Source organism: Ptychodera flava, chromosome 16 (genome assembly GCF_041260155.1).
Source record: "Ptychodera flava strain L36383 chromosome 16, AS_Pfla_20210202, whole genome shotgun sequence".
Classification (NCBI taxonomy): Eukaryota; Metazoa; Hemichordata; class Enteropneusta; family Ptychoderidae; genus Ptychodera; species Ptychodera flava.
Window position 1 is genome coordinate 28,928,431 of NC_091943.1, and position 72,089 is coordinate 29,000,519.

Sequence of the window (72,089 nt, forward strand, 5' to 3'; positions counted from 1 at the left end):
GTACGGAAGGCTTGTGTCTCACGACTTTTACACGCTGGCGTACCTCCAACTCAAGTCCAGCAGTTGTCCGGACATTCTTGTGTACAAAGCGTGAACACATACGGAGTGGCATCGCTCGACCAACAACGCGAAATGTCCGACATATTGAGTAATCCAGAGCCGCGGCAAAGCAAAGCCTTATCGATGGCCAGACCGGTCAAGACCTTCGGTACCACGGCGCCGTCATCTCAAGTACCTGCGACCTCACCGTGTGTTACCAGTAACAGTCATCAGCAGGCATCCACATCAGGATTTCTTAACGGGGCATTTATTTATGGCGGAACGTTTACGTTCAACATCACATCGACAAATAACACTGATCGCCAGTCGCCCGGTTCCCGCTCCTTCGAAAGTCCGGTACGTAAGCGTTACAGGAGAGCGATAATTTATGATTCATCAGACAGTTCACAAGAGCAAATTTGAAAATTGTGTTGTTGTTAATGTTAAGAAGTATACACGTTCCGATTTTCACAGTTTCATGTTAAATTTATTGTACATTATTTGCTTGTTCAAGTTACAGAGTTGTAAACATAAACGACTTTCCTGTTAGGGAGGTCAAGCGTTCATTGTAATTAAAGTTAAACGTTCTTTGAAAGGTATACGCACGCGTGTAGTTATAATGTTTGAAATAGATATGCAAGGTTAATAACCGTGACAAATACGTATACACAGAAATCAATGCAAATGACTACCTGTCTTCAGAAATCGCCGATATCCAAGTAAATGTCAGGAGGTCCATTGTTAGGCTCCATCGCGTCAACTTGTCTTGTAGTTGTGTACACCATGGCGGTACTAGAAATGAGACTCCACATGTGCATGTACCAGGCTAGCCCTTTCCCTTATAGTCAATATAGGGTCATCTCTCTTTGAAAACGGATCAAACTAGTCTAAGATGATTGTCTAAACTAGGCAAAACACTGCTTAATCACGAAGCGAAAAGCCTGTAAACTTGTCCTGTAGACATCACAACAAAGTTCGTCCATAACAGACACGCCAGACCAAACATCCAGTCACGTGACCAAACAAGAGCGAATGATTGACAACTGACGTTCGGCGGATTGGTATACCGAAAAATAGTTCCAATCTGAATATACGAAAATAAGTTGCTAAGGTATTATTTTTCGTAAAAAAAATAAAAACTTGGCTTGTGTATGTGATAAATATATTATTCCCTAATATTTTTCTTCGTTCAGCTGGGGGAAATACTCGTGACGTACGTCACTCGTATTTCCCCAGCTGAACGAAGAAAATTATTAGGGAATATATATAAATATACATACATACACACACACACACACAAAATGTATACAATGTGCCCTCCCGGTTATCACCATAATGGCTTTATGGCAATCTCTGAACTTGGGCACATATATGTATATTTATATATATATATATATATATATATATATATATATATATATATATATATATATATATATATATATATATATATATATATATATATATATATATATATATATATATATAATCCCATGGTATTTTTCTCTGTTTGACGTCATCCTATACGAGTGTTTTTCGCGGAGCCGTACAACTTCGAGCCGAAGGCGAGAAGTTGTGCGGCTCCGCGAAAAACACGAGTATACGATGACGTCAAACAGAGAAAAATTCCATGGGATTATATATTTATCACATGAACAGTCTTCTTATTTTTCTTTGATGTGGATGGATCAAATTATTGTAACAAATTGCATGATTTTTATCGCGATTTTGTGTTTTATTTACGCGGATTACTTACATTTAATGAGTAAAGCGGTCCGTCACCCAGGAGATGTGCAAATGTTTAAAGGTATACTTTCATTCATAAATCCCATTAAGCTAAAACTTTGATACATGGAATGGTATCTCCACCACAGTGTATTGTAGTCGGCACTGCCGTCACCGGTCTCGCCGGTGGCCATCTCAGTCGTCAATGTTTTCGTCATACGGACTTTGATATTTGCTGTGACACATATATCGCCCGTAGGTACTTCCCAATTTTGTTACTTGACGGGAACTCTGTTCTGTTGTGAGTGTTGTCCGAGTCAACTTTCGAAATGCATCGAATGCTACAGCGCTGCACTGCAGAGTTTACGCTACAGTTCGACAGCTTAGGCTTGATTCCGATCGAGAAACAACGGAATAGTATTTGTGTGATGAAGGAAATTTATCGTTGTTCGTCGATATTTGTCCTTCTATGTCGCTTTCCCGAAGTTTTATACAGTATTCATTATTAATTTGAACTTTCGTTGAGGTGTATCTTTCGGGTTTATCGCCAACCGGGATCGCCAGGTACGACGTCGCTTGGCGATCGCCAGGTACGACGATATCCACATTGAGCCTTGCAACTGGAACCGTGACGTTACTGAGCCAAACGATCGACGGTATCCTCATTCGATTCTTGGGAATAGTAAAGCTTTAGCGACTCGAAATTTCGTTGGGCATGCCTTCTATGTTTCCGTATCTGGATTTATCGGGTCACCTTTTTGTCAAAATGCCATGAGAGCACGGCATCGATCACGACAAATCGGTCTGTGTCGCGATGTGCACGTACGAACGGTACCATTGCAGGAAAAAAGTTCCGGTTGATGACGTACAACAGCGGTAATACGGATTTCTTATCTGTATATATATTATAATAGTATATATAGATATATATATATATATATATATATATATATATATATATATATATATATATATAAAATACAGTGGGAATAATATATATATAATATATATATATATAATTATATATATATATATATATATATATATATATAAAATATATATATATTAACACAAATTACTTCCAGCACAAAGTAATGAAATCTGTTACTTAAGTTTCATGCATCCTGCAATCTTCAGACAGAAGTGATGCATGAAACTTAAGTGACAGATTTCATTACTTTGTACTTGAAGTAATTTGTGTTATTATTTATAACGCTCTGCTTAGCATCGAGCACTGTAATTCCCACGAGGACATCTGAATGCTTCGATAATATATATATACACGCAACAGCCTACCATGAGCGCGACGGTCTGCTGATGTTTAATCCTTAAATGTATTATATGTTGTTAATCTGCAACATGCTCATGGACTTGGAGCAAGTCAAAGATTTGCATTGAATCTACCACTGCTGTTTAAAGGGTAATTTGAAAAGTACAAGATATCGCTTACGAAGGAGCATATGTTGATTCATTGAATACAGTATGTAAAGTAAATTATTCAAAAATTGTTTTGGTTCGGGGTATTACATAACCAAGATGACTTGTGATTATTTCATGATATTTCAATCGCAAATCGATTCGCAGTTTTATCAATTTCGCTTTATATTAGGTGTTTACCATTGTTACGATGTAGAAATTGTATTTATTCGGAAATTATGTTCTATTTCAAACAATCTGAAATCAATGAGTATTTAATCAATATTTTTTAATATCATCAATAAATTCATTATACAGTGGCCATATCTTTCAGAGTAATTAGTTTACCTATGTCCTAGTTAACAATTCTCCGCATATATATTTCAAACAAATTTAAATATCATTTAAAAAGGCGACAGCACGGGCACGAAAAGATAACACTTTCTATTAACAAATCATTGTGGAATTGCTGTTGTATCATTGGTTGGGCGTTAATGCAATTTTTTTATTCTCAAGCTGTAATACATATTATTACTGGCCTCGTATATCTAACGTAGCACATCCCAATAGGGTGCCGTACAGGAGTCAATGGTACCTTGTTGATGAATAGAAGGCAGCATAGTAATCATTTGACGGATAACAGCCCCGGCACTATTTTCTTTAAAATTGACAAGTTTGGGATTTAAAAAATGATAAAATTACATACTTCACATTTTAGATCCGGTTTTTACAAAATTACACTACTGGCAAACAACAGAAACCGCCTTTCACTTCATCTCAAACCGGAGACTCTGTAATATGTCAGAGGCTACAGGTGTCCTCTCTCACTTCAAGGCAGGATTTCGTAAGGAACATAGCAAGGTAGACAATATTCCCATTTTGTTTGAAACGTAAAAAGTTTTAGTTACTGGATAAAACTGTGTCGTCAGGAATATATTACGATATATAACTTGAATTACTGGAGAGACATGCTGGATATTCTCTGTTTTAATCATTTGTGATGTTTCATTTTCAAATCCGTTTTACAGCTTTATTGATTTGTATGAAGTGGTTGCCAGTTATGATGGAGAAATGCTTTTATGGGGAATTATTACTTAATTCCTAAAATATTAAATCAATCGATTATTCATTGATCATTAATGAATCATCGATAAAATAATTACACTGTACCCATGTCTCTTTGTAGTAATCTTCACCTGACCTTGTTAGACAACCCTTTGCACTGATTTCGTACAAGTCACAAGTTTAGACAGGTAACAGCACTGGCACATGAAGACAACAAACAAGCGACCCATATGAAAATTGTGTCTATTGTTGGTCGGGCTTGAATGCTAAGTTTTCATTCTCCATCTGTAGACACTGATAAAAATATAATTTTTATAACATCGTAGATTTTAGGCAAATCTATTTAAGTTGACAATCTTGTCTTTCAGAAAAACATCAACGAGATACATCTTCCATTCAGGTAATCTCATAGAAACTTTGATTTTGAACTTGTTTGAACTAGTGTGTCAGTACTTATTCAAAAAACACTGGAGTAAAGAAGAATGGGTGTCGATGAATGTGTTAATGAACACTGCAAGATGCCTTTCCGACGATGCAGGAATCAACGAGGATGAGATGAATGGTACATATATGACCAGAAGAAACAGCCGGTGGCAGAATGTATGACATACCAGTGCAAGATACAACAACAAAGGCATGTAGTTTCTTTACTTCGATGCAAAACTTCGAATTTATTTATTTCCATGTAAAACATTTTGCCAACGATAAATCAGAAGGTGGATGCACAATTGAGGCAAAGTTATCATTAAGTCACTCGTCCAAACCACACTTGGGGATTTGGCCGAGCGGTTTTGTCTTGGCTTCTACGCGACTGGTGCCGTGCGTTATGAGCTCGAATCCGACTGGAACACCATATTCCCTGGCCAATGTGATTTAAATCATATACGTAGAGCTACACCGGTTTAGTTTCCCAGACATTTCTGCTTTCCTTGCTTCTCTTCGTGTGATGTATGGAGGTAGCAGGCAAAGCAGGTACCACGTGAATTCGTGATAGAAAAGTTTACCCGACGTGCGATCGAACAATTTCCTGAATCATGCAAGTTCCGTTGCATTTTTAAATGTATCAAAAGTGTTCCTGATATTTGAAACCTTGGTCTCGCTGTAAAGACGTACATCATTCCGGGCGAGCAGTAACCTGTGATATCACTTCAAGACAATATACCCAAAATAATTTTACGTGCCTTAAAGGGGAAGTTCACCAAGGATGATTTTTACATATGTGGTAGCTCTGTGGTCATTTACCCCAGAAAAGCTATTTTCACCATTTATAACTCGCCCGATTTTTTACAAAAATGATAAAAATAGTACAGGAAGTTGCCCATGTAATTTGAATCATGGGAAAAAAGCCCCAAGCTTGGAGCTTGTATCATGTGATATGGAAGAGACCATCTTCGGATGGGTATGGCCCCCACATTGTCCACTCACAGTAACACAGTAGTAAACAGCAACACAAAATCTGACAGTGGACAGTTTATTATAAGTGATTCAACGTTTATGCAAGGATACTCAGTATAAACAAAAGTTATGTTAAAGGGGAACCTAAGTCCAGCGACTTTGACAGTTTATCCCTTCCAAAATCACCCTTGAGTAAAATGCAGCTCAAATTTGCAACATAATTGCACGCGCTGACGACTACGGCACGACGAAAAGAGAACTTGAAGTAGACGACATTTATGGAAATGAGCCCGGAATTCCATGGGCGCGAAAGGGCTCATGGGAGAAGCGTGCGTGACGTCATCGGCGATACAGACGATTGTAGCTTGCAGCTGGAGGAGTACTGTGAACAGTTCAGCGCGTTCGTAAGACGACTATGGAGAGTTCGGACAGCGATATTTCTGACATCGAGTATTACTTTTCCCTGACTGAAATCAAACCATACTAATTTGAACCTGTCCAAGATATGTAATAATTAGAAAGCATCTCAAAACATCGTTCATATCTTGGTTGCTTGCGTTTTGTGTATGATTCAGCGGAGGGAGTCACTGTGCTTGTACAGACCCTGAACTGGATTGGAGAGACTGAGTGACCCTGCGATCCTTCAACGCTACGTTTCTAAAACAGAGTTTTCTGTATCAGTCGCTTAAAATTAATTTTTGGTTCGTGAATGATACGGAATGATTGACTGATTGTATGTGTTACCGTGTAAGTCGAGCTTGGCCAGATCTTTAAGGTTGCGAAATCTCCCATATGTATCAGAAAATATTTATTCGCGATTTGACAAATCTATTAGGCCTATAGTGTCGTCTGTTTTCGAAGCTGGTGTCGAACTTAGGAAGTCGGACTTACTCAGATCTACAAAGTGATGAAATCGCCGATATAATGAATATTTGCCCGCTATTTAAAAAAATAGTATCGTCTTAAAGCTTGTTGTAAGGAATGTGTTTCATACAACAAGACAAGCCCAAACTCTCGATGATTTCCGATATGTCCTCTGTTCAAGTCCCGATCGCCAAGTAAAAATGTTTACATGTAAAGAATGTAGGCCCTAATTTGTGCAAGGGCCTCCCGAGTCCCGATGATATCCGATCGGCCCTCTCGACGAAGTCCCGTGTGGACATTTAATGAAAAAAAATGCTTTACATGTAAAAAATGTATTTCGTGCATTAATAAATCTAATAATGTAAAACATACAGTATTCTTGACTTCCGGCCATGGATGCTATTTTTGAACTAAGAGTCGGAGAGAGGTATTCGGGTGGTCAGATCTGTTAGGTGGTGAAATCTCTGATATACATCGGATATTTACCCACGATTTGACAAAGTATCGTCTAGTATCAGAGTTAAAGTCCTAAGTCGCCGATATTTATCGGATAAATATCCGTGATTTCGTAGACCCGGCATGCCAACACCACACAGTGCAAGTAAATCTAGGATCGTCTGGTATCGATATTAGCCTAGGAGTTCCGGCGCAATTGATATTTATCGGGTAAATATAATATCGGCGATTTCTCACACCTGGCGTGCCGAGACACAGTAGGCAAAAAGTCATTCCAATATCTTGTAATATCAATATTACAAGGTATAGTCCCGAAATTGCCTATATTTATTGGTTATATATCGGAGATGTGGCAGACCCGGGATGTCAAGATAAGAGACGCTTTGTGTAGTTTCGTCTTCGGATTTTAGAGTCCCGAAATCGCCAATATTAATATTTATCTGGTTCAAACCGGCGATAGTAGGCTGACTCAGCATGTCAAGATACGAACCGCATTGTGTAGTATCGTCTTGTATCGGTATCAGAATCCCGAAATCCCTTATAAAACAATCATCCTGAAAGAATTAGAACATAACGTTGTATCTTTTACAGATTTTTAAACTCGCCCGACTTTCTTTAGCCACTGTCTTCGAAAAAGCTGTTCTGTGGGAAGACGGTAAAAGCTGACTCCGTTTGTTCTTCCCTGAGTGATTTTTGCACTCAACTGAACAACAGTTAACTATTTTTTGTGCTACTGAGCATTAAAGAGTCGTAACGTGCAGAACTGCACTCCTGCAGTCATAGACTCCAATGCTTTGGTAGGCTGTCACACACGTTCGTGTATCGCCGATGACGTCACGCACGCTCCTCCCATGAGCCCTTTCGCGCCCATGGGATTCCGAGCTTATTTCCATAAATGTCGTCTACTTCAATGTCTCTTTTCGTCGCTCCGTAGTCGTCGGCGCGTGCAATTATGTTGCAAATTTGAGCTGCATTTTATTCAAGGGTGATTTTGGAAGGGATAAACGGTCAATGTCGCTGGACTTAGGTTTCCCTTTAATACGCACAGCCTGGTTTGAGCCTGGGTGAGTGGACAATGCCATACCCATGGGAAAATGGTGCCTTCCATATCACATTATGCAAGCTCCAAGCTTGGCGCTTTTTCCCATGATTCAAATTACATGGGCAACTTCCTGTACTATTTCTATCGGTTTTTGTAAAAATCGTGCAAGTTATAAATGGCGAAAATAGCTTTTCCGGGTAAGTGACCACAAAGGTAGCACATATGTAAAAATCATCCTTGGTGAACTTGCTTCACAAAGCACGCTTAAATATACAACTTGAAAACGCAGTCGTATACGCAAACGTTTGAGAGAAGTCGAATACATTTTAAAAAATCTCGTACTTTCCGGTAACCTGACCAACCCTCTTTAAAGCCCTTCGATTCTAAACTATTTTTTGCACTTTTGAAAATCACCTTTTTGCCTAAAAACTTTCTGATTTTCGATGGTTAAATATTTAGATTTTCGAATTCAATCATCATAATTGAACAACACATGGCTCTTGTTTGCCCGTTATTACATGGCCAGAATATATGTAATAAGTGTATGTAGTGGGTAATTAAAAAAATTATTTAAAAAAATATTTGCATTTGAATGAACAATCAGGTACGTGTATGTATCAAGTAGTCTCGGTGTATCTTTGACGATAAACGTATTTATCTTTGCACTTAGCGTTCGAAGTCTCGCTTCAATGACAATCGTCAATGTCGAAAGTCCAGGAGTTGGATTTGACCTGAATGTTTGTTAAACAGGATGAAGTTATTTTGTCGCCATTATTCATGCTCAAACCATCGGTCATCACTTCTCAAAGCCGCTATGGAGACGATTGTTGATACAAAAAAGGGGAACGATCACTACAGGGTTTTGCGAAATTAACAGTGAGAAGCATTTAGTCCAATATACAAATGAACCCTGAGTAGTTATGTAATATTTTATACAGATTGAAGCACTGATATGGTGGCAAAACGAGCGATCACATGTTCATCATTCAACACATGGATGTGCGGGACATTGTCGTTTCCAATGATGATAATTAACTTCGAAAATGTAAAATGCTGAAATATTGAAAGTCGATCCAGCGTTCTTAATGTATGTAAATACGTATGTGTAACAGCCTTACATATGCTACTTTTCTATAAACTTTGATAACATGATTTCCAGTTCTGTTATCGATTTACTCGACTATTCAATTCATTGTTTGTGTCATAAATTACCTAATTGGCGCGCCAAATAGCACACATTTCATTGTCAACCAATCACACCATTGATATTCATTCTTTCAATCATATGGGGATGAACAATATGTCCGTTGGGGTAGGGGTGTCTTGGGCTCATCACAGGGTTCTCCTGCTATGATTATTTTATGTTAATACGTTTGGCTATGATATGTATTGGAAATAAAGAATACTGCCAACCCTTTGTGTCTTGGTCTTATGTTAGCACTGATTTGTAATAATTTCTTTTTCTCCTTCGCCGTGTCACGAATTGTCCTCTGACAATCTGACATTATCTTATGCGTTTGATTGCGTAATGCGCCAAAGCGAGCAAGGGTAAATTACTAATCTGTGGACGCTGTCCCCAGATTATCACTGGATTAACTTTGACAAAGTCAATAACTAACGCACTAGCAAGGTATCTGTTATACCTTGCTGGTGCTTTTGTTGTTGACTTTGTCAAAGTTAATCCGGTGATAATCTGGTGACAATCTAATACATGTATGCACACACACATACACACACATACATACATACATACATAATACATACATACATACATACATACATACATACATACATACATACATACACACATACACACACACACACACACACATAAAACACTGATACATACATACATACATACATACATACATACATACATACATACATACATACATACATACATACATACATACATACATACATACATACATACATACATACATACATACATACATACATACATACATACATACATACATATACATACATACATACTGTAAGGCTTGTGATTCATTTGATTATTAACATTAGCTAATGAGAAAGTCAATGTGAATTATATTTGAACTCTGAACTGTGCCGTACATGCCACAGTAATACTATTTCGTTAGGAATACTTCCCCAGGATACTTCTCTACAGTGTCCTCTTGACAAACGTTTGGTGTCTGTCAGTATCATAGCTGTGGAACTGATAAAGCGTCCAGGAAAATCTCCTTTCTCGACTCGAGACTTCCTTTCATTAGCAAAGGATCAGCTCCATAGGCAGAGTTCTTCGTCGTCCTCGTCTTCATCATAATTGACTTTCCTGTTAACTTGTACAGCATGGCCGCCACTGGATTCATCATCGAGAATGAGGTTGCTTCAGCGGAAAGGGAAAGTACTAGGAAGAATGGTAAACACTTTAAGTTATCCGGTAAGCCGTCCTTATCGGCGTCTGTTATTTCGAAAATAAGTACTGTTAGGTGCAAAGTCCAAAAATAGGTTCAAATAGATCTGTAAAATAACCACCGTCAAAAATACCCTCTGATCATCAGGAAATACACATCACGTGAACCGTTCGTACTACATGAAAGTGAAATAAAAATGATTCTAACTCTCAGGTTTTTGTTGCAGTATGCCAATAAATTGACACGGTGTCATGGAGCCATGTTAGAATATATAAGCAGGCTACAAAAAGCCATTTCTTCACAGGCATTTTCATTAAAAAACGTAATGGGCGAACTGTATACAGATAAAAACATCATCGTGCCAAATGTGATTTGCTCGCAATGACGTGTACTATACTGTCATTGTGTTATCTGAGTAGCTTGACCACAGAAAAGTCTATTTTTCCTTTTAGTTTCGATGGCAAAGTGACACGTTGCATTAGTGAATATACACATAACGAGAACGAGGCTTGGTAGTCCAATTATTTAGAAACGCAAATGAGTTGAGCAAGTTTCAAAGCCTTATGCGACTTTAAAATTTGGTTGTACGTATTTTCTCATATTTTCTCAAAGTGTATATTTTCTCAAAGTATAAATTTGAAAGGCCGTCCCAGTAAACTCCCAATTTTAGCGAAGTTAACATCACTAAACGAAATTTATGTAACTCCTGCTAGGGGCTCATGACGTCTCGTTTTTTGTATTGTTTTAGTTTTACAGAGGATGTCTTCTGATGCCCGTATGTTGAAGCACACTCGTATTCAAAAACATACACAAATACTAGGCCGACATTTCACCGAATACAGGCTTTTTATACTTCCTTTGTCACAACTTTCGGTTTTTTTGGCAGAAACGGAAGAGACTGACCGTGAGCGAAAAGTCATCACCTTTTTCTGCCACGACAATGACAAGGACTGGGTGGAAGAAACATCCGATAAGCTTGATCAGTTTGTTTGCCAACACGGCGACGCAGATTTCATAGGCGGCGTATCGATTCCAGACAACATTCTACGGTTGATTCGAGAATGCGACACGATAGTTCTGGTGCTGTCACCAGATTTCCTGAACAGCCAATTATGTAAATACGAGGCACAACTTACCCTGAGTGAACATTTGTTCACAGAGCAGAAGATAGTGATTCCAGTGTTGCTAAGGGGTGAAGACATTCCGGACTTCATCTCCCATTTGACTCACCTCGACGTCGGAGACATAGGGTTCTGGGACAAATTTATCGGCGCACTAATAAGAGGTATTGCAAAATCCCATAGTTTTTGAAATTTGTTTCATGCCAACAATATGTAAGAGACTAGCGGAATTTTCGAAAACACGTCAAAACATTTAGCCACAATATTACTTAAATATAAAACCTGTCTTTATCTGTTTGTTTGTCTTTGTCATTATATATTTCATAGTATGTATGTATGTATGTATGTATGTATGTATGTAAGCTTATGTATGTATGTATGTATGTATGTATGTATGTATGTATGTATGTATGTATGTATGTATGTATGTATGTATCAATTAATGTATGTTTGTACGTATATATATATATATATATATATATATATATATATATATATATATATATATATATATATATATATACACGGTATATATATATATATATATATATATATATATATATATATATATATATATATATATATATATATACATATTGGTTCCCTTTGCGTGTGCAACTGACACATACAGTGATACCCATGTGGTTGTTGCTACACAGAGACGAGTAACAGCTTGTTTTCCATCCATTAATGTACAGGTGACCTTGACCAAGCAGACAGTTACATATCATTACAAAGATTTTATGTGAGACGAGAACAAGGTAATCACCACTTATTTGTACATAACACAAATCAATTATTACCAATGTAAATTAAACTGTTTAGGGTAGTATTCTCCTCGAACATAAATAAATTAAACTTGTGCTAAACGTTTCCCTCAGTGAAACCAATTCGATCATTCTCTTACCAAATTAAAATACATATCAGGGTTTACCTAGCAAAGTTCGGTACAAGAGAAAACAGATCTTACATTTCCTGATATTTACTTCATCCGCACTGGTTATTATTGATAATGTATCCGATTATCCAGTATTCTTGCCCCAGATGTTTTTTACATCTACAAATTCACTTGCTAAGGTTGTGCACAGCGTAGTGTAGGGCGAAGCAACAACATAGTCTACAAGGCTTAGCCGAGTACATTACAGTATGTTGTGCAAAGTTTGTTTTCGTCCATCATGGGCTAAGACGGGGTATCTGGACTTTGGTTGTTCTTCATAATAGGTTGTAATAGCAAGGCAAATACGTTGTACTTTAAAATATCTAAGCGGAAATAGTAGGGGACTATTTTGCCATGCAGAACAAAAAGTAACGAAAATATTTAAAAGTTTAAGATATTTTTCTTTTAATTGGACACATCTGATTACGTTTTAGATCAGTTTAATGGGAAAATGGTTCTCAAAGTAGAGTCTCGAGGTCACTGCTGCGGAGAGGGGTATGACTATGATTCCATATTCGATACGTTTAACATCAAGGGAATACAGGTAATGTTTCACTGTACTTTATATATAATGTTTGCCTTACATTGCAACTCGTTCAGGACTGTTAATGGTCATATCGATCTAACAATGTTATTTGTGTTATTTTACGAATGAGAGTTATGATTAATACTTTTCTTGTATAGTTTCGATTACTTATGCGATGAAGCAGACATAAGCGTTAAATGCATGTTTCAGTAAACCAGTAAGTAAATTCAAAATGCAACCAACAGCCACGATTTGGCAACATGTGAGTAAGAATTTTTATGATACTTTCTTCTGATGGCAGTGAACTCAAAGGTTGAGAACTGCACTAGTTATAACTTTGATGTGTTTCAAATAGTTGTGTTTCATTTATTGAATACGGTTTCTTGTTTTGCTTTCAAAATTACATTAAAATACCAAGTGCACAGCTTGTCAACAGAGCATGTAATAAAATAATTCATGTGTAATTTTATTTTTGACTAGTTCATTTCTGTTCCGACTAGCATTCACTTGTCACGATAACATACATCCACACAATGGATAGCACGTTTGCATGGCCAGTACTTTATACTTTAACATACAACAGAGAAGGATAAGAAAATTTAATGTATTGGTTCTACAGAAGAGAACTAATAGAAATGTCAAGCGTTACAATCATTTTCCTTGTAAAGGGACAAATCGAAAACGACGACGGTGCTTAACTGCAAAAGTGTAAAAAATTACCCTTTTGCTAAAAACAAGCAGGTTATTTCCTGTATGACCTCTACAAAATGGACTGTTCCTATTCCAACTTGCTCGTCTGTTACAAAAAAACAACAACAGGGAAAGTTGCTATCTTATCAATATGAAAGGCACCGCCGATTAATATTTCATTACGAAAGCATGCATGAGGTCCAAAATTTATGAAACAGTGTATGTTAAGCCATGCCTGGCGAGAGTTGTACAGTTGAAGTTTTGAACTTGACTTTGTTGGTACAAACTGTAAAATGTTTCATTAATGGTTAATCTTGTCTGGCTGCAAGCAGGGTTGAGGTTGTACACAGTTGACCAGTATTTCAATATGTTTCAAGAAGTCAACCAACACAAACCACTGTTCATATCTAACAAAATTCATGAAAAAAACTCAAAAACGAGCGACTTTGTCCCTTTAACCATTTGTACTTCTATGTTGACGTAAGCGCCTTTCTTTCCAGTATCTCGATTACTTCCTGCTGCCTGTCGGTCTTACGAGTCTACAATGTTCCGCTTCTCTTCTCACAGATAGACAATGAAAGCCGGGAAAAGGTAAAGAAAGCAATGGAAGAGGTTGGATTCAACAGTTGCATTTGCTGCGTCAAGTGCTGCACTTCAATACAGACACTGATCATTTTAGTGGTACTGTTCTTCCTTGTTTTAGTTTGGGCACTATATTTCTGGTACACTGGTGCCAACCTGAATGACGGAATACAGAACATTAACTTGACGAGTGCTGTGTTGACATTTACTTCTATTGGAGTGACACTCTTACTTTTGTATCTAATAATATTCTTCGGAGTCTATGAAATGGTAAGTAATTGCTGCCAAATAAGCACTTAAAACATGATTTTTGCATTTTTTGTTTATTCATATTAAATCAACCCTAATCTAAGATTATCTCGATTAAGGGCAACCACCCAAAGACCAAATATAAATGAGACCAACCCGGTCTAAAAATCGACGGCATGAAAGTACTCTGTGCGTCGAAAGTTCAGGCGGCGGTTTGGTGTATATGGATACGAACCCCCATTTTGGTAACAAAACTAAATCAGAATGACACATAAATTTGCTAAGTGTGTGTAATTTGTCAGACTCTAAAAATTTGACTTATTTTTACGAATTTTCACGTCAGACAAATTTTGATCGCGGGAGAAATACGTGCAACCATGTTTGTTTATACATTGACAAGCGAGCATATCGAAGATTGCGACGAAGCAAAAACGTTCCGACGCACTCAAATTGATGACATAGACGCGGGTTGTCTTGACGTAGAACGACCAGAGTATAAATTACGGTATCTGGTGTCCAGAGACGACAAACTTAGATTGTTCGTGTGATAAGTATACTAGTCTATCATTCGTCATTTGAGTGACAGAAGTGTAATACTAGCAACAGAACTCAAAGTATATATCACCACTTCTATTAAAAGAGACAGCAAACATTCTTTGCCTATTTGGCACTTCTGAACTTGGAAACTGCAGTTACAATCACTTTTGTACACTTTTACTGTTGCCCATTGACAAATTTATATTTCATGGGGAATATATCATAGAGAAAAACAAAATATTGCTTAATATGTACTGTATGTTTTCACTGCAAACAGTGAGGCATTTCACACACATCCATACTATAACGAGTGACAGATGGGTAAACAGCAGTCAGTAGAAAGAAGCCAGTACACTTCGGCCAAAAGCCAACTTGGACCAAAACAATGATTCTAAGCCCTACCAGGTTCAAACCAACTCCTCCTAAAATCGACCTGGACTTCAACGTTTCATGCAATTTCATGGGAATCAAAGAAAAAATACCCAAGCACGATTTACTGCTATTGCGCACGAGCTGAAAAGTACCCATTCACTTCTACGCGCGCCCGGCGTGAAATTCAAACCTACCCGGACGCACACATCCCCCTCTTCTATGCGATGACCACACCACAGACTGACTAGAGCATAGGTGTATGCTTTATTCCATTGAGAAGAAATTTGACATTCACAACATAAATGCATGATTATATTACGTCGTATTGATTCAATATTAGTGCAAAGGCGTTAACGCTTTTATGCATGTTTTGTGAATGTGGGACCATGAGGGCGCAAAGGATGATTTTCCGATCATCGGCAGTAGGAGCCTCGGTCGTCTCAGGTCGACCTTGGTCGGGTCAGATTTTGCGCTTTGCCTGAACGTTTTGAATTTTTAACTGAAGGGAGCCTGCTAATAAGTTGCATTTCGCCTAAAATTCAATTTCGGTCTGTTGAAATACATAAGAATCACATGTTTAGAATTACAACGCATTTCGTCACAATATTTCAATTAGTCCGGTCTTGCTCAGTGCCCTTGAGAGGTACTCGTGTCATACTAAATCGTCTTTTTGGGTTCGATCTTGACAAGTCAACGTTTTCTGCCAATTTCAATCTGCAGGTAAGTGTTTATGTAACGACAGCAATGCGAGCTTCCAATTCCGTACTCATTGATCATGACGTACTCTTTGGATTTGGAACAACCAACTACTTTACAGGCCGTAGACAGGTATCCTTTATATAAGTGTTCATTTGTTAGATATGATAAATTAGAATGCCAGGGAGGATTGTGTAAGACTGATATGAAGACCTCTCTGTGTGTCCTGTACCGTGCCTCCGTTGAATAGGGTAGGTTGGTCAGGAACCTATTTTCTATCTATCAGGTCACTATAAAGAACGCAATAAAATTTTTGCTTTCTTATTGTAAAAAACTTTTGGCACGTGCTAGGAAGTAACCGAAATGATATCGAAATGCACTGTGGGTAAAAAGTTGAATTCTCACCACAAAATGATTTTGAGATACTGATATAGTGATCTCATAAATACTTTTAAGACAAACGTCATCGCGGTCATGGCATAAAATTATGTTTGTTCGTGAAACTAGCTGAACTCATTCGATTTTTCATCTATTTGGACATTTCTGACATTAAATTCCTGTAGGACCTGAACTTTCACTTTTGCTTCTGTAATCTTGCGTGTTTTACCCGTACAAATCTGCCATTTGGAAATACGACTCACTTCGATGGCAAAATCATATTTTGGGTACATAGATTTGGTGATAGCATCATGCTGCTATGGAAATACACAGAAAAATCGGAATTTTTATTCGTGCTTTCCGGAAAATCGCTCATATTTTTTCCTTTGCTTTGGCATAAATACAAGAATATTATACATTCCATTATGGAGTAGTCACACACACATTATTTTGTTGCCAAGGACGGTTGTTACCGAACAAAGAGCACCGGGTAGTCTTTGGCAAATCAGCCAGGCCTGTTTCCGTTTTCTTTAATTCAAATACCAGCTCGCCTTTTTTCACTTTCGAACGAAAAGCTGTCAGGTAAGTATTAAGATATAGGGAAAATGACACATCATGAAAATCTCCCTTAAAATTGAAAGTCTGTAGATCATATTTATCTTTTCCTACTCTTGCTAGCTTGATCAATTGTCCCTGCCTTGATATTTGTACTCAAATGTCATCATTCTTTATATCTGCTCCGTCAGAAACGCGTGAATAATTCTTTCTGTCTTTCTGTCTCACTGTATCTCTTTCACTCCCTCTCTCTATCTATCGCTCGATCGATCGATCGATCGATAGATAGATAGATAGATAGATTGATAGTTGGAATGCTATTTTCGCTTTGGTACATGTGCACTCTTTTTTAACCGGTCCGTGAAATCTCTCTATCCGCTGTAAATTTGAATATGATATATTCTCAATTATTTTTGTTAATTCTATCGTCTTCTTTCAAAGCGGTATCAAATTCTCAGTGTTTAACTGGTGGACATGCCTTTAAGTTATTATTGTTATTGCTGTCATCTGAATTTTATTTTAGTCCGGGCCAGCATTTCCTGTCAACAAGACCACTGCAAATTTTACACAACGTACTATATTGGCGAGGTTGATATTTCATATTTCAAAATACTTTAGGGATCAGGAGACAAAATGACGAAAGATTTATCAAAAGTTTCAAGCATTTTCCCTCTAACTTACAAAATAATATTAGTAACGTCTGACTATGGAAGAAAAGAGAAAGCAATGCCTATCCTCCTGAGGTGTTTTCTGGAATGAATGATTTTGTTACATGTAACGGTAACCATGATTGGTCACAGACAGTGAGGTCTTCCGCCTGAATCTGGATAGATTGCATGCATTGTTTCTCAAAATATACTATCAGAAGAAATGCCTGGTCTCACTAGTTATAATCAGGTCTTATATCGCCATCGCTAGTGGAATCATGACGGTTATAGCTACTCCTTCACTGACCATTCGGTTGGTGGAAAATAATTTCACAAGCATGCTTCTTTTCTAGTGTGTCTGAAATAACGAAGACATGCATGGTAGACCAATTTTCCTATCTTGCGCCTATTACAATATATTTTGTGTGAAATATTAAAAGAACTCTATTTCTAAAAAATATGCTCATTCGTTTATTTAAAGGCATATATCGAAAATTACCTAAGAGAACACTTGAAAGGTGGACAAAGGAGAAAGACGGTAAGTTTCAAAGACAAGATGACTTGACGATTTCTACGCGTAAGTGCAATAATAGAGTATTATTTTACTGTCTTCAATAGACAGAACAAAACTATTATTGGTGGCCTGTGTAGCGTAATAGAAAATCAAACGAACTTTCCGAGGCGAAAGAATTGTTGATGCTAAAATAATGAACATATTGCTATTATTAATATCCAACTTTATTCGGTATGATGCTGATGAAGACACTCTTTTCCCAATATCAGTTCGTTGGAAGTAATGATTTTGATTCTTTGGTATATCAAATAGGCCCCGGACGTCAACCATATTATATATAAACACATGTGGCTACTTTGAAACTTACTCTCTAAGTATTTCCCTATATGGTATTGGGCACAGATAAAGAAAATGAGCAATATGTAATCGGTATTAATGCTTACAATGTTGTATATTTCCGTCGACAGTATTTTGTGATATAACGAAAAATGAGCAAAAGTTAATTAAACATATTATAATAAATAAATAAATAAATAAATAAATAATATATTTCATAGATCTGGAGATGTCTTGATTCAAATGTTGAAGAGGGATCTGATGAAATGGAACCTTTGACTTCAGAAGACACTACCGTTGAAGTAAGTATAGCAAACAGCAATACTGGCGGTTTTTTAATACTCAGAGTAAATTTATGAAACCACATGCATTTATGTCCAAGGATAAACACACTTTAAGTGTATTTCATGTATTTGATTTGATGTATACATTTTGGCATCTTGGCAATGGTAAATGATGTATTAAATGAACAAGAAAGGAAATACAAACATTATGATGATGATTGCAGTGGTGGTGGTGGTGTTGTGGTGGTGATGGTGATACATTGTAAAATGTAACATGACTGTGTATATCTGTATTCAGTTCGGTATAGTACCGATATCTTAATATTGAATCTTCTTCAACTTTAGAGCGTATTTGTTAACGTTTGGCTGTCTCAGGTGTAAGATAACCGTTAGCAAGGTAGGCTAGCTATCGGCAACTAGGCTTTAACATCCTTGTCGGAATATCACCAAGCTTTGTAAATTTAGAACGACGGGATGCCAAGAATGCAGACTAAAAACGCAAAATAAAAACGTTCTGATATTATTAACTGAACACTCAGTAGGCCCTGTGTCATACATTGCGACGATACCATATAGAAAACCTTCGGACATGGCGTTTAGCTGAACCTCTATGTCAAGACGTACAGAATTACACACATATACAGCCAGTTTTTAAACATGTCTGAGTCACTGATTCGTTGTCACAATGGACACGGTCCTCCACAAAGCCAAGACTATAACTACCACCACTACCACCAGCACCATCGACAAGACAACAAACGATTAAATAACAACAACAAAGTCGCCACCATAATATAACCGCTGCTTCTAGTTTGATCAAAAACGACGTAATGTTGAAGTAGAATGTTAATGTTTTGCATCACCGTATATCATATTTTCCCTTCAGAAACTTGCAAAGAGGTACCTGTCAGAGGCAGCCGGTATCTATGTCTATCAGCAACTTCGAAGACGCCTGATCAATCCGTCGACAGGACGTCGACAGCGACACTCGCCTCAGGGTCCGTGCTTGTGTCAGCTGGTTGACGAACTCTTCTTCAACAAACCACACACCGACAGAAGTCCCGACATCAGTCTATTCAAGCGTCAGGTCTACAGCGACATTTTCAGACTGAACTTTTAACGACAGTTCATGGGGTTGTTTTCGTATCAGTTATTTAGCGCAATGGTGTGAAAGTACTATGTGCACAAACATCAATCTTTCACTACAGATGGCACAAATATGTAATTTCTTATGCAGTACTTTCCCAATTACTCGGATGGAGTGGGAAATATTGCCTTGAAAATCCTATTCCATTGACTCTTCAAATCACTAGCGATTTTTTTTATACCATAATATCATCTGATGTCAGTGAAGGACTGCCCCAAATCCACACATATGACATCTAGATTTTACATTGTGTTGTAACATTGTTTATATCGAATCTATTAGGCCTACATCAACTATGGGTGATCATCCATGTGGCTAGCCTCTACACAATAATTGATCTAGTTTATGTTTAGAATACATTTAAACTGGGATGATCACACGTGTGCTGGGGCTAAACAATACAAAAGGGGCAAACAATAATTGATCCTAGCTAAATATTATTAACGATCCCTTTTGTATTTCGTTTCACTTTCACTGTTTAAGAATAAAAATACTCGATAGAAAACTACAGCTACAATATTTTAAAGGAATCTATGCAAACAGAGAAGCAGCACAGCAGCTTTTATTATGATAATCTTTCACAATATTGTTTTTCTATTTCTCTATTATTAAACTTCAAACTTTTCAAGAAATGCTATTTTACCGCGATAATATCAAGCAGTATATCCGTGCAGTCAATGACAAACTTTAAGTTAAGCTTTTGGTTGTTGAAATACCTCAATAAAAACTACAAACAAACAAAACTTTGTAGTTCTGGTCTATGTCATATTGTCTGAAAAGGAAAACAACACTAAAGATTTTACAGCAAGATCGGATGTAAGCCTTAACTTAACTCTTACATACAATACTTATATGCATGGGATCGATCCTGCAATCTTTAGACAGAAGAGGGTTGCAGGATGCATGAAACTTAAGTAACAGATTTCATTACTTTGTACTTGAAGTAATTTTGTGTTTATATATATATATATATATATATATATATATATATATATATATAATTAGCTTCATGAATCTCTAATAGCAATTGTCAGATCACACTAACAATATAATTACTTTGTACTTGAAGTAGTACAAACATATATATATATATATATATATATATATATATATATATATATATATATATATATATATATATATATATCTGCAGTAGCAATTGTCAGATCACACTTAACTAACAGATATAATTACTTTGTACTTGAAGTAATCCAACATAAATGCATGCATACATAGATACATAGGGTCACATAGAAACATACATGCATACATACATACATACGCACGCACGCACGCACACACATACATACATACATACATACATACATACATACATACATACACACATACATACATACATACATACATACATACATACATACATACATACATACATACATACATACATACATACATACATACATACATACATACATACATACATACATACATACATACATACATATGTGTTCATTTTTTGTGTATACCACATTTGCAACTCCAAGCGTCTGTGTTCTATCTTACATCTTGAAGTTAACAGTGGTATTAAGGGAGCCGTCATTATTTACGGCTTTGGAGGGGTTCGGAGGAATGTGAGGGGTGTCACTCAAAAAACTGAAACCTTCGAGAGTGGTTGCTTAAGATGTGGAGAGTTTTACCAGTAAAAACACAGGCTGCACCATTGCACACATCGATTTCTCAATTTTTTCGCAGGATCTTTGACAAAACTGAGCTGTTGTGAATTCACCCTTTAATATCACAAAAACATATTTTAAATTGAATTGCCATTTTGGCATTTAACCATACCGATTCAGGTTTTTCATTTGAATCTGGCAGCTGGAGAAATGGCACAATAAGGTCACAGATTTTCCATTCCTGCATATTTTGTGGTCTTCAATCTCTTACAAGCTGAGAATTTTTTTTCACAAAATTGTTTGGTTGTTGAATATTGTGACTCAAACACTGCTGCAAAAAATGTAATAAAAATATCAGTGCGTAGGCCTAATTTCAATTTCAAACAATTTTACCGAGTGCAAAATTACTTGAAACACCTCTCAGATTGCACCATTACACATATAAATTTCTCAAAACTTTCTATGCCAGAAGGGAACCCCCTCGCATGCTTTCCCCTTGGGATGATCTAACTGTAAAAAAGCACCTCTCAGATTGCACAAGACTGCACCGTTGCACACATCGATTTCTCAAAATTTTCCACGCAAGATAGGGGACACCCGCCTCTGACACTTTCTCCGTCAGCCTCTCGATGTGTTCTCCCCGCTGTACTTTCAAATTCTGCCCAGTCAGATATCCTGGTAAAAACCCTGTCATGTTACCAATCCAAATTAAACAATACAATATTGTTGGATACTGGTTATAGCATGAGCTTTTATTTCTGTATTTTGTTGTGACTTTCAATTTCATTTTGTTGGTTTTATCTTTTCAACCGTCATGAGACAATCGATAGCACGGTACATCAGGATTTGAAAGGTCTTTACTATTGGTGTGTTTTTGTACATTTCACAAATACATGTATGACTTTTCTGAGTGGGGAGGGGTCAGTCAAAATTTCTGAGTTAGAGAGGGGAGTAATAAAATTCATCATGGTTGGCTGAGGGGTACTCGAAATTTCGGAGTTTCCCAAGAAATTCCTCCGACCCCCAGGCCGTAGGTAATGACGGCTCCCTAAGTCATGTATTTCTGTTAACCGCTCTTAAACCAATCAAATATTCCAATCCTCGGGCACCGGGACGCGTGGCCATATGAACGTTTCTATCGTCATGCCCGCCTCATTCTTGCACAATTACATGACATACTGGTAACAAACAACATAAGGTTATAAGGCAGTCAATGTGAATTAGATTTGAACTTTGAACTTTGCCACGCATGCCCCAGCAATACTGTTTCGTGAGGAATACTTCGCCAGGGTACTTCTGGTAGCTTGTTGACAAAAATTTGGTGTCTGTCAGTACCGTAGCCTTGGCACTGATAAAGCGTTCAGGAAACGCTCCTTTCCCGAAAGACATCCTTTGGTTTGCAGAGAATCAGCGAAAAGGCAGGGTTCTTTGTCGTCCTCGTCAAAATGGCCGCCACTGAATTCACTATCGAGAATGAGGTTGCTTCAGCGGAAAGTGAAAGTACCAGGAACAAAGGTAACAAATTTAAGTTGTCCTGTCAACCTTTTTTATCGGCGTCTGTTATTTCGAAAACAGGCACTTTTAAGTGCAAGGTCAAAAATAGGTACAAATAGGTTAGGTATTTTAAGTTGTAGATCCAAAATGAACACAGTCAACAATACCCCTGACGACCTCCCTGGAAATACACGTCACGTGAACCGCTCGTACAACCTTGGGGTAATAGTCAAAGGGTCAGCTGTCATCCTGTCATGTTTACAGAATCAACCACTCTCCACTCGGCCATAGACATGAAAGCTCAAGTTGAACAAGCTATATTAGTATTGGTATTAATTAAGGGCACAGTAGGCCTAACAATGACAGGGTCTGCTATCGCACGGAGTTAAGGGACTGGTCAGTTTCCCCGGCCTGGGTGGCCGGTGGATTCATGGGGGGGGTCACCCTGTTTTTGACTTTGGTGGTAGGGGGTCACCATGTTTTTGAAATGCCCAATGGGGGGGATCAGTGTGTTTTTTAATTTCGACATGGCTCATACTTGCGAAAAATGCATTGTGCCAGCCACAAATTTCATCATTCAGTTGCATTTTTCGGCGCGCCCTTCGGGCGCATAACTTTAATAATAATAAGACATTTTTTCAGAGCCCCGCCCTAGTGCAAAACTTTAATATATCAGACATATATATATATATATATATATATATATATATATATATATATATATATATATGTACATATATCTGACATACTTGTATGTTTAAAATTTTCAGCATGCCTTTTAGCTGCATGACTTTCATATATCAGATATGTATATATATTAGAGATATCTGGATGTTTAATATTTTTCGGCGCGCCCTTCGACCGCAGTAAATTAATATATCAGAATTATTATGTCAGATACATCTTGATGTCTGTAAATTGAAAGTCTGTTTTGCAAAGTGTACTGATCATTATGAAATCTGCAGTTCATATGAAAAGCATGAAAAGTTCCTGATACTTTTCTGTTTCCTCTATGAGAATTCAGTATTAGAAAGCAACATGCACTAATATTTCACAATCACATTTTTCTTACAACAGTTCTGGACATCTGCTTTAAGCATAAAAAGAGTGGAGTACATTCACAGCTCATTCAAAATACTGTATTCAAACTTTAGAATTGACACTTTTAAGTTCCTATCGTACAACTGACATGACAACAATTTCATTAAAACACAGAATGACTGAATAATGTTTAAATTATATATATATATATATATATATATATATATATATATATATATATATATATATATATATATATATATATATATATATATATATATATATATATATATATATATATACTGAATTATCCACCTTTGGTTTTACCTTTGTCGCGGCGGGGAGCGGGGTCACCCTGTTTTCGAAAGCTGGAATAGGGGGGGGTCAGCCTTTTTTCGAAAGTTGGAATAGGGGTTTCAGCCACTTTTTGACTTCGGCAAAAAATAATCCGACGCCCTCCCCCCAGGCCGTACAAACTGACCAGTCCCTAATGAAATTTAGCGACAAATGGTGGGAAGCGCGCGTTAACTCGTCGTACAACTAGTTGGCTTGAGAGTCGGCAACTGTAAGTCGTTCTTGCGAAGTTGAGGAAAATATCGTAAGCTATCGACATTGGAGCGAAACTTAAGACATGACGAACAGAGAGAAAAGGAAAAAACAATGACCTCAGTGGAAGGCCAAAAGTATCTGAATAAAGCCCACATACTTTTTGTAAACTCATTGTGAATGAAATATGAATAAGCATGCAGAGTTGGAACATTGCTTTTGTAATTTAGACGGCCTAGTAACAGAAACAGCGATGAAAATGTAATATTCAAGCGTATCAATATGACTGTATGTCACAACATTTACGTTGTTTTTCATTTCTAGAAACGCAGATGAGTTTAGCATGTTTCAAATCCGTATTCGACTTTAGATTTTGTCACATTTTCTCAAAATTTGAATTTTGAAGGCCGTCCCACAAAACTCCGTTTTAAATGATAGAGAAATTGTCACCACTAAATGAGTAATATCGTTAAATTACATGTAAATCTTGTCAGTAACGTACCGTACCGTTTTTGGTACTGTTTTAGTTTTACAGAGGATGTCTTCTAATGCCTGTATACTGACGCACACTCGTATTCAAAAGCAATACACCCATTCTAGGTCTATATTGCACCGAATACAGGCTTTTAGATTTCCTTTTATCCTTTTTCACAACTTACGTTCTCAGCAGAAACGGAAGATTCGGCTACAGAAGACGTTGCCATGGTGGAAGAGACTAACCGTGATCGTAAAGCTATCACCTTTTTCTGCCACAACAATGACAAGGGCTGGGTGGAAGAAACAGCGGAAAAGCTTGGCCAGTTCGTTTGCCAACACGGCGACGCAGATTTCATAGGCGGAGTATCGATTCCAGACAACATTCTACGCTTGATTCGAGAATGCGACACGATAGTTCTGGTGCTGTCACCAGATTTCCTGAACAGCCAATTATGTAAATACGAGGCACAACTTACCCTGAGTGAACATTTGTTCAGAGAGCAGAAGATAGTGATTCCAGTGTTGCTAAGGGGTGAAGACATTCCGGACTTCATCTCTCCTTGGACTCACCTCGACGTTGACGACATAGAGTTTTGGGAAAAATTTATGGGCGCACTAACACGAGGTATTGTCAAAAGTATATAGGGCCCTAACGTCTTGGAAATTTGTTTCTTGTGTACAATAAGTGTTAATTATCGCACATCTGAGGTCCTCACACACAGAGTGAGAGACAAACGGTATTTTCGAAAGCACGTCAAAAACATTTAGCCGCAATATTACTATAATATAAAACCAAACTGTATCTGTTTACTTAATTATCTTTATCATTCTATATTCTATGTTCTGTAGAATGTATGTATGTATGTATGTATGTATGTATGTATGTATGTATGTATGTATGTATGTATGTATGTATGTATGTATGTATGTATGTATGTATGTATGTATGTATGTATGTATGTATGTATGTATGTATGTATGTATGTATGTATGTATGTATGTATGTATGTATGTACGTACGTACGTAAGTATGCATGCATGCACACGAAAGTGGCACGCTAAGAACTTTGGGACCCTTTTCTCATCTATGTTACTTTTTATGTGTGTATACGAGGGGCCGATTAATTAATTTGCACATTAACGCTTACTTCAGATACATACATACATACATACATACATACATACATACATACATACATACATACATACATACATACATACATACATACATACATACATACATACATACATACATACACACACACACACACACACAACACACACACAGACACACACACACACACACACATACATACATACATACAAACATACACACACACACACACACACACACACACACACATACATTCATACATACATACATACATACATACATACATACATACATACATACATACATACATACATACATACATACATACATACATACATACATACATACACACACACCTACACACACACACACACACACATACATACATACATACATACATACATACATACATACATACATACATACATACATACATACATACATACATACATACATACACATACATACATACATACATACATACATACATACATACATACATACATACATACATACATACATACATACATACATACATACATACATACATACATACATACATACATACATACATACATACATACATACATACATACATACATACATACATACATACATGTGTGAGTGTGTGTGTCTTGGTATACCCTTTGCGCATGCAACTGACACATTTTCCTATCCACCATTGAACAGGCGACCTTGACGAGGCAGACAGTTGCATATCATTACAAAGATTTTATGTGAGACGAGAACAAGGTAATCACCACTCATATGTACACAAAATTAATGATTAGCAAGGTAAATTGAATGTTTAGGGTAGTTTGCTCCTTGAAAGTGAATAAATTAAACTTTGACCACACTTTCCTCAACGAAATAAATTCGATCATTCTCTTACCTAATCAGGAATACAAATCAGGTGTTACCGTACAAACGTTGTTACTGGACAAAATTAATCTAACATTTACTGATGTTTACTTCATCCGCCCAGACTATTATTGATAATGTATCCGTTTGTCCAGTATTGTTGTCCGAGATGATTTCTACATCACTGACGAAAGCAAATTTTACACAGCGTAATTTGGGGGCAAGGCAACAACATGGTGTACGAGGCGAAGGCCAGTACATTATGTTCTGCAAAGTTTGCTTTCGTCCATTGTCAGCTAGGACGGGGTACATTATTGCTTAAACAAATTATAGTCTGGACTTAAAGGCAATTTTGGCAAGGCAAATATGTTGTATTTTAATATACCTATGCGGAAAGAGTAGGGGAATTATTTGCCATGCAGATCAATAAGTAACGAATATTTTTAAAAGTTTAAGATATTCCTTTAACCGGACACATCTGTTTACGTTTCAGATCAGTTCAACGGGAAAATGGTTCTCAAAGTAGAGTCTCGAGGCCACTGCTGTGGAGAGCGGTATGACTATGATTCCATATTCGATAAGTTTAACATCAAGGGAATACAGGTAATGTTTCACTGCACTTTTTCTATAATGTTTGCCTTACATTGCAACTCGTTCTGGACTGCTCATGGTCACATTGATCTAACAATGTTATTCCCATTATTTTAGTTATGATTAATACTTTTCATGTATAGTTTTGATTACCTATGCGATGAATCACACATAAGCAGTTGTTAAATGCGTGTTTCAGTAAACCAGTAAGCAAATTTGAAATGCAACCAACAGCCACGATTTGGCAACATGTGAGTATGAATTTTTATGACATTTTCTGCTGATAGCAGTGAACTCAAAGGTTCAGAGCTGCGCTAGTTATAACTTTTGATGTGTTTTCAAATAGTATTTTGTTTCATTTATTGAATACGGTGTATTGTTTTGCTTTCAAAGTCTCATTAAAATAACAGTGCACAGCTTGTACACAGAGCAAGTAATAAAATAATTCATGTGTAATGTTATTGTTGACTGCTTAATTTCTGTCCCGACTAGCATTCATTTGTCACGATAACATACACCCACACAATGTAGCACGTTTGCATGGCCAGTACTTTGTGCTTTAACATACAGCAGAGAAGGATGAGAAAATGTATCGGTTCCACAGAAGAGAAATAATAGAAATGTTAAGCGTTACAATCATTTTCCTTGTAAAGTGACAAAGCGAAAACGACGACGGTACTTAACTGCAAAAGTAAAAAATAACCCCTTTGCTTAATACAAAGCTGAGATTATTTCCTTTGTAACCTCTAGACAAAAAGGATCGTTCCTATTCCGACTTGCTTTCCTGTGACAAAGAACAACATTGCCGCAATGTACGGTAAAGCTGCTACCTTATCTATATGAAAGGTATAACAAAGATTTCATCACAAAAGCTTGCATGAGGTCCAAACTCATGTAACAGTCACAGTGTATGTTCAGCCATGCATGGTGACTGGCGGTGTAACACTTGGATTGTTGCACTTGATTTTTTGGCACTGACCGTTAAATGTTTGTCAGGCTGCAAGCAGAGTTGAGGTTGTGCACAGTTGACCAGTTGTTTTAACATCATTCGAGCAGTTAAATTTATGAAGAAAGCTAAAAAACGAGGGACTTTGTCCCTTTAACAATTTTGTACTCCTATGATTGACGTCAGCATCTTTCTCCATTATTTCGATTACGTACTTCCGGCTGTCTGCCGATCTTAAAAGTCTACCGTTTCTCTTCTCACAGATAGACAATGAAAGCAGGGGAAAAGTAAAGAGGGCAATGGAAGAGGTTGGATTCAACAGTTGCATTTGCTGCATCAAGTGCTACACTTCAATATATACAATGGAAATTTTATTGATGCTGTTCTTCCTTGTTTTAGTTTGCGTATTATATTTCTGGTACACTGGTGCCAACCTTGCTGGCGAAGTACAGAACACTCACTTCACGACCTTTGTGTTCATAATTACTTTTATTGGAGTGATACTCTTACTTTTGTATCTTATGGTCTTCTTCGGACTCTATGAACTGGTAAGTAACTGCTGAAACGACAGTGGTGATTGTAGACTAGACAGTATATAGGAAACGTTCGCCGCCCGCTGTAATCTAACACCAAAGACTCAACTTGTTGCAAATGTTTACTTTTCTTATGATAAGCAATATGTAGACTTGTCGAGCTCTGCAAGGCAAAACGGACACTCAATCAAATTCCACTGTAATTGCTGTCATCTAAGCACTTTAAGATTTTTTGAGGTTTTGTCTATTCATATTAAACTCAACCCTAATCTATGCTTAACTCGGTTCAGGCCAACCAACCGGAAACCACATTGAAAGGAGGCCAACCCGGTCTCAAATCGACGAGACACAAAGTCATCTCAGCTAAAGTGATTGGGTTTATGTCAGTATGACGAAAAACTGATCAAATAATAATTACGATTCAAGGTACTTTCTCGTCTGATCGTTGAGACATTTTTTAGTTACAGTATGTAGTAGGATTATCCTGAACCACTAATGTGAAGAGGCGGCGGCACAAGGCGTCTTGAATGCGTTATCGTATCCTGTTAGCATGCGAGATCCATCAAGGTTACTCCACACAGTTGTTTAAATTTGTGAGTGATGCAGCGGCTTAAATTTCACTCCACAAAGTCAAAAAATATGTATACTCGTCTATCATTCTTCATTTGAGAGACAGAAGTGTAATCATCGCTACAGATCTCAAAATTCACCTAGAGCTATTTTCAGAGACCAGCTGATTGACCTACTTTGTATGTATGTATGTATGTTGTATGTATGTATGTATGTATGTATGTATGTATGTATGTATGTATGTATGTATGTATGTATGTATGTATGTATGTATGTATGTATGTATGTATGTATGTATGTATGTATGTATGTATGTATGTATGCATTCATGCACGCATGCATGCATGCATGCATGCATGCATGTATGTATGTATGTATGTATGTGTGTATGCATTCATTCATGCACGCACGCACGGATGTTCGTATGTACGTATGCATGCATGTATGCATGCATGTGTCAATTTCTGTCCTTTGACTATATATTTCACTACCATAATTGTCATCTCCTACAAAACCTGCCACTGCCAAAACAATTCTCTTGCTCGCTGCTACAGGAACATTCAAGTCTACCCCAATCAGTACACTTTGAACATATTCAAGTAGTTATTAACGATTTTATGTAATAGCGCCCTCTACAGCCATTTTTGTATTTTCCATGCTCTTATCCACTTCGTCTAAATGAAAACAAGGCATTTTCAGCATATGTCACCACTTCTATTTAAAGAGATAAGGGAAAAATTATTTCGCCTATTAGGCACTTCTGGACTTGGAAACTGCAGTTTCAATTACTTTTGTACACTTTACTGTTGCCCATTCACAAAATTATATTTCAGGGGAAATGTACCATAGACAAATACCTGTTGAATACGTTCTGTATGTTTTTCACTGTAAACTGTGACGCATTTCACACACATTCATGCTATAAGGCATGACAGATTGGTAAACAGCAGTCAGAGTAGAAAGAAATCATTACACTTCGGCCAAAGGCCAACTGGGACAAAAACATTCAAAGCCCTCCCATGTTCAACCCAACTCCTCCTAAAACCGACGTGGACTTCAGTCAACGTTTCATGCAATTTCATGTGAACCAAAGACAAAAAGACCCCAGCACGATTTACTGCTATTAAACAAGAACTGGAAATGTGAAATTCACAACATAAATGCATGATTATGTTATGTCGTATTGATACAATAATAGTGCAAAGGACTAAACGCTTGTATGCATGTTTTGTGAATGTGGGAGCATGAGGGCCCAAAGAGTGATTTTCCATTCCTCGGCACAAGGAGCATCTGTCGTGTCGGGTCAACCTTGGTCGGGTCAGGTTTTTCGGTATCTGGTATCTGCCTGAACGTTTTGAATTTTTATTTGAAGGAGTCTGCTTATAAGTTACACCTCGCCTAAAATTCAATTTTGGTCTGTTGAAATACGTCAGAATGACATGTTTAGAATTACAAACCATTTCGTCACAATATTTCAAATTCGTCTGGTCTTGTTACCCTCGAGCAGTACTCGGTTAATGACGATTCCACAGCTAGAAACGTCTTTTTGGGTTCGATCTTGAGAAGTCAACGTTTTCTGTCAATTTCAATCTGCAGCTAAGTGTTTATTTAACGACAGCAATGCGAGCTTCAAATTCCGTACTCATTGATCATGACGTACTATTTGGACTTGGGACAACCAACTACTTTACAGGCCGTAGAGAGGTATCCTTTATATAAGTGTTTATTTGGTAAATATGATAAATTAGAATGCCAGGGAGGATTGTCTAAGACTGATATGAAGACCTCTTTGTGTGTCCTGTACCATGCCCCCGTTGAATAGGGTAGGTTGGTCAGGAACCTATTTTCTATCTATCGGGTCACTATAATAATGCCATAAAATTCTTGCTCCCTTATTGTAAATAACTTTTGGCTTGTGCTAAGAAGCAAACTACACGATATTGAAATGCATTGTGGGTAAAAAGTTGACTTTTCACCACAACGAGAGTTTGAGATAGTGATATAGTGATCTCATAAATACTTTTAAGACAAATTTCATCGCGGTCATGGCATAGAATTATGTTTGTTCGTGAAACTAGCTTAACTCATTCAATTTTTCATGTATTTGGACATGTCTTGCCTTCAATTACTGTGGGATCTGAACTTTCCCTTTTGCTTCTGTAATCTTATGTGTTTTACCTTCAAAAATCCGCCATTTTGGAAATATGACTCACTTAGATGGCAAAATCATATTTTGGGTACAGAGAATTTGGTGTTGGCATCATGCTGTTATGCAAATGCACAGAAAAATCGGAATTTTTAACACAGGGTGTTCGTGCTTTCCGGAAAATCGCTCATATTTTTTCCTTTGCTTTGGCATACTTACAAGAATTCCATTATGGAGTAGTCACGCACATTACTTTGTTGCCAAGGACGGCTGTTACCGAAAAGTATGCTGGGTAGTCTTTGGCAAATTAGTCTGGCTTGTTTCCGTTTTCTTTAATTCAAATACCAGCTCGCCTTCTTTCACTTTCGGACAAAAAGCTGTCAGGTAAGTATGAAGATATACGGACAATTACACATCATGAACATCTATCATAAAATTCAAAGTCTTTAGATCAGATGTATTTTCTCCGATACTCTTGCTAGCTTGATCAATAGTCCCTGCCTGGATATTTGTACTCAAAAGTCATCATTCTTTGTATCTACTCCATCTGAAACGCGCGAATACACTCTATCTCCTTCACTCTTCTTTATAGATAGATAGATAGATAGATAGATAGATAGATAGATAGATAGATAGATAGATAGATAGATAGATAGATAGATAGATAGATTCATTCCTAGTTGAAATTCTGTTGTCACTTTGGTACATGTGCACTCTTTTTTAATCGTCCCGTGAAATTTCTCTATCCACTGTAAATGTCGATATGATTTATTTTCCATTATTTTTGTTATTTCAGTAGTAGATCGTCTACTCTCAAAGCGGTATCAAATACTTAGTGTTTAACTGGTCGACATGCCTTTATGTTATTATTGTTATTGCTGTCATCTGAATTTTATTTTAGTCCGGGCAAGCATTTCCTGTCAACAAGACCACTGCAAATTTTACACAACGTACGCGTACTATATTGGCGAGCTTGATATATCATATTTCAAAATACTTTAGGGATCAGGAGACAAAATGACGAAAGATTTATCATAAGTTACAAGCATTTTCCCTCCAACTTACCAAATAATATTACTTATGTCAGAGTATGGAAAAACGAGCAAGAAATACGTTACCCTCCTGAGGTGTTTTCTCGAATGAATGCTTTGGTTACATATAATGGTAACCGTGATTGGTCACAGATAATGAGGCCTTTCGTCTGTATCTGGATAGATTGTATGCATTGTTCTCAAGGTATACTATCTGAAGAAATGCCTGGTCTCACTAGTTATAATCAGGACTTATATCGCCATCGCTAGTGGAATCATGACGGTTATGGCTACTCCTGCTCTGACCATTCGGTTGGTGGAAAGCAATTTCAAAAGCATGCTTCTTTTAACGAAGTCATGCATGGTAGACCAATTTACCTCTAGTAATTACAATATATTTTGTGTGAAACATAGGAAGGAACTCTATTTCTTAAAAATATGCTTATTCGTTTATTTAAAGGCATATATCGAAAATTACCTAAGAGAACACTTGAAAAGTGGACAAAGGAGAAAGACGGTAAGTTTCAAAGTCAAGATGACTTGACTATTTCTACGCATAAGTGGAATAATATAGAAATACGGGCGACACCCTGACCATGAACGTTTATTTATTGGCAAGGGCGAGAGGGAAGCCAAAAATTGACTGGCGAAGCTTGCCGAGCCTGTTAATTTTGGCTTTCCTCAGGGCGGAGTCTTTTATTTCCATTATATTATCAGTGAACCCAAGGAAACCATCAAAATTTACAAAAAATTCCCAACGCGAAAGACAACGGGCCGAAGAACTTGTCATTGAGCGCGACGCACTGTCACGCGCTGTAAAACTTGTGCAAACCTGGAGATTTTTCGGGAAAAAGTGTTTAAACTTGGCCCACAAGTGTTCAATTTTAATTTATTATCGATTATGACCTTGTACAAATCACAGTTTACGTGTTAGCTATAAAAGTTATGATGTTAACCATATTCTTATTCACGGGCATATAAACAAACCATTACTGTGTTTTTATGGTCAGTCACGCGTCACGTGGGTCAACTCGACCAATTGATATGCGACTGACAGGGCACGGTTATATAATAGAGTAATATTAACAAAACTATTATTGGTGGCCGGTTTAGCGTAATAGAAAATCAAACGAACTTTCCGAAGCGAAAGAATTGTTAATGCTAAAATAATGAACATTTCGCTATCATTAATATCCAACTTTATTGGGTATCAAGCTAATGAAGACACTCTTTGCCCAATATCGATTCCTTGGAAGTAATGAATTTGATTCTTTGGTATATCAAATAGGCCCCGGACGTCGATCATATTATATATAAATACATGTGACTACATTAAAACTTACTCTCCGAGTATTTCCCTATAATGTATTGGGCACAGACAAAGAAAATGAGCACTATGTAATCTGTATCAATGCTTACAATGTTGTATATTTCCGTAAACAGTTTTGAGTGGTGTAACGAAAAATGAGCAAATGTTAATTAAATAAATAATAATATCATATTAAAAAAAACAAGTTTACAATTTATATTTCATAGATCTGGAGATGTTTTGATTCTAATGTTGAAGAGGGATCTGATGAAATGGAACCTTTGACTTCAGAAGACACAACCATTGAAGTAAGTAAAGCAATAAGCAATACAGCTGGCGGTTTTTTATCACCAAGAGAGAATTTATTAAACCGCATGCATTGATGTCCAACGATAAACACACTTTTAGAGTATTTCATGTATTTGATTTGATATATACCTTTTGGCATATCATCAATGGTAATTATAATATGCTTGGCTGGAATCCGGCAATCTGATTGGCTGGAGCCGGGGTTTATATTCTCAAGAAGAAGACCTGCGCGCCGCGTAACTTTTTTGAGCTCGCGCAAATTTCGAATGCCAACTTGAGAGTTCAACGCGCCGTATGTAATGTCGAACAAGTCTATGGCCACTCTCGAACCAGAGTTCTTATCGCGCGCAAGGAATTGTGGGAAAGACACGCCGATAAGAACTCTGCGGTGGAGATTGGTCTATGGCTTCAGATTGTCTTTGATCGTTAAATTTTAGGCTAGTGCAGCTTGACGAACCAAAATATGAAGAGTTTCTGTAAGCAGCGGAGTCTGTGTAACAAGATCACAATTTTTTAAATTTTTATGAGCGTTTTTTTTTAAAAAAAATTCTTCAAGTTCGATGTCTAATCGCGATATCGATGCGTTGCGTAACCGTAGTTTATGAATGCAACTGTGCACGCGCGCGCGTTCTCAAACGTTCTTTTTTAGAGTTTGTATGAGGCTGGGCGCTCCTGAACTGTCATTCCAACTTCGGCCCTAAATAACGAAATTGTCCACTTGTTTTAACTTCAACATATTATAATGAGGTTATAAACGGTGCGCTCGGGTATTTGGTTGCGGATATAAGACCTCCGGGGTGAAAATTAGCATATTTGGGTGAAATAATCACCTCGCTTCGCTCGGTGATTATTTCCCGCCAAATATGCTAATTTTCACCCCAGAGGTCTTATATCCGCAACCAAATACCCTCGCTTGCCGTTCATAACCTCTAAATAATGTATTGAATGGACAAGAAGCAAATACAAACATTATGATGATGATTGCGGTGGTGGTGGTGATGATACATTGTAACATGTAACATGACGTTGTATATCTGTATTTAGTTCGATACAGTACCGGTATCTTAATATTAGAGAGGTTCGGCTACACGTTTTACGCGAACGTGAACGCGTAACGTCACGAATTTCTGCGATGATGTCATCGACTTGTGCGTACGTTCTTCACGTACACGGAGCCGGCGTCGCGTATTTACGTGGAGACAGCTGTTTTCACGTAATTTGTAAACGTGTAAATTTATTCTCATCTTTAGGTATCAAAACATAATAAAAACTGTGAATCATTCATGCAGTTGTTAGTTGGATATATGATAGTGACATCCTCAAAGATATTCATGTATTTTCGTTATTTTTATGTGCAATTTCTTCGTCGATTTGCGGCATACGGGCAAACCATTGAGCTATCCCTGTGATGCGGAAACAGACTACGCGGACCCAAGCCGGGCCGAATCATTTCTTGCGCGTGCCACAAGAACGGTTGGCGTAATGCGTAGCCAAACGGACTTTTGCACGCGAACGTGTACGTCAACGCCAACGTGGATTCTACGCGTTCACGTTCACGTAAAACGTGTAGCCGAACCTCTCTAATGAATCTTCTTCAACTTTAAAGTGTACGTGTGAACGTTTGGTTGTCTCAGGCATAAGATAACGGTTAGCAAGCTAGGCTAGCTATCGGTGACAAACAAAGTCAAGACAACACCGACAAGACAACAAACGATTAAATAACAAGATAGTCACCACCATAATAACCGCTTCTTCTAGTTTTATCAAAAACGACGCAATGTTGATGTTGAATGACCAAATGTTTTTCATCGCCGTATATCATATTTTCCCTTCAGAAACTTGCAAAGAGGTACCTGTCCGAGGTAGCCGGTATCTATGTCTATCAGCAACTTCGAAGACGTCTGATCAATCCGTCGACAGGACAGCGACACTCGCCTCAGGGTCCGTGCTTGTGCCAGCTGGTTGACGAACTCTTCTTCAACAAACCACACACCGACAGAAGTCCCGACATTAGTCTTTTCAAGCGTCAGGTCTACAGCGACATTTTCAGACTGACTTTTAACGACAGTTCGTGGGGGTTGTTTTCGTATCAATCATTTAGCGCAATGATGTGAAAGTACTATGTGCACCTACATCAATCTTTCACTGCAGGAGGCACAAATATGTAATTTCTTATGCAGTACTTTTCTAGCTATGGAGTGGGAAATATTGTCTTCAGAATCCTATTCCTTAGACTCTTCAAATCATTAATGATTTTTTGTATACCGTAATATCATCTGACATCACTCTAGGACTGCCCCACATCTACACATATGACATCTAGATTTTACATTGTGTTGTTACATTGTTTATATCGAATCTATGCCTACATCAACTTTGGGTGATCATCTATGTGGCTAGCCTCTCTATACAAAGTCGAGGAGAAATCAATGATTTAACTCCACATCGTAATGTTATCCACTAAATTAATTAGGGTAATTGTCATCCTTTTGTTTTATTATTTACTTTGAACCCCAAATAGCGGCTTCTGTTCACAACAATTTTAAATCTGCGGAAAAATTGTCTTCTATTAAACAAAAATAAAACAAGACATTTTGCTCTTCTTCAGGTATTGTTTTTAAAGAGAATGTATCGATTACTAAGGTGCGATTCAAATCTTAGAATAATTTCACAAAAAAATAAGTAATATCGTTTGTAAATGATAGTGGTGTGGTGGGTAACAAGAAAAGGAGGTTAATTTCTGCTCGCTGTATATCATATGACACCAGTCGGTTATTTGAAGATCTTTCGTTTGCAAATCTGTTTTACAGCTTTATTGATGGAGATTTGTGTGAAGTGGTTGCCAGTAATGAAGTAGGAATCGTTTTTATGGGGAATTGTTACTAAATTTTTATAATGTGAAATGAATCGATTATTTCATTGATCATTAATAAATCATCAATAAATAGATTACACTGTACCCGTGTCTTTTGTAGTAATATTCACCTAACCTTGTTTGACAATCCTTTGCACTTATTTCGTACAGGTCTACAAAAAGAGACAGGTAAAAACACTAGCACGTGAAGACAACAACAATATATCAGCAACTCATATGAAAGGTGTCGTCTATTGTTGGTCGGGCTTGAATGCTTAGTTTTCGTTCTCTGTCTGTAGGCCCTAATACAAAATATAAATTTTATAACATCGTAGATTTTAGGCAAATCTATATAACCTGACCATCTTTTCTTTCACAAAACACAAACTAGATACATCTTGCATTCAGGTAACTGGGTTTCTACAAAGAAATTTTATTAAGAACATGTTTGAACCAGCGTGTCAGTACTTATTCAAAATTAAAAAACACTGTAGTAGAGAAGAATAGATGTCGAGAATATGTAAATGAACACTGCAAGATGCCTTTCCGACGTCGCAGGAATCAAAGAGGGTGAGATGAAAGGTCCATATATGACCAGAAGAAACAGCCGGTGGCAGAATGTATAATATGCTAGCGCCAGATACAACAATAAAGGCATGAAGTTTCATATTTCAATGCAAAAATTGGAATTTATTTACATTTAAAACATTTTGCCGATCTTTTCCTTTTGAGACGAAAAAGAGGAATCTGAACACACAATTGAGAGAAAGTTATAATTAAAGTCACTGGTCCCAACCACACTTCCCTGGCCAAGCTGATTGAAATCCTACGTAGAGGTACAACGGTCTTTAGTTTTCAGTCGTTAGTTTGCCGGACATTTCTGCTTTCCTGGCGCCTCTTCATGTTATGTGTGGAGGCGTTGCAGACAAAAGTAGTACACACGGTGAATTCGTTGTAGAATAATTTTACCCAGCGTACGATAGAACAATTTCCTGAATCGTGTAAGTTCCGTTACATTTTCAAGTTAAAATATTCCTGATATTTTAAATCTTGGCAAAGCAGTTCTTCGGCAAACACCTGTTTCTCGCTATACAGACTTACATTTTTCCCGGACTAGCAGTAATTTTTGATGTTCACTTTAAAATCATATACCCAAAATAATTTCACGTGTACATGTAGTTTCACAAAACAGGCTTGGACATTCAACATGAAAACGCAGTCGCATACGCAGACGTTTGAGAGAAGTAAAATAGATTGTAAGAAACTCGTACTTTCCTGTAACCCGACCAACCCTCTTTTAAAACCCTTCGATTCTTAACTTTCGTATTGCACTTTTGAAAACCACCGTTTTGCCTAAAATTTCTGGTTTTCGATGGTTAAAAATTTATATTTTCGAATTTAATCACCAAAATTGAACAATACATGACTCTTGTTTGTTCGTTATTACATGACCAAAATATGTAATGAGTGTATGTATTAGGAAATTAAAAAAAATAATATTTGCATTTGAATGAACAATCAGGCACATGTATGGATCAAGTAGTCTCGGTGTATCTTTGGCGATAAAATTTCTTCTTTGTATTTAGCGTTCTTCATCAAGTCTCACTTCAATGACAATTGTCAATTTCGGAAGCCCCGGAATGGGATCTGTCGCCATTATTCGTACTTAAACCATCGGTTATCAGAAATCAGTTAAAGCCGATATAGAAATAATTTGTAATACAGAGAGGGGAACAGGGAGTAGCATCTAGTCCAAATACAATCAAGCCTGAGTAGTTATTAATGAATAATATTTTATACTGAATTGAAGCACAGATATGGTGGCACATCGAGCGATCACATGTTCATCATTTATGTACCTAGATACGCGGGGGATTTGTCGTTTTCAATTAAAGCCCCAAGAACTGGAACTTTTGACATTATTTTCATGATTTTACTTTCAAACCACGATTTGTCCATGTAGATGAACTTACTGTTGGGCGTGCATACGCGTATCATCGACCTTCGTCGAGGCTCGATGTAAATTTCGACCCTTGTCCAGGCTCTATAGTGTATGTATGTATGTATGTATGTATGTATGTATGTATGTATGTATGTATGTATGTATGTATGTATGTATGTATGTATGTATGTATGTATGTATGTATGTATGTATGTATGTATGTATGTATGTATGTATGTATGTATGTGTGGTGGTGTGTGTGTGTGCACGCACGCACGTCTGTCTGTCTGTCTGTCTGTCTGTCTGTCTGTATGTAGTATGTATGTATGTATGTATGTATGTATGTATGTATGTATGTATGTATGTATGTATGTATGTATGTGTGTATGTATGTATGTATGTATGTATGTATGTATGTATGTATGTATGTATGTATGTATGTATGTATGTATGTATGTATGTATGTATGTATGTATGTATGTATGTATGTACATGTGCGCAATCGTGCAATCTGGTGCAATCTGAGAGGTGTTTTCAATTTCTCCATTTTACTAAGTAAAACTGTCAGAGCACCCCGAGGGGCAGAGCACCCCGAGGGGCAGAGCATGAGATGGTGGTATCCCCTTTCGTATTGAAAATTTTGAGAAATAGAGTAACTCCTTCTTTCTCTCTACTTTGTGAGCACCCCCTGTAGCTTTCAATTTTTTGAGTGACCTCCTCAGATTCATCCGACTCTCCCCAAGGCCGTGAATAATCGACGGCTCCCTTACATATAGATGTGAAAAGTGATATGAAGTCACGTATTTCTGCGAAACGCTCTGGAACGAATGAATTAGATTTGAACTTTGAACTGTGCCACCCATGCCACAGCAATACTATTTTGTTACTCCTCTGGGTAGCTTGTTGACTAACGTTTGGTGCCTGTCAGTACATTAGCCTTGGCACTGATAAAGCGTCCAGGAAAAGTTTCTTTCTCGAAAGACATCCTTTTATTAATTGGCAAAGCATCGGCCCGATAGGCACATTCTTCTTCGTCCTCGTCAACATAATTGACATTCCTGTAAACTGGTACAACATGGCCGCCACTAAATTCACCATCGAGAATGAGGTTGCTTCAGCGGAAAGGGAAAGTACCAGGAACAAAGGTAAACAGTCACTTTAAAGTTGTCTAGGTCAACCTATCATTTCGAAACTAGTCATAAATAGGTACAAATAGGTTACGTATTATAAGTCGTATATCGAAAAATGAACACAATCAACAGTATACCCCCGATGACCCGAAAATACACTTCACGTGCGGGGGGTAATACTAACAGGGTCAGCTGTCGTCCGCACGTCATGTTTACATCACCAACCAATCTCCACACATGAAACCTTGGGCCGAACAAGCTACTGTTACGACTGACTTTTCGGAACTTGTAGTTATCGACGTATCGTCACTCGCTCAAAGTCACACAATCCAGAGGTACTACGGGAATCGTAATACTTTCAGTAACTGGAATGCACATCATGCAGTCAGTTTAACTCACCTCTTCAGATCTTTATTACTAGGGCAGAGCAGAGCGGCACGAAGTCCGTACTCAGGATACAATCATCGATCAGCAAAAATTCTCTTAGAACTATCAAAATCATTGGCTTTTATACATTTCATCAAAATTATAACACGTTTTGACTCCATGTGAGTGACATACGTTCATTGCACATGATGTTACTTGTGTACTTACAACGTGATAAGTTATAAAATTATACAATCATGTCGGTAAAAGGTCAAAGTAATAAATCCCAAATACCGATGAAAGGTCAAAATGTCACTGATGATTTAAGGCATTACACTACCTTCGCATTGGTAAGGTCATATTAACAATGAACTAGGGGCTGCTATCCCATGAACAATTGACATTTAGCGACAAGTGGTGGGAAGAGTTAACCCGTCACGGTCGTGCGACCGGTTGGCTGGTGAGTCGTCACCAGTAAGTCGTTGTGGCGAAGTTGAGGAAAATATCATAAGATATCGACGTTTGAGCTAAACTTAAGACATGACGAATAGAGAGCGAAGGGAAAAATAATGACCTCTGTGGAAGGCTAAAATTATCTGAATAAAGGCCCGCATACTCTGAAATAAAATAAGATGAGAGTGAAATGAAATAATTTCAACGCTCAGGCTTTGTTGCAGTATATCAATAAATTGACACAGTGTCTTAGAGCTACATGATGTTAAAATGTCTAAGCAGGCTACAAAAAGCCACTTTTCCCCAGGCATTTTCATTAAAAAATGCAATGAATTGTACTACATCATTGTGTTATCTGAGCAGCTAGACCACAGAAAAGTCTATTTTTTTCTTGAGTTTCGATGGCAACGTGACACGTTCAATTAATGAATATACATATAATTAGAACAATGTAATCTGCATCTTTTGCTGGGTGGTCCAATTCTAGAAACGCAGTTGAGCTGAGCAAGTTTCAAATACATATGCCACTTTAAATTTGGCTATACATGTTTTCTCATATTTTCTCACAACATATATTTTCTCAAAGTATGAATTTAGAAAACCGTCCAAGTAAACTCCCTTTTTTTAAATTATAGCAAACTGTCATCACTGAACGAATAATATTATTAAATTATATGTACATCCTGCTATTGACGTACCGTGTTGGTACTGTGTTAGTTTCAGTCTTCTAATGCCAGTTTATTGACACACACTCGTATTCGAAAACAATGCACCCGTACTAGGTCCACATTTCACCAAGTACAGGCTTTTTATATTTTCCTTTTATTCTTTTTCACAACTCACGTTCTCAGCAGAAGACGTCGCTATCGTGGAAGAGACTGTCCGTGATCGTAAAGCTATCACCTTTTTCTGCCACAACAATGACAAGGGCTGGGTGGAAGAAACAACGTATAAGCTTGGCGAACAGTTCGTTTGCCAACACGGCGACGCAGATTTCATAGGCGGAGTATCGATTCCAGACAACATTCTACGGTTGATTCGAGAATGCGACACGATAGTTCTGGTGCTGTCACCAGATTTCCTGAACAGCCAATTATGTAAATACGAGGCACAACTTACCCTGAGTGAACATTTGTTCAGAGAGCAGAAGATAGTGATTCCAGTGTTGCTAAGGGGTGAAGACATTCCGGACTTCATCTCTCATTTGACTCACCTCGACGTCGGAGACATAGGTTTCTTGGAGAAATTTATGGAGCACTAACACAAGGTATTGTCAAAAGTGTACAGTAGGCCTAATTGCAAAGCATTGCACATACGCGTGACTTTTGAAAATTGTTAGAGACTGGTATTTCGGAAAGCACATCTAATCATTGAAATATTACGTAGATGTAAGGTGGCCTTGCTTAATTGTGTTTGTCATTCTATATTTATATATATATATATATATATATATATATATATATATATATATATATATATATATATATATATATATATAGATAGATAGATAGATAGATAGATAGATAGATAGATAGATAGATAGATAGATAGAGATTACATATATTGATTATATATTGATATATACATACGTACGTACACACACACAGACACACCACACACACACACACACACATTATATATCGCTTTGCACAGAAGAGTATCGAATCGTTTTCCATCCACTAATGTACAGGTGACCTTGACCAGGCAGACTGTTGCATATCATTACAAAGATTCTATGTGAGACGAGAACAAGGTAATTCAAATCATTTACACAAATGAATGATTACCAAAGTAACTTGAATAGTTTAGGGTAGAATTCTTCTCGAAAGTGAAAGTATTAAACGTTTGGCCGAGATTTTCTCAAGCGAAACTTTCAATCATTTTCTCAGTAAATCAAGAATAAAAATCTGGGTTAACTTAAGGTGCAAATTTTGGTACTAGAGAAAGTAAATCTAACATTTTCGATATTTGCTTCATCTGTCCAGATAATTACTGATAATGTATCCGATTTTCCAGTATTGTTGCAGAAGGAACAGCATAGTGTACGAGGTGGAGCCGAGTACATTATGTTGTGCAAAGTTTGTTTTCATCCATTATGGGCTAGGATGGGTACATTATTGCTTAAACAATTTTAGTCTGGACATTTGGATGTTGTTCTTAATGGGTTGTGTTGGCAAGGCAAATACGTTGTATTTCAACAATAACTATGCGGAAAGAGTAGGGAAGTATTTTGCAGAACAAAAACTTACGAAAATATATAAAAGTTTAAACGGACACATCTGATTACGTTTTAGATCAGTTCAATGGGAAAATGGTTCTCAAAGTAGAGTCTCGAGGTTACTGCTGTGGAGAGGGGTATGACTATGATTCCATATTCGATATTTTAAAGACCAAGGGAATACAGGTAATGTTTCAAACCAACAGCCATGATTTGTGAATATGTGAGTAAGAATTTTTCAGGACACTTTCCTTTGATAGCATTCAACTAAAAGGTTCAAAGCTGCACTAGTTATAACTTTTTATGTATTTTCAAATATTTTTGCATCCTTTGTTGAATACAGTTTCTTGGGTTTTTTTCAAAATTACCTTGAAATACCGAGTGTACAGCTTGTCAATAGAGCATGTGATAATATAATGTCTATGTTATTGTTGACAACCGAATTTCTATCCTGATAAGCATTCGTTTGTCGCAATAACATACAAGCGAACAATTTGGCATTTGCACGGCTAGTAATTTATACGTTGACATACATTAGGAGAAGGACAAGAGAGTTTTTTCGTTCTAAAGAAGAGAAATATTGGAAATGTCTTTGCCTTTGTAAAGGGACAAAATCACCTTTTTTGACCGTTTTGTGATATTAGGAATTTTTTAAAAACTCACTCTGTGTACAAAACGATGGCGGCACTTATCTCTAAAAGTGTAAAAAAATTACCCCTTTGCTAAATACAAACAGATGATTCCTTTGTGACTTCTAGACAAAATGGATTGTTCCCATTCCAACTTGCTTTCCTAGTGACAAAGAACATCATTATTGCCTCAATGTTCGGGAAAGCTGCTATCTTATCTACAGAAAGGTATAACAAAGATTTCATTATAAAAGCTTGCACGAGGTAAAAACTTTATGTAAATCCATGCATTGTGAGAGTTGTACACTTGGATTTTTGAACTTGATTTTTGGTACAGACCATGAATGTTTAATCTTGTCTGGCTGCAAGTAGTGTTGAGGCTGCGCACGGTTGACCAGTATTTCAGCATGTTTCAAGACGTCAAACAACACAAACCACTTTTCATATCAAACAAAATTCATGAAAAGTAAAAAAACATAAAAACGAGCGACTTTGTCTCTTTAACCATCTGTACTTCTATGATTGACGTCAGCGCCTCTCTTTCCAGTATATCGGTTACTTCCTGCTGCCTGCCAATCTTACGAGTCTACACTGCTCCGTTCTTCTTCTCACAGATAGACGATGAAAGCAGGGGAAAGTAAAGAAAGCAATAGAAGAGGTTGGATTCAATAGTTGCATTTGTTGCATGGAGTGCTACACTTCAATACATACAATGCGAGTTTTATTGGTGCTGTTCTTCGTTGTTTTCGTTAGCGTATTATTTTTCAATTACATCGGTGTCAAGCTTGCTCGCGAAGTACAGAACACTCACTTCACGATCTTTGTGTGGATAATTACTTCTATTGGAGTGATACTCTTATTTTTGTATCTAATAATATTCTTCGGACTCTATAAACTGGTAAGTAATTGATGTCATATATAAGCAATTTAAATATGATTTTTGCAGGTTTTTGTCTATTCATATTAAATCAACCGTAATCTAAGCTTATATCGATTAAGGCCATCCACCCCAAGGCCAAATAGAAAAGAGACTAACACGGTCTAAATCGACGAGGCACAAAGAAAATCCTAACTACTACTAGTACAGGCAAGCTTTGCCACTTCGATGCCTGGTATGCATGTTTTATTACACACATTATACGTTTTCATATCATTAACAGGAAGGAACCTAATGACTGGATTGTTTGTACAGGATAAACAACAGAAAAGCATGTAAGCCTGGAGACAGATTACTATCACCAGTCTGGGGTGCCAATTAATGTCTTTACGACCAGATGGCTATTGACTCACACACATCCAAATTAAAGTCAGGCACACTATTACCTAACAGAAACATGATATTTATTATTCCCTTGTACTTGGACAAGAATGTAACTTTCATACAAGAACTACTGAAATAAGAAATAAAGTAAATGATGTAGTTGTTGTAGACAACTGCCCCACTCACCACAACCGAGGGGGTGAAATTCTTTCTGAGTTCTTGGACAATCTTGGGATTGAGTATGTTTTCACGCCAACCTACTCCCCTGACATGAATGCAGCAGAGTATGCCTTTAGACACCTTAAAACTGTGTTTACAAGACCACTATATAAGGAGTTGGCCAATGACAACCTAGAGTATGCTATTCTGAGAGCAGTTATGGACATCACCCCAGCACAGTGCTTGGGTTTTTATCAATCTGTGGATATTTAAATTTGTAACTGCACCACAGATTAACTTTCCTTGCATATGTCAAACACCGCTTCAAAGAAGAAAAATGGGAAACTAATATTTAGATTAAATTAATAGTCACATTATATAAACATTGTTATTTTGTAATCTGCAATTGGTTTGTTTAAATTTCTCAATAACAATTGAGATGTTTTTGAGCATATCTGAAATGAAGATAAAAAATTAAAAGTACATTTATTTGTTCACACACACACACACACACACACACACACACACACACACACACACACACATATATATATATATATATATATATATATATATATAGATAGATAGATAGATAGATAGATAGATAGATAGATAGATAGATATATATTAGACCGATAAAAGTATAAAACAGTGTCTTAGGTCACCGTAAAGAACATGAGCTTAGTTGTAACAATGTAATATTCACAATTTGTTACTGAGAAAATACTTACCTTTTGTAGCTTAAGCTTCTGCTATCGGACTATCAGAAGATTCAAATTTCAAACAAAGAAGCACTTTTGATGTTGAATTGATTTCAATAATTTACTTTATTTCTTATTTCAGTAGGGGTTTCAGTAGTTTTTGTATGAAAGTTACATTCTTGTCCAAGTACAAGGGAATAATAAATATCATGTTTCTGGTAGGTAATAGTGTGCCTGACTTTAATTTGGATGTGTGTGAGTCAATAGCCATCTGGTCGTAAATACATTAATTTGCACCCCAGACTTGTGATAGTAATCTGTCTCAAGGCTTACATGTCAGATATATTTCGGTGTCAGTTTTCTGTTGTTTATCCTGTACAAACAATCCAGTCATTAGGTTCCTTCCTGTTAATGATATGAAAACGTATAGTGTGTGTAAAAAAACATGCATACCAGGCATCGAAGTGGCAAAGCTTGCCTGTATGCGATGTAAAAAGGTGAGGTTTATGTCAATATTATGTTAATAATTACGATTCAAGGTACTTTATCATTTGATCCCTGAGACATTTATTAGTGACAGTATGTAGTAGGATTGTCCTGAACCACTAATATGGAAAGGTGGCACAAGGTGTCTGAAATGGGTTATCGTACCCTTCTAGCATTCCAGATCCATCAAGGTAATCCATACAGTTGTGTAAATTTGTGAGTGATACGGTGGCTAAAAATTCACTCCACAAAGTCACAGATATATATAGTAGTCTATCGTCCGTCATTTGAGTGACAGAAATGTAATGATAATAGCAACAGATCTCAAATTTGCCATAGAGCTTTTATTCACTAACCATCCCCATCTCATAAGTTTTGATGTTATTTTTGTGTATACAATACGCATATCACATAACAAATCTTATCAATTCGCATCAGCATCGCATCTGCATAGCATCGTCTACATATTGCATCAGCGAACGGTCGCATCAGCATCGCATCACACATGGATCGCATCAATCTTATACTCCTAACTCACATAGGCGTTAAGGTAGTATGCACCTCGAAAGTGAAAGACTTAAGCTTTTGCTCTAACTTTCCTAAAGGAATCTTTCAATCATTCTCTTTCAAAATCAAGAATAAAAACAATGGGTAACCATGCAAATTTTGGTACTAGAGAAACAAATTACCCAAGATTTACCGATATTAGAAATTCAAAATGGCACCATCCCTGTGTTAACTCTATGGAGAAAAATAACAAATTTCGAATTTCGAAAAACTAAGCCGGTAAAAAGTTTTCTTTCACATGTGGTATACTAGAAGAGAATTGTCAAAGTTTGAGAGTCCGAATGTCTGTCCCCGAGGTGCGTTCTACCTTAATGGCATCCGCTTCGCCTCGCCTACATTTCGCATCGCATATTGGTCGCATGCGCATTGCATCGGCTATGGCATCGCCGATTGGTCGCATCAGCATCGCATCATTCATGGATTGCAGCGATCGCATAAACGTCATATAGCATACGCATCAATCGAGGCTTGTAAAAATCGCATTATTGCTGTCAACTTGCATCATTAAAGGTGAAGATCGAACATACTCATTGTACAGAATAATCGAATCGTACCTCAACAGACATTCCAAAACATTCCTTTTCTATATTTAATTGTGGTAAAATATAACAATTTACCTCTTGTTATCATACTCAAATGAAATGTTCCGAGGTCAACTTTAACATGTTGAATCTGTATGTGTACAATCTCGAACACTGCTTTGATAAAATGATCAATCTTGCGTTGAAATGATCACCGACACCCGACCTTTATGGTTTACTGTATGCTAGTGACATTCATAACTGGTTAATTGATAGAATCGTATGTACGCGATGCTATTTCCATGCATGTCTTTGTTATGAAATGATTGAATCATACTTGAACGAAAGCTTCTGAAAACCCAACTTTTTAGGTTTCATTTTAGGATAGTAACATTCAGTTGATTAAACGATTGAATCGCCCTTTAACGAGAGGGTCTCAAACCCGATCTTTTAGTTGTAATGATAATCAAATATGAAAATCAATAAAAAGAGAATTTAGGAAAAAACGAGCTTTAGAAGCTCAAGAAAAGGTTGAAATTATCAGACATGTGCGTCAAAAGGATTAGTTGAATGTCATATACTTATTGTCGTTACAGAAACAATACTTTATTTAGCGTCACTAATTTACCATATTAAAATTTTGTAGGAATTCAACCTAGCTTATGAACCGGTAAAATGTGACCGATTGAAAAAATTGTACTTTCAATGAGATGCGACCTGGGTGATCGATCTATGCGATGCAATGCATCCTTTGGCTGCGACAATGATGCGATCTACGTTTTCAATGCGATGCGTATATGCGATGCAAGAAAATAATGATGCGATGCGATACATCCTCGGGCTGCTACAATGATGCGATCTACGTTTTTTTACCTTCTCGTGTCTATTTATAGACAGAGAAGGTATTAGAGTTGAAAACCAGTATGCTGGTGTCAACTACTTCCGTCTGTCAATACTTCCGTCTGTCAAGATCCGTTGACGTTATGCCATTGTGATGGGTCATATCATAAACTGGTGGGGTGTTCATGGTTCAGGTTGAGGTGTAGGAGAACGATTTTGAGCTGTGACACAAATCAAAAGGGACTTAGCGGCATAGCCACAGTGTTGGAGCCTTTCTCCAAGGTTTCTTAGTTGACTACGATCTATTACAGACTACAGAGCTGACGTTAGGGGTACTCACTTGTGTTTGCTCACCCTGTGTGCGCTAGTGTTTGGTACTGAGTTGCGTGGATATCCCCTCATGGCCTCACGTGATATGGGCCTGTTGCATAATCTGCAAATGATCATATGCCTCTGAGTCTGAAACAGCCTCTGAGTCTGAAAACGGTCATTGTGTAAGCCTGTCGGCATTTTCCTTGCATTTTTTCTCATTTAATTTTGCAAAATATCGGCGAGTACCTCAATATTTCAAGATAACTCTTTCTTCCCAATCGTTTCCTTGAGTTTCAGAGTCATATGAACGAAAATGAGTGAAATTTTTAGACAGGAAAAATCGGACGTCGGCCATGTTCAATGTTTACAGTACAATCAGAAGTTTATGTGGAGGAAATAACTAACAAACACTATTCATGATGCCCGCCTCTAGAGGCAGACCTTCCTATATGAAGTACAACATTTGATGCTTGTGGAAAGCTTGACCACACAAAGGAGCATTTTAACTTTTAGAAAATGACAAATTGAATAAGAAGCTATTCTGAAAATGTCAAATACTGAGAAAAAATGCGCAAATATTCAAATAAACAGGTTAACTGACTGGTCAGCTATAAAAAACAATGAAATGTTTATGATCAAAAGTTTTTGAGATGCGCACATTATAACAAATACAGAAATTATTAACATTATAAATATAAGACCAAACTATTTTTTCAGGGATGGGACAGGTTGGAAATGAGGGGTGAGAGACAAAGGCACTCCTATTGCTGCATGTGGATGCAGCCCACACCATTTCATTTACAGCATACTTATTCACTGTGTTGTGTTCAAGTTCCATATTGTACTGACTGTCATACAAGGATAACATAAGCAAATCAAATCAAATTAGAAAAGGATCAATGCTGTTGTGTGGATATTGCTGAACACGGCTCATTTTAATATTTCGCCCTACATATTTGGTATCCAGCAAAGGCATATTTTGATGTATAAAAGTCAAAATTAACACTACATTGCTGACAATCATATATGTTACCGTTTCTGCATGAACTTTTCTTTTTTAAATTATAGAAAGTACTTCGAACAGATTAACAATTATCGTGATGTCAACCCATGATTTTACCTTACAAAGACTGTAATTCTGCCAATTTTTTACTCACATTTGGTATACCAATGTGAGGTTATCGTATAAGCTGAATTGATTTGCATGTCTGTATATTGTGGGTATGTGCGGATGTATGTCCATCACACACATAGGCTCCCATACTGCCAAAGCTACCGTCTCAGTATTGGTGTACAGGTAGATGTAGGGGTTGACATGTGAATTTGTTCAAATGAACACATCAGTGTCAAAAATGTGCAAATGAGGTAAGAAAAAGGGAAATCCTGCAAATGTGCAGGAGTGGTGACATGTCTATCCACTGACTTGACTCAGTTTCCTGTCATTGTTTATGAACTGTTACATATTAACAGACCTGCAGAAACCATAGACAGAAGAGGGGAGGAAGACCATCAGTAGAGGGGAAGAAGACCGTCTATGGTCAAACTAAGAGGGGGCTAGCTGCCTTTCTGCTATGCATGTTGCTAAAGTTGACCTCCAGTACCTAAAGTTTCAGACCTTAATTACTTTTGTCATTCTTGCGTTTTCTGGTTTAAATATTTCTTGTTGTTTTTCTGGTTGTACTGTGCAGAAATCATTGTCATAATATCAACGTAGAATTTTCCTGCACTGAACAGATAGAAACAACATTTATTGTTGATCATTGGTACCCATACTGGTATATACCAATTCTGATCAAATTTGAGCGACACCGTATAATTGCGGTATTTTTTTGTTTTTCAGTCATTTTATAAATTTTGCACTGCACAAGATGATTGAACAAATTGCAATGTTTGAATTTGTAAACTCAAAGAATAAAAATCCTTTGGTCACAGATTAAATTATTTTTTGAAAAGAAATTTACTCTTAAACACTTTTAGCATATATTCTTTACACGGTCATGTATTTCAAGGAAAATATGCCTATTAAAAACAGTAATTTCTTCACTTTCAATTTCTTTGAATACTATGACAATTATCAGCCATGAGGTTTTACAAACACAAGACCAGATAAGGCGTTTTTCATCATTTCCACAGGACTCTTTGGAATATCCTTAAAAACAGTTAAAAGTGACTTAAAATGATCACTTGGTATACATTTAATTTACAGATGCCAGGTTGTGTATTTCACATGCACTCGGGTCAGTAGGGAAGTGCGTCATTACTATTTTGGACTGTTAATTCTTATTTCTGAATTATTTAACTTTTTTCCACATTGAACTATCTTTAGGCAGTTTATACTGTAGCTTAGAATTTTTTTGATTGATGTATTTAATCATCTTTTGGGTTCTTTGGGTCCATATCTCACCTCATGCCCTACATCATCAACTATTTACAAATAACTCCATGCCAACAACCAATTACCTGACCTGGCCACACATTAGAGAAGGTACAGCGTCATTGACGGTATATCTGGTTTCTCAGTTGATGCGATGTGGATGCAATGTAGAAAATAATGGTGCGATGCTGATGCGAATACGATGCGGATGCAAAAAAATCAGACTAGTTATGCGGTACGCTGTAATACTTGAGAACCATATGAATCACAAGCTTTATGTGTCTGTCTGTCTGTCTGTCTGTCTGTCTGTCTATCTCTGTCTGTCTGTATGTATGTATGTATGTATGTATGTATGTATGTATGTTTGTATGTATGTATGTATGTATGTATGTATGTATGTATGTATGTATGTATGTATGTATGTATGTATGTATGTATGTATCTATGTATCTATGTATGTATGTATGTACGTGTGTGTGTGTGTGTGTGTGTGTATGTATGTATGTATGTATGTATGTATGTATGTATGTCAATTTTATCCTTTGACTATTTCACTACCATCATTGTCATCTCCTTTACCTGACATTGCCAAAACAAAAAAATTTGTGTGTGTGTCCATTTCTATCCCTGGACTATTTCACCATCATCTTCTACAAAACCTTATCTCACCAAAACAATTATTTTGCCTGCATGCTACAGGCACATTCAAGTCTACCCTAATCATATTAAACTTTGAACATAATCAAGAAGATTTTATGTGAAGGCTCCCATTACAGACATTTTTGTATTTTCCATGTTCTGATACCATTTGTCTAAATGAACATGAGATATTTTCAGCATATGTCACCACTTCTATTCAAAGAGATAAGGGAAACATTCTTTTGCCTTTTCGGCACTTCTGGACTTCGAACCTGCAGTAATAAGTACGTTTAAGCACTTTTACTGTTGCCCATTGACAAATTTATATTTCAGACTATATCATAAACAATGACTTTTTTTAATAGCTTTGTATGTTTTTCACTGTAAACAGTGACGCATTTCACACACATTCATACTATAAGGAGTGACAGGTAGAAAGAAGCCATAACACTTCGGCCAAAAGCCAACTAGGATCAAAACACTCTAAACCCTCCCAAGTTCAACCCAACTCCTCCTAAAATCGACTTCAAAGTCTCATGCAATTTACGTTAACCAAAGAAAGAAATATCCCAGCACGATTTACTGCTTATAAACAATAGCTGAAATTTACCCATTACTTCTACTCGGCCGTACACATCCATCTCTCCTATGCGATAAACACACCACAGACTGACTAGTCCATTGGTGTATGCGTTATTCCATTAAGAAGAAATTTGACATTCAAAACATAAATGCACGATTATATAGGCCAAATGTCGTATTGATAAAATATTAGTGCAAAGGACTAAATGCTTTTCGGCATGTTTTGTGAATGTGGGACCATGAGGGCGCAAAGAGTGATTTACCGATCATTGGCATAAAGGGCCTCGGTCGTCTCGGGTCGACCATTGTCGGGTCGGGTTTTCCAGTATTCCTGAACGTTTTGAATTTTTACCTGGAGGATGTCTGCTAATAGGTTGCACTTCCGCTAAAATTCAATTTCGGTCGGTTGAATTACATTAAAATGATATGTTTACAATTACAACGCATTTCGTCACAATATTTCAATTCGTCCGGTCTTGCTACCCTTGAGCAGTATTCGGTAAATGACGATTCCATAGCTAGAAACGTCCTTTTGTGTTCGATCTTGAAAAGTCAACGTTTTCTGTCAATTTCAATCTGCAGCTAAGTGTTTATGTAACGACACCAATGCGAGCTTCCAATTCCGTACTCATAGATCATGACGTACTCTTTGGACTTGGGACAACCAACTACTTTACAGGCCGTAGAGAGGTATCCTTTATGTAAGTGTTCATTTGTTAGATATGATAAATTAGAATGCCAGGAGGATTGTGTAAGACTGATATGAAGACCTCTCTGTGTGTCCCGTACCATCCCTCCGTTGAACACGATAGGTCAGAAACCTATTTTCTATCAATCTGGTCACTATAAAGAACGCGGTGACATTCTTGCTCCCTTATTGTAAATAACTTTCGGATTGTGCTAGGGAGCAAACTACACGATTTTGAAATGCATTGTGGGTAAAAAGTTGACTTTTCCCCACAACAAGAGTTTGCGTATAGTGATGTAATAAATTCTTTTAACACGAATGTAATCGCTGTCATGATATAAAATTCGTTACTTTGTTGGTGAAACTAGCTAAACTCATTCATTTTTCATCTTTTCAGGCATTTCCGGCATTAAACTCCTGTATAAACTGAAATTTTACTTTTGCTTCTGTAATCATACGTTTTATACGTGAACAAATCCGCCATTTTGAAAATATACGACGGCCTGAGACTTCAATGACTCACTTACGGCACCGAGAATTTTGTGACTACAGCATGCGCTCAACAAAATGCTAAGAAAAATCGGAATTTTTAACACAGGGTTTTCGCGCTTAATTGAAAATCTTTCATATGTTATTCTTTGCTTTGGCATAAATGAAAGAATACTTTACATTCAATAATGGTGTAGTCACTTACAGATTATTTTATTGACAGTAACCGTTGTATCTGAACAAAGAGTACAGGGAAGTCCTTAGCAGATCCGAGTCTGGCTTGTTTCCGTTTTCTTTAATTCAAATACCAGCTCGCTTTTTTTCACTTTCGGACGAATAGCTGTCAGGTAAGTATGAAGTTATACGATAGATCATGAACATCCCTCATAAAATTTGAAGTCTGTAAGTCATATTTATCTTTTCTTGCTCTCGGCAGTTTGGACAATCGTCCCTGCCTTGATATAGTACCAAAATGCAAAAGCCATCATTCGTATAACTGCTCCAAAGAAACGCATGAATAATATATATATATATATATATATATATATATATATATATATATATATATATATATATATATATATATATATATATTCCTAGAGATCAATTGGTCGATATGACTTCATGTTATTGTTGTTATTGGCGTGAACTGAATTTTATTTTAGTGCAGGCCAGCATTACTTTGTCAACGAGACCATTGCATATTTTAGACAATGCAGTAATTGGTGACGTTAATATTTCATAATTTCAAAATACTTTAGGGAGTAGGAGACAAAATGACAAATGAGTGACCAAATTATAAAAGATGTATCAAAAGTTACTAGTATTTTTCCTTCGAATTATAACCGAATTCTATTAGCAAAGTCGGACCTTTCAAGAGTAGAGCCAGCAATACCATCGCTAGTGGAATCATGACGACCGAAGTTACTTCTTCACTGACCATTCGTTGATGGAAAGGGATCACACGCTCCTTTTCTAGTATGTCTGAAATGACGACGACATAGAAGGTAGGCCAATTGTAACATCGATCCACGGATCCATTGCCAAAGTTTCTCTCGCACTTATTGTGGTGTATTTTATGTGAAACATTGAAAAGGACACTTTCTGAAAATATGCTCATTCGTTTACTTAAAGGCATATATCGAAAGATACCTAAGAGAACACTTGAAAAATGGACAAAGGAGAAAGATGGTAAGTTTCAAAGAAAAGGCTACCTTTAACTTACAAGATATCTACGTCATTGTCCAAAGAGAGTATATTCTTGCTGCCATAAATGGGGGAAGAAAAAAAACTGTTAGCAATCGTTGTAGCGTAATTGGAAATGAAACCAATTTTAAGGGGCGAATGTATTATTGATGCTAACATAATGAACATTTCGCTTGAAATAATTTCCAGCTCTAATATAGACCCTCTTTTTCTTCTAACATCAATTCGTAGAAAGTAATGATTTTGATTGTTTGCTATATATCAAATATAGGCCCCGGATGTCGACCATAATAAACACATGTGGCTACATTATAGCTTACTCTCTAAGTATTTTCTTATATGTTATTGTGAACATATAAAAAATCAGCAATATGTAATCGGTATTAACGTTTACAATATTGCATATTTCCTTACACAGTATTGAGTTGACATAAAGGAAAATGAGCAAATGCTTACATCATATTCCTGAAAAGCCAGATTACAATTTCTATTTTATAGATCTGGAGACGTTGTGATTCAAATACTGAAGAGGTATCTTGCGAGATGCGATCTTTGACTTCAGAAAACGCAACCATTGAAGTAAGTACAGAAAACAGTATTACCGCCTTTTTTAATCACACAGAGTAAATTGTATGAACCCACATGCATTGATTCCAAGGATAAACACAACGTTAGTACATTTCATGTATTTCATGTGACATACACCTTTTTGCATCTCAGCGATGCTAAAGAATTAAATAAATAATGTATTAAATACATTTATTAGATAAATAATGTATATAATGAACAAGAAAGGAAATATGATGATGATTGTCGTGTCGGTGGTTATTAATGGCAAAATGTAGACAGGAGACGCATTAAAACATCTCCATGATCGTGTAGATATGCTTTCAGTAACTGTTCGGTATATTATCTTAATTTTGAATTTACAGGATTTATGACAAAAACGATTGCGTTGTGCATGATATATCAGAAGTTTCACTTATTCAACTTTAGAGCATACTTGTGAACATTTGGTTGTCTTCGACATAAGATAATTGTTAGTAACGTACATGTAGGCTTTATCTGTGACTAGGTTTTAACACCCTTGTCAGAATACCACCATTCCATGTATATTGAGAACGACGTCGAGGTGCTAAGAGTGCAGACTGAAAGAACACTACATCAAAACGTTCTGATATTATTAACTAAACATTCATTTCAGTAGGCCCTGTGACATATATTGCTGCGATACAATATAGGAAACCTTATATTTTGTCATGTTGTTAGATGAACTCCTTTACTATTTTGGTTCAACGTCAAGATGTACTGAATTAATATGCAGGCACTTTTTGAACATGTTTGAGTCAGTGATCCGTTGTCAAAATGGAAATGGTACCTACACAGTCAAGACTGTAACTACCACCACTACCACCAGCACCATTGACAGAAAAACAAAACGATTTGATAACAACAACAAAGACACCACCATAATATAACCGCTGCTTCTTGTTTGATAAAAAACGACGTAATGTTGAAATAAAATGACTAAATGATTACAATTACCATATATCATATTTACCCTTCAGAAACTTGCAAAGAGGTATCTCTCAGAGGTAGCCGGTATCTATGTCTATCAGGAATTTCGAAAACGTCTGACTAATCCGTCGACAGGACAGCGACACTCGCCCCAGGGTCCGTGTTTGTGTCAACTGGTTGACGAACTGTTCTTCAACAAACCACACACAGACAGAAGTCCCGACTTTGATCTATTCGAGCGTCAGGTCTACAGCGACATTTTCAGACTAAACTTTTAACGACGGTTAATTGGGATTGTTTTCGTATCAATCATTTAACGCAATGGTGTGAAAGTACTATGTGCACATAAATTTACATAAATCTTTTAATGCAGGAGGGAGAAATAAGTAACTTCTTATGCAGTACTTTTCTAACTACTTAGATGGCGTAGAAGAGAATATTTTCTTCAGAATCCTATTCCATGGATTCTTCAAATCTCTTCCAATTTTTTGTACACCGTAAATATCATATAATGTCATTCTACGTCTGCCTCACATCCACGTGCACATATGACATCTACATTTTACATTGTTAAATTGTATATTTAGAATATATTATATCAAATAGGGATGATCATTCATGTACCAAGGCTCTGTATATACAAATTCTGAGAGAAATCAATGATTGAGCCTGTTTATATTTAGAATACATTATTATCAAATTGGGATGAGCATACATGTGCAGGGGCTATACATTTCAAGAGGGGAAAACAATAATTGATCTAGCTAAACATTATTAATGATATATTTTGTATTTCGTTTCACTTCTGCTGTTGAACAATGAAAAATGCTCGATATAAAGCTACAGCGACAATATTTTAAAGGAACCTATGCAAACAGAGATAGGTGAACAGCTGGTTTTAGACATGGTAATCTTTTACGGTTTTTTTCACATTTCTTTGTTATTTAGTTGCAAACCTTTAAGGTGATATTATTTTATTTTATAATAAGAAGTGTCCTTGCAGGCAATGACAAACTTCAATTTTAGCTTTTGGTTGTTGAAATTCCTCGATAAAAACTACACACAAATCAATATGTGGTGTACATGTGGTGTACCTCAAGGTACCACCTGTCTGGCATACTATATACCTGTGTAGAAAATCCGTGACCACCTTAAATGCCGGAAATTTCAAACTGAACGACGAATTACTGTATACTTTGAGAACCAGAAGAGTATTTAACAGATGTTTCCTGATTAGAGAGAGAACAGATGTTTCGCTGTATTTCCTTTCTTTGTATTCTGGCCATGTCATTTCGTTTGACAAGGAAAACAACAATAATAATGTTACAGCAAGATTTGATGTTAGCCTTAACTCTACATATAATGTAACACGATAAGAATATGCATGGGACCACGTAGTCGTCTAAGAACATATACACAGGCTACCATTCCTTGCTATGAATTATGAACAATATTAAATAGACAAAAATGTTCATATTTTTAACCGTATTACTTCATTTTTGCTCATATATTGTATCTTCTGCAATGAATGAGACAAAGTGACTCGTACTAGCATATTACTCGATGATGAGATGGATTTTTATGATAAATGAATGAGATTTTATCGACTGATTGATACTAAACAAAATTCCAGATCTTAATGTCGTCCATTGAAGTGAGGATAATTGTCATTTTCTTGTTTTCGTATTCATTGCAAGTTCTGTATGTCTCGTCTATTAGCTTTGAAAAGAAACGCAAGAATATGAAATACTTTAAATGTCTTCAGGAGTAATTTTTGTCAGGGGCGCACAAATGAGGTCTGCCAATATATAAGTTTATCAGGAAATCTGGATGTTATATTGGTGAAAATGATTCTACAGCAACGTAAATTCATTATTCTGCGTTATAAACAATCTTCGAGGTATAGTTTACAATTTAGGAACGTTTAGTTTAACATCAAACAACAACACTACAGCTGTTTTGACGCCCTGCCTTAAAGTCGAGTTTGTCAAGGCTTAGATGTGGAGACAGGTCAACTCTAAACACAAATGTACATGTTTTAAGTTCATTGCCCAATGCAGAAAGTCAAGTAATTGATTTTCTCCAATAAATGTCAACTTATGTGCTATATGAATGACTGCATGGGGTATGAGGGTGAGATGCATTAAATAGTTGAGGGCATATAGTTACTGTGTTTTGCCTTTAACTACATGTATATCAATGCCGTGATTCTTCTCTACCACCCACACCTCTCAAGTAAGTTTGGATCGTAAGGTCATTTCCCAATCGATTGGACCGACTACCAGTAAGACTCTGGAGAATTTGATCTCCTGTAGTGCTTGTGAAATGGCCCCATCGTTTCGCAGCAAAAGAAATGTTGAAATCGAGAGCGGCGAAACATCATGAACATCCCTCATAGTACCAACTGTTTGACGTTTTAATTTTCAGCTTTACTTTTTTTCCTAGATCAAATACCACCATCAACAGTGTGTTTTGATTTATGTTGACGTGGTTGGCGATGAACGGGCTTCGAAAGTGATCCTTAACCGCCTTTACACCCCGACAATTTCAGTCGAATACACTTTAGTAAATACCGAAAAATGTTTCTGAATGAATGAATGCGATGTATGTAGTGACTTTAAAGTCCCAATAGCTGTGAATGTGTAATAAACTGGTCTCAAAACATTCCCCGTTTTCCAAGTTTTCTTTGAATAAGACCAATAAAAGACTTAAAAAGTGAATACCACTCTCATAAGTGTCAAAATGGCATGTAAATTCAATGTTTCAACATTTTAGATTTCCCGCCATTTTCAAAGTCCAATCATGTGACAGTGTAAATAATAATTACAACAACATGTTGGCCATCGTGTGTTGTGCATCCTAGTAAATAGCCACATTCTTGTTTCTTTTATGATCACGATGTGTATGTGCAGGAAATACTGCATTTTGATGTAAGGACGCCATTTTATGAGAGTTGCACCTGTTTATTGTTTAACCACAGTGATTTATTCAGGGACAATAAATACTAATATGACAAAAACCAAATAAGTTTCATTGTCTACAAGTTTTTTTACTGATGCAGGTCGCGCAGACAGTAAAAAACTTGTAATTTAAAATGTATACACGCACTAGCTCGCTTTCGATTCTCGTCTCTCCCTCGAGAGACAGAAGTGAGACATCATCAAGGAATTGAATCGAAACGTAGATTTTGTGAGCTCTGTAACTCTGGCGACGTTGAGAATGAATGTTAATTTTTGTTAATTTTCCACTCCATGACAGTATTAGAATTAAGTTTTTACCACCAAGTGCTTTTCTTGATCCAAATTATGACAAATTCAAAAGGCTTATGAGTTCTACAGATTCCCAAGTACTATTGAATATTTGTTAGTATATTTACAAAGCCATAGCTATGAGAACAGCAGCAACATGCCACTCTAGTTTGAATAATCTTTTACTTTATGTAAAGGAAGTCTCAGAGAACCCCCGAAACAACAGCTAGAGCGCATGCGTAAAGATTGCCCTCTGTGACGATTCTTATTGCAGTATCTCATCCTCAACTTGTTGCGCTGAAGAAAGTATATCCTGTATACAAGTACAGACAATGAAACATCGAAAATGAAGCGATTCACTTCATCCTTTTATCTAAAGTGATGAATTTGAATGAAAAACACATATAAATAAACTATTACTGATAGTTGCCGATTACTTTTGAAATGCACACTTGCATATTGCAAAACTACGAAATAAACACATGATTCGTCCTCTAACTACAAGTATGTTTTACACCGAATTGTGATATATCATCCGTTAATAAAACGCTATTTAATTCTACATTTTAACAATCGGCCGATCTCGTTCCATAAGAGAATTCCTTTGATTGACGCTTGTGTCACCAGGTGTTGAATGAGTATATATGGTGTAAAGGTCTTTTGTCTTCAGTCTCGGTCGAAACTCCACGATGTCCACACAAGTAATTTTATTCTCTAAATCTTGTAATGCAGTTTTATAGGTCATGTAAGTCCACTGCCTTTTGACAATACGTTGTAAGGGGGGAATTGTGTAATAAACGTGGTGAGTTTTTCGAGGGTACAGAGTACGCTCGTGGGGTGTGACGACCACCGCATACCGCTTATTATCGCTGTTGCGTATCATTTAGTTATTATATCTCTAAGTTCAGTATAGATTACACTTTACCTTCTAATTGCTACTACTTTTCATATGCAAATTACGGTAAATTTTTTCGCGTAGGAATTTCCTGCACTATTCTGTGCCTTTAAAAAGCAATTTCGGATATAATTTCGGAATTAATCGAAACGTTGATGTTTCATGGAAATCCGATATTCTTTAACTAGTAGAAGAACGTTTTTAATTGCCGTCCGTCAGTCTAGAGAATCTGCCACCATTACACATAATTTTCATCACTGTGTCATGTTGAAAGTCTGCTTTTCATCCGTCGTATGTTTGACGTCAGGAAATACATTGTAATCTGAATGTACTTGCAGTGACAAGTTTGATATCTAATAATAATTTTGCCAACTCTCTCCTCCGTCTCTATGAAAAATTTCCTGATATCAGGAATTCGTTTCTGTCCAGACAATGATAATTTTCTGATATCATGAATATTATTGTGCGCAGACAATGATAAAAGCCACACGTAGGGCGTATTTCAAACACCATCAAAATTATAGGGCAATGAGAACGTTCACTCAATGTGTTGTGTCCAACTCGAGCAACCTAAAATGCTTCTTCGTAATTAGTAAAGTTTGCGGAAACTAAAAAATGTTGGTATTTTGATAATATCAATAAGAAATGCATCACTTTTCTTGTCTGCCACTACCTGTACCACGCATCACAAATATTAGAATGAAAATGAAGACCCACCATTGGGTACTTAACAAAAATAATGACTTCTTACATACAAACACCTCTTAAAACATTAGGGACGCAGATACCTGGTAGGCTAAACCAAAAATCGATTTTTTTTTTCTTCTTGCGGAGGATAGAACGCGAACTTTTTAGGTTTTGCTAATTACATTTTTCTTCTCCACGTTTGATTAAGTCAATACCCTTTACTCAGACATCAATCTTAAACGACCTGTCCATAGTTGTGACGACAAGGCCAGTAGACGAAAATGTAACTTAAAATTAGACCTGGGTAAAAGGTTGCCTCAGTTAACCAGAACACCAGTTCGCGTGAGACCGGCCGTTTTCATTGCAACGATATTGGCCGGGCCAAGAAAACAACAGCTAGAGCGCATGCGTGAAGGTTTCCCTCTAGCGACAATGCTTATTGTAGACTTTGTTCAAGGATCTCATTGTTGTGCTGAAGAAAGTATATCCTGTATACAATTGCAGAAAATGAAACGTCAAAAATGAAGCGAATATCACTTTATCCATGTATCTTACTTTATGAATTTAAATGTAAATACTGAAGAAGAACCATTACTGATAGTTATCGATTATTTTTGAAATGTGGATATAAATGTTAAGAATTCATGTAATGAGTTTTCATGGAAATCCAATATTCTTTAACAAGTAGAAGAACCTGTGAGCATTACACATAACTTGCATCACTGTGTCATGTTCAATATCTGCTTTTCATCCTTGTATGTTTCACGTCAGGATATAATCTGAATGCACGGTAATCATTTTAGCCTTTTTTCAAGAATCTCATGCTCAACTTGTTGCGCTGAACAAAGTATATCCTGTATACAAGTGCAGTAAATTATCATCCAAAATGAAGCGAATAAAAATCGAATCACTTTATCCTTGTAACTAAGTGATGAATTTGAATGAAAAACACATAAAGTGAAATATTACTGATTTTTGCCGATTACTTTTGAAATGCACACTTGCATATTGCAAAAACTACGAAATAAACACATGATCCCTCTGAGTACAAGTATGTTTTACATCCGAATTGTGATATTCCACCAGTTAAGAAATTGCTATTTTATTCTACACTTTAACAATCGGCCGTTCTTTAACAAAGTCATCGTTAGGTCTTCCTTTTGTTGATTGTCTCTACCAAAACTACGAAAGGTACACTTTATCTTCCAAATGCCTCTACTTTTGACAAGCAAATTAACGTAATTTTTTTCACATAGAAAAATTCATACACTTTTCTGTGCTTATAAAAACCAAGGTCGGATTTAAATGTTATGAATTAATCGAACTGCAATGAGTTTTCATGAAATATAATATTCTTTAACTAGTAGAAGAACATCTTTAATTGCCGACCGTCAATCTGTGGAACCTGTCAGCATTACACATAACTTACATCACTGTGCCATATTTTAATATCTGATTTTCGTCCTCGTATGTTTGACGTCAGGAAATAATCTGAATGCATGTGTGGTCACAAGTTGGATGACTAATGATATTTTTGCCGACTCTCCCCTCCATTTCTATACTGAGTAGACAATGATAAAGGCCACTTTCTGTAATTAATTATACAGCGTGTACAAATAGAAGCTGGTTGCCGAAGCGGTCTGTCGAAACCTGTATTTTGGTTGCCCGTCATTGCAATATATCAAAGTAGAAATCGACATCAAAACTCTGTCCAATAATCATTATCATTCAGATAAATAAATTTGCAGATACAAATAGAAACTGACAATAACAATAGGTAAGGCCACAAAATTAATGAAACACATGAATCGCACTTTCGCATTGATCAACCTCTCGTTCTTGTCACGTTCGTCTCCCATGACGTCATCACGTGCACACTGAGATCGGGCCATGGAGTATGTCCGCGCTCGTGTAGGGGTTTCGGAGTTTTCCAGGAAAAAATCACACACTTTTTATGCAGTATTTAACATTGTTGACGGTAGTCTGTTGCAAAAAACAAGCCATGACTTTTACACTACAATAAAATATTTCCGTTCCACAGTCATGTTACAACCATAGACCTATGTGTTGACGTAAATTTGTCTCCTCTAGACGAATGTAGTTACATAAATGGGCATCTATATGAGAAAGCTTGAAAATTGGCCGACCTTTCGAAATTTACGGTGGACGCAAACTAAAGAATTTGCTCTATCCTAAGAATTTACTCTATCCTAAGCTTATCGTAAAAGAGAAACATTTTACACGCAACGGTGACGTAGAATCCCCAACTGTGTCAGCATGCAGTTTACAGAGGTAAGGACAAACACTCAGACCGTTGGAGTGTTGGAAGTGACGTCTTAGCGCCTTCCATTTGCTATCGTGTACAGAAATATATTCTCACTAGAAATAGCTTGAAATTCAGTCTGGGTAAGGCATAATTAGTATTTTGCATTATCCCTCACGCATAGAATAATCAACCACAACTACATAGAGTAATTTACTGGAGAGCTCAAGGTTTACGTTGGTTCATCAAGATTAATGTACAGTAGAAATATCCTCACCTTAGCGTCTGTGGCAACTTGTCACTGGCGCGGCTACGGCATAGAAATGACATTCTCTCGGACATGTACACTTAATATTATATATTTTATCTCAGGCGGGGCGGTTTACGAGATACGATGGAAGGTCATTACATCCGCGCTGGTTTGACCAGTAAACCAAGGCGGCAGAGTAAAAATGACTGTTGGCCCTGTAACAAGAGAGATTTCGAGCTCGCGTCAATACCCGCGCGAGCACGGTGACCTCTGAACTCGGCTAGGGAAGTCGGCCACTTGCAACAAAGCATATGATTACATACGCATCCTCTTCAAAGTCAAATACTTAAATTATTATATGCTTTATACGCATGCCAGTTTTAGCTTTTTGGTATCATAGTTTATGTCATTTGTGCTTTAATAGGTCCTACTTTATGAGTACTTTAACCGATAACAAGTCAAACCCTGCGACAGTTTGGCACATTTATGACACTATAATAAAGTCAAACACGTCAAGTAGTCACACTATACAGTGGGCTCAACTTTCCTCACAAATAATGTAAATATTGCAAATGCCTTTAACCAGCATTTTACACGCATCAGTCAAAATACTAATAATTCCTGTCGTTCATCCAACTCTGTCAACTTTGACCATTTACTGGATTTTGTTAATGACAAATTAAGTTACGTCAGCAAGTTTGAATTTCCTCCTATTAAGAGAGACTTTGTGTTTTCATGTTTATCAAAAGCGAAATCAACTGGTGTGGACGATGTTAATGCCAAACTTTTACAAGTTGGTGCTCCTGTAATTGCTGACATCCTTACTTACCTGTTTCACATGAGTTTAAAATTTTTCCTAATGTTTTCAAATGTACAAGAGTTGTTCCTCTGTACAAAGGTGGAGGTAATGTTAGAGATATGTTAAATTATCATCCAATTTCAATTTTCCGTCTCTTTCTAAAGTTTTGGAGAGACATGTTCATTATGTTCTTTATAACTACTTGTCATACACAAACTTCCTGTCAAACTGCGTTGATTCGGCTCACCGACGAAATTTTACATAATATGGACAAGGGTTACTTCAACAGTCTTCTTTTACTTGATCTGTCCAAAGCGTTTGATCTTATCAACCACGACATTTTATTAAGGAAACTGTCTTGTTATGGTTTAGCAGATAACGTTGTTGCCTGGTTTATATCTTACCTCGCTTCTCGACAGCAAATTGTTAGTTATTTAGGGTGTTTGTCAGAGAGGCGTAATATAACTACTGGTGTTCCCCAAGGTTCAATCCTGGGTCCATTGTTATTTATGCTCTTTATTAATGATCTATCCTTATGCGTTGATTCTTCAAGCTTACACATGTATGCAGATGACCAAACTCTGCTTGCAAGTGGTCAATCTATTGACGTTGTTAATGATAGAATGAATGATGCCATTTCACCAATTTCTAATTGGATTACGGCAAACTCAATGAGTATAAATGTAAAAAAACCAAAGAATCTTCTAATTACTTCTAATTTCAAGTTGAATCGTCTAAAAGAGACAAACAACTCATTAATGGAATTGAAATTCCCCGTGGATATAGTGGAAAATCTTGGGAGTAACTGTTGATGAATGTTTATCATGGAATGAACACATATATATCCTTTGTAAGAATTTGAGTAAGAGAATTTTAATCTGTTGTTAAGATAACGCACATTTATTCCAATGAGCCACTGCATCATTTTATATAATGGTCTTATACAGAGTACGCTTGACTACTGTTGTGTTGTGTGGGGAAACACAACATAAACAAATCTCAACAAAGTTTTCATTTTACAAAAGAGAGCTTTACGTATTCTGTTTGAATTACCTTAGACTATCCTTCTCTTGAGTTATTTTCTCGGTCAAATGTTCTGTTTATTAGACAAAGAATAGTTTATGTCATGGGAGAGTTAACATTTAAGTGTATGACTGGAAATGCACCAAAATATCTGTGTAAGTTCTTTGTATTTCAGAGTGATAATCATTCTTATCAAACACGTTCTGTTTCTCGTCAAGACTGTTGTATTCCAAAGTCAGTTTTAAATTCTAGTCAACAGAGTTTCATTACCGTGCTACAAAACTCTGGAATTCTCTGCCAAACGACATAAGACATGCGCCTAATATTATACAGTTTAAGGTGAAGCTAAGAGAGTTTATCAAACTGAATTTTCCTTTGTGAACGACTTTATTATCTTATATGTACTTCTGCCATTATTAAGATTGTTGTATTTATTGAGCCCCGATGAAAATTACTCATTTATTTCATTTAATTTCATTTCATTTATTGCCATAAAGAAATAAAAATAACAACTACTATAAACGTTTTACATATTATTGAAAAAGGAAAGAAATGGCAATTTAGGCCCCCCAAAAAAATATGTGCTGTTCCGATTACATGGTTTTCAAAAATAGGGTAGGTAGGTAGGGAAATTTTTTTTTTTCTTTTTTTTTTATTTCTCAATGTGCATTTTGTACGCGTTCAAACACGCTACCAGTGAACAATTTCCTCATGAAACACACTCAAATTAAATACCGATATATTAAAAAAAATATTCATCAGTAGAATTGAAGTTTGTGGTTTATTAGACTGCCACGGAAATTGATATGGCTGAATTACGATTCTTTGACAGGAAAGTGAACTGTTTATCCACAGGTAAATCCTCAGCGGCTTTTTGCAGTCACTCGCAAGAAAAACACACATACTTTACGTTGAAGTTGTTTGTAGCCTCGTCAACCTGTATATTTGTCTGCTGTACTTCCAACCACGGCCCAGCAGCATCACTGGCACATTCAACTCGAATAGAGTAAATTTACATTCAGAAAAACCTGGATGGTGTTCCTCCAAAATTTCTTCGAATGTTTGGTTCTGTTTAACAGAAGACAAAATCGACCTTTCTTCGCCATGATCGCATTTGCGAAACAAAACTGAGTACACGCTATGTCCATCACGAGTCACCATTTTGTTTGAGACGAGGCCTGCTATAAGTAGGGATACCAGGCCCTTTTTTGTTCTTGGTTAAACTTACTTGAATTGTATGTTTTCTTGAAGATCTTGTCTCAGGATTTAAAAATGATGGTTCTATCTTGTCTACTTCCAGGGTTATGATTTTTTTAAAATTAAAATATGCTCGATTTTTTTGACAAATGGTCAAAAAATTTCAACATATGGCTAAGAGTCATTTTGTGCGTATCCCTATGAAAAATATAGTTGTATAATAATATTGGTTCTCTAACTAATCTGCTTTAAAATACTTTTTGTGCAATATATTGTAAGAGTACGGTATAAGGAGCTTTTGTTTTCTTTACACAGAGACTTGAAAATGCCAAAACTTTTGTGAGACAGAGTTGAAAATTGGACGGCACTGTGTATACTATCAGTCAAAAAGCTATTTTTCGCCATTTTCAAACTACTGTAACTTTCAGAGTTTTTAAGCAAGCTCTGTCAAATTTTGAACACTTTAATATTGAGAGATAATGCAAAAAAATACATGCATTTTAGATTTGTAAAATTACTTGAAGTTTGTATTTGAGATACACTGACAATCAAGGAGAGCCAAAAAATGTTGGACGGAATGTCAGTAAAAATAGCCACTTTTCCCCATTTTCAAACAGCTGTAACTCTCAGAGTTTTTACGCTAGCTGTACCAAATTCTGGACAGTTAAACTTGAGTAATAATAAAAAAGAATAAATATATTTTAGATCTGTAAAATTTCTTAAATGTTACATTTGAGAAATTCTGATATTCAAAAAAACAAAAAACATAGGAATATGAATAAAATAAGTCATTGTTCAACTGATCAACTCACAGTACAGAATAATCCCCCTGGAGCTGTCCTTTTTACACAAGAATATTACTCCCCCCTAAAAAGCTGTCATCTTGTTGTACTCAATTTTCCTTTAGCATTGAAATCTAGAGTCAGGGTTATGATTTTTTCCTTTCCTTTCCTTAGATTTTTCATTCTCTCTTCATTTGCCCGTCTTTCAACTTGTCTTGTTTATCAATTCCCGATTCCTGCACTACCCCTGTCTGTCATTTTCCCCAGTTTACGTTAATGCTGTTTAAAATAAAGGTTGTTTACATCGGATGCTGACTTTATTCCCATACAGCATTGAAAGAGTATTCATTTCTGTTGTCAAATATCATTTTGTAAATTTTGTGTAACATCAACAGATGAAAAATGAACACAGTTTAATGTTCGCAAAACTACCAGGGTTAACGTTTGAAAACAGCTGATTGTAGCGTTGGCAGTTAGGGGCTTTTCAACGAAGTACGTACGTACGGCAAATTCACGGTAAATTCCGAACGCACAGACTTTGAAACTACTCAGAACTGACCTTAACCACACAGTTTTTGGTGTACGGGTTTATATTTTAATGATAGAATGACTATAAAAAGTAAAATTGACCAAAATTTTGCTCGATTCACTATCACAAAACACTTCCGGGCTTTCACTTGGCCTGCATAATGTGGCCGCGCTGTGCATGGCGCGGTTCGGAAATGACAACAAGAATGTAAATGAAAGATTACATCAGAAAACGGCCATGAAAATGCTTCAAACTTTCCACAAATTTAATATAACAGTTGCTGTTTGGTATACTAACTCCGATCACTGAAAATTGTCCCTGCATTTTAGCGAAAACCTACCTACAGAGCGCCGTTTAGGCACTGAACAACATACTGTAACGAGCCATTCCATTCTAACATAGGAAGTAGTGGCCTGAGAAATGTGCGTGCCGCAGTACGGCACGCTGTACGCAGTACGGCACGCTGTATGGCGAAAAATAATGTTGATTTTGAGCGCTAAAATGACACAATTATTTTCCTTTATTTTCAAAAAATATCCATGGTAGGACGAGCAGTTGAATTGGAATTTTTTATCGAAAATTTTATTGAATTAGACCTAATACTTTTTGAGATACAGCAGTTTGAAAACCGGAAACCGTTCAGTGTGCAACAACTGTCAGTGTCATGTCGCAAGTTTTCATGAGCGTCTGGCATCCCTACTATAAGAATGACGTATTAGTTCTCGCGTGATTCACGCGATTTGTCATAGTTCTCGGTTGATTCATGCGTTTCACGTTTTTTCATATCGTTATTTTTACTTCCGGGTTTACGAGGCTCTAAAAAGTCTAGGGTCGGGGGGTTAAAATTGGGGTAGGTCGGGTAATCGGAACAGCACATATTTTTTTGTTGGCCTTAGGAGCCAAAAAATAGATTTTCGCTAATCTGGTTTGGCCGCACCTCAAACTACATGTGCATCACTGTTAAAAGGGCTAGAAAGAAAAAAAATCCAGTAAATACAACGAGCTTAAATGTAAGAATTTACATGACAGTGACTACTTAACGATTCATCGATGAGGTGTTGTTTTAACGCTTTTTAAACAGGTGTTGTGATGTGAGTGATTCATGTGAATGGGTAATCTATTCCACAGTTTAGCGCTGAATAATTAATCGCAAATTTACCGGCATCTGTGTATATCTTCGGAATAGCTAAGTTTTGATGAAGTTTAAACCTTGTATGTCGGCCATGGTCGACCATATTGAAATAGTCACTAATATGATGGGGAAGATTATAATTGTACAGATCAAAGATGAAATTTCCTATACCAAGTTTATACATTTTAAAGATATCAAGAAGACCTAGTTCTTTGAATAGTGGTGCAGACGGATCTCTGAATCCAGAGTAGGTTATACACCGTAAACACATTTCTGAATTTCAAAATAGATTGCAAATATGTCGAGTATGTACTCCCCCACACTTCTAATCCATACATTATATTTGGTTGAAGAAAAGCTTTATAAAGTAAAAGTAGGAATTCGGCCGCCCATTAAAAGTGTAAATGAATAAATAAATTAAGAAAACAACGCAAAGGGGTCCAACACTGAAAACCTGGAAAGTAACGGTGTACCACGTGCGGCCGATGTCATCGTGTAATCAGGAAATATTACGTGTATGTGCGTTGAACTGGGAAGTTTGAAAACATGACGCTTGTGCATGAAAGTTACGTCGCTTTTGCATTATAACTTTGGCGAGACCTTAAAAAATAGAAATACACGGTTTATAACACATTCTAAGTGGTTGCATGCATACTCCATTCAAAGTGGTTGCACACTCCGTTTGGCCGACTCCGCCTATATACTGGCTGACTTCTCCAGCTGGCCGAGCTCGTAACTGCATGACATATGACAATTAAACCTGTCTATAAAATGTGTTCAAGTTGTCTGCATGGTCCATAGTAGGTTCTGTGAAATCGCCGATATTTATCGGCAATGGACTCTATTATCGACACCATACGACACTGCAATGACTTGCCTGTGTCTTGGCACGCAAGACAGTAGTTCTGAAATCACCAATGATATACCCGATATTTATCAGAGATGTGGGGACTCTAATATCGATACTAGACGACACTAGAATTGGGTGCCTTGTGTCTTCTCAAACTAGGTATGTGAAATCGCCAATATTTAATCGATCTTTATCGGCGGTTTGGGGACTCTAACATCTATACTAGACGATACTAAACTTGTGAAATTGCTGGTGAATATCCAATATATATCGAAGATTTCAGATCTTGCAAAGCCCGACTTCTTTGGTTTGACTCTAACTTCTTCGATACTGGACGATACTAGACTTGTCAAATCGCAGGTAAATATCCTATATATACATTATGTTGAAGTCACCAAAGTTCCGTAGGTGCTATTAACTCATAATTACAGTTCAAACTGTCATATTTTACGTGAAGTTCTACGAATTTAGAAGGAATCAATTTTGAGTTAGATGTTGCCGTTGGTGGCGCTATACTATTGTCTGAACTGATGTCGGTGGTATCGAATGTGTCTTGATTTACTACAAGTAAAATAGACAAATGTCTCATGGACCAAATCTGGGTCTTTCGAACAAGTTGAAGAGATCGTTTCTCGCCTGAAGAGAAGACAAATAAAAACAACAACACAGAGACAATTTAGCAGTCCCCATTTTTAGCTCACGTGTGTAAACACGTAGGCTAATGTCATAGCGATGTCTGTCTGTCTGTCCGTGTGTGTGTGTCTGTCTGTCTGTCTGTTTACACGATAACTCAAAAACGCCTGAACGGATTCAAGTCAGATTTGGTACACAGGTACCATATGCTACTTGCAAGAACTGATTAGATTTTGGTTAGTGTGGCTTGCATATTAATGAAGTTATGCAATATCGTTTTTTTCCGTACAATGGTTTCCCTATGGAGACGGTAATGACAGTGTAGGCATATATCAAGAAATACTGCACAAAATTTCATGAAACTTTTCACAGATGACAATCTAAAAACATTATGATGATACTGTGAGTGTCATGTCAATTATCTTCTCATTTGCATATTTAATGAACTTTTGTTATTAGTGAGATACTCGGAAATTCCTGCACCAAACTTGATGATACTTGCAACAAATATTGATCTGATATAAATCTAATTAAACTTAGAGGCATTAGGCAGTGTCAAGTTAATAAATAGCTCATTTGCATATTTTACGAAGGTTTGTAATTAGTCATATAACTCCGATATAACTTCACCAAATGTGATGAAATCTGCTGCAGATACTGATCCGACTGATATCTAAAAAGCATTTAGTAGTGTGAAATTAATTAAGGGTTCATTTGCATATTTAATGAACTTTGTAATTAGGTATATAACTCTGAAATTACGGCACCCAAGTCAGTGAAATTGGGTACAGATATTGTTTTGATAAATATCTAATTGTACTGAGAAGCATTTGGCAGTTTCAAGTTAACAAATAGGTCATTTGCATATTTTATGAAGTTTTGTAATCAGTGATATAACTCCAAAATAACTGCACCAAATGTGATGAAATCTGCTGCAGATACTGATCCGACAGATATCTAATTATGGTGTAGAGCATTTAGTTGTGTGAAGTTAATTAAGGGTTCATTTGCATATTTAATGGACTTTGTAATTAGTGATATTATTCAAAATTACAGCATTAAATTTGATGAAACTTGCTACAGATGTTGATCTAATAAATATCCAATTGTACTGAGAAGCATTGAGCAGTGTCAAGTTAATAATTAGCTCATTTGCATATTTCATGAAGTCTTATAATTAGTCATATAACTCCGAAAATAACTGCATCAAATGTAATGAAAACTGCTGCACATACTGATACGACAGATATCTAACTGTGTTGTAAAGCATTTAGTAGTGTAAAGTTAATTAAGGGTTCATTTGCATA

The 72,089-nt window shown here is 36.7% G+C and overlaps 4 protein-coding genes across 7 annotated transcripts; all 4 read left to right on the forward strand.

Annotated features, from left to right (window-relative positions):
* The first annotated feature begins 10,086 nt into the window (after window positions 1–10,086).
* On the forward strand, window positions 10,087–20,676 carry LOC139114492 (uncharacterized). 2 transcript variants are annotated; one of them, XM_070676263.1, is made up of 10 exons: window positions 10,087–10,412; window positions 11,273–11,671; window positions 12,206–12,268; window positions 12,879–12,988; window positions 14,228–14,512; window positions 16,121–16,228; window positions 17,021–17,056; window positions 18,158–18,214; window positions 18,748–18,828; window positions 19,697–20,676. In XM_070676263.1, exons 1-10 carry the CDS (start codon window positions 10,322–10,324, stop codon window positions 19,928–19,930), a joined length of 1,464 nt encoding a protein of 487 aa, XP_070532364.1. In that variant the 5' UTR covers window positions 10,087–10,321; the 3' UTR covers window positions 19,931–20,676. The 2 variants fall into 2 exon arrangements, with proteins under 2 accessions (XP_070532364.1, XP_070532365.1); XM_070676264.1 differs by having other exon boundaries at window positions 10,087–10,391.
* A 2,151-nt stretch (window positions 20,677–22,827) lies between these two features.
* LOC139114491 (uncharacterized) lies at window positions 22,828–37,508 on the forward strand. Of its 2 annotated transcripts, none has more exons than XM_070676261.1 (10): window positions 22,828–23,106; window positions 25,343–25,774; window positions 26,954–27,016; window positions 27,618–27,727; window positions 28,925–29,209; window positions 31,361–31,468; window positions 32,259–32,294; window positions 33,402–33,458; window positions 34,478–34,558; window positions 36,395–37,508. In XM_070676261.1, exons 1-10 carry the CDS (start codon window positions 23,037–23,039, stop codon window positions 36,671–36,673), a joined length of 1,521 nt encoding a protein of 506 aa, XP_070532362.1. In that variant the 5' UTR covers window positions 22,828–23,036; the 3' UTR covers window positions 36,674–37,508. The 2 variants fall into 2 exon arrangements, with proteins under 2 accessions (XP_070532362.1, XP_070532361.1); XM_070676260.1 differs by having other exon boundaries at window positions 22,834–23,106; window positions 25,340–25,774.
* A 2,688-nt stretch (window positions 37,509–40,196) lies between these two features.
* On the forward strand, window positions 40,197–60,602 carry LOC139114496 (uncharacterized). 2 transcript variants are annotated; one of them, XM_070676266.1, is made up of 10 exons: window positions 40,197–40,500; window positions 42,156–42,571; window positions 42,995–43,057; window positions 43,599–43,708; window positions 44,766–45,049; window positions 53,176–53,283; window positions 54,082–54,117; window positions 54,905–54,961; window positions 55,475–55,555; window positions 56,545–57,940. In XM_070676266.1, the coding sequence occupies exons 5-10, from the start codon at window positions 44,837–44,839 to the stop codon at window positions 56,770–56,772; spliced, it is 723 nt and encodes a 240-aa protein (XP_070532367.1). In that variant the 5' UTR covers window positions 40,197–40,500; window positions 42,156–42,571; window positions 42,995–43,057; window positions 43,599–43,708; window positions 44,766–44,836; the 3' UTR covers window positions 56,773–57,940. The 2 variants fall into 2 exon arrangements, with proteins under 2 accessions (XP_070532367.1, XP_070532368.1); XM_070676267.1 differs by having other exon boundaries at window positions 40,210–40,500; window positions 42,159–42,571; window positions 56,545–60,602.
* On the forward strand, window positions 40,431–42,565 carry LOC139113974 (stimulator of interferon genes protein-like). Its single transcript, XM_070675447.1, has 2 exons — window positions 40,431–40,500; window positions 42,156–42,565. Exons 1-2 carry the CDS (start codon window positions 40,431–40,433, stop codon window positions 42,563–42,565), a joined length of 480 nt encoding a protein of 159 aa, XP_070531548.1.
* Window positions 60,603–72,089: the final 11,487 nt, after the last annotated feature.

Coding starts and splice junctions, on each gene's coding strand:
- LOC139114492 (XM_070676263.1), top strand. CDS start 10,322: ATGGCCGCCACTGGATTCATCATCGAGAATGAGGTTGCTTCAGCGGAA. Junction 11,672..12,205: donor TATCGGCGCACTAATAAGAG/GTATTGCAAAAT, acceptor ATTAATGTACAG/GTGACCTTGACCAAGCAGAC. Junction 16,229..17,020: donor ACTTTACAGGCCGTAGACAG/GTATCCTTTATA, acceptor TTCAAATACCAG/CTCGCCTTTTTTCACTTTCG.
- LOC139114491 (XM_070676260.1), top strand. CDS start 23,037: ATGGCCGCCACTGAATTCACTATCGAGAATGAGGTTGCTTCAGCGGAA. Junction 25,775..26,953: donor TATGGGCGCACTAACACGAG/GTATTGTCAAAA, acceptor ACCATTGAACAG/GCGACCTTGACGAGGCAGAC. Junction 33,459..34,477: donor GTGGACAAAGGAGAAAGACG/GTAAGTTTCAAA, acceptor TATATTTCATAG/ATCTGGAGATGTTTTGATTC.
- LOC139113974 (XM_070675447.1), top strand. CDS start 40,431: ATGGCCGCCACTAAATTCACCATCGAGAATGAGGTTGCTTCAGCGGAA. Junction 40,501..42,155: donor GGAAAGTACCAGGAACAAAG/GTAAACAGTCAC, acceptor TCACGTTCTCAG/CAGAAGACGTCGCTATCGTG.
- LOC139114496 (XM_070676266.1), top strand. CDS start 44,837: ATGGAGTGCTACACTTCAATACATACAATGCGAGTTTTATTGGTGCTG. Junction 53,284..54,081: donor ACTTTACAGGCCGTAGAGAG/GTATCCTTTATG, acceptor TTCAAATACCAG/CTCGCTTTTTTTCACTTTCG. Junction 54,962..55,474: donor ATGGACAAAGGAGAAAGATG/GTAAGTTTCAAA, acceptor TCTATTTTATAG/ATCTGGAGACGTTGTGATTC.